Consider the following 61,611-nt stretch of genomic DNA (forward strand, 5'->3'; position numbering starts at 1 on the left):
TAAAATGGGAACACCTGAAACAGAGACGAAGACTTGACAACACAATGTAAGAAAAAAACCACACAGGAGAAGCTAGATTAAAGTGAAACACACAAAGGGGTAAATGCAAATGACAAAAATGAAACCAAGGATATAAAAATCAAAACAGTGCCTCCAAAACGCAGGACCATGACATGCAGTGGCAACTAAACAGGAAATGCCTAAAGCAAAAAGGGATGGCAAAAAACTCATGTGCACAAATGCAAATCAATTTGTCTAAAAAAAAAAAAGAGACTAAAGCCAAAATGTAATTACGAATTGCAAACAAAAGGGTTGTAATGCGGAATTGGTCCTCTAAACTCTCATCTGTTCCCTATTTATCAGAAAAGTCAATTTCATGGCTAATAGGTTCATTACTGTGGTCATGCTTGAAGGGATTCTCAGATAAAACTCACTCAGGAGTTGAGAACTAAGCCTCTGGAGAGCAGGTCTTAATAAGGTTCCCTATCTGTCTCCCAGCTTCTCTTTCTCATGGCAGCATTAAAGGGAAGTTAAACTTTGACCCTTTTCTTCATACAACTTCTGTAGTTGGTCCATTGTGATTGCTGTATGTGGAGCGGCTCCAAACAAGAGAAATCGTTTCTTGTGTAGAAAAGAGCACAGATTTGCCTCAGCTGCTCAATTCACTACAGACAATTTATCTCCTGTTCAGGGGGAGAGAGTTTCTGCAAAGGTCCAGCTAGACAAGATGGGTCTGTGCTGCATACTAATGACAGTCAACTGTTTCTACCACACAGCCTTGTCATCCTGCATTCCAGCCATGTTCTCATGCTGTCACGCTGCGGTGCAGATGGAGCGCTTTATGAGGCGCTGCATCGGGGTCTGCTTTGCTACAGCACGTGCAATGCTCCGACTTGTGTTTCAAATCAAATTCCTTATTCTCAGGTAGATAAGCTCAAGCCAAACACGTAATGTTGTTGTATTTGGTTTTTTAGTTTAACGTGTTATCCCTGAAAATCCTGATTTTCTAAAATGGGATAGTTGATGAATGTGAAATCCTTCCATCGCTAGCTGCACTTGATTCTTCTTAATTCCGCACACATGTGGAAGGAGCATTAACTCCAAGTGCTTTCTCAAAAAATGCCAAAAAACAAAGAAAAAAAAATCACGGCTCTTTTTCATTTGCAATTACTGTTTTAGAATCCATCTTTTTAAACAGACATTTATTAAGTCTGCACTTATCATGTGTGCATAACTTGTCTGGGCAAGGCTTTTTCATCTATCCTAATGCTCAAGTGTAATATCCATCATAAGGCTCTGGGCTTATCCTAATGAAGGTTAAATAATCCACTCCTTTGTTCCCAAACAGATTAGTTTCTCATTTTTTCCTCACTGCTTACATGTAGATCTTCTCTTCTTGGTTTTCTTTGTTAAGATCATCATTCAAGGGCACACGCATGTCTAGTTATACCAGTACCTCCAGATATGCGTACGTCCACTGATGCAACTAATTTTGTAATCTTGCAGTCCGAGTGAACAAATGAGTAGCGGTTCATGTGTGTGCAAGCTATTTGTCTGAGCAAGATTTGTGGCACTATTTAATACAGCATAACTGACCGGCATCATCAGTCTCTATTGATTTTCAATTTAAGTGGAAGATAGATCTTTAGAAGAGGGATGGAGTTAATATCTCTAGCTGCCGGTAAAAGAGAATTAAATGCATCTAAGCGTCTAAAACTGTTCGCAAGACTTCAGCATGAAGAGGTGAGTTGACAGAGTTAGAATCAATACCTTACACATTTACTCCGGCTGTAATATCTGACCGGTGTTTGTGGGCAAACGAAAATCAGCAAGAAGTCAAGAGTTTTATGAAAACTGAACCTTCTGCTGTATAAACAAGAGCACGCTCTAAGAGTTTGCACTCCTTATCAAAACAGCAATCAGCTCTATAAATAGCTTCTACAGACGGTGCTGGCCAATTATTTATGAATAATAATGGAATGACTTGCATGGAGACATGTCACAGTTCAAAATAACATCATCCATCTTTCCTTCCATCTCGGCTCTTATTGCCCAAGGGGAAGTGGTGGGAGTGGGGGTATAAGATGTTGGGAGGGGGCGGGGGTTGTAGCGTGAGAGGGGGAGAGACCTGCAAAACGCAAGGATCTGTCATTGTTTGCAATGTGTGAGGTGAATGACTGCCTGGAGTAGGATGTAGAGGCTCCAGAAATAGCAAGAAATCACGTGTTATCTTATAAGAGTGCTTCAAGAAAAATGTGAAAGTATTTTAGGTTTAAATGTATATCAATGTATAGTTTATCTTTTTCACAGTGTAAACAAGAAGGTGAATGAGGGAAACGAGGTTCCAGCGTTCAGCCACGTGTGAATAGATTCCTCATTCTTCATCCCCGAACAAGTGCGGCGCTACAACAACAGTGAGACGGTAATGTAATCAGTATGTCTCTGTCTATCAACAAGGCTATGCAGAACTCATATTAGCAAGTAAATAATATTATTTAGTAAGAAAAGCAATGGTGATAACAACTCCACGTGAACATAATTTCATCATTTAATGTCTAACCGCAGCAGTTTATTGCAGCACGCCTGTCATTAAAAGTGCTTCTAAAGGATGCTCGTTCTGAGTATAATGACCAGAGCCACCGAGGCGCATCACATTCGGGGAACTGAACAAGCTTGGGCCATCATCAAACATTACTCAGCATCAATGTTCAGTTCAGTGTATATACAAACCATTGCTGCACATAAAAGAAGTCTGTGTCATCTTTTTTTAGTGCCGCCTTATTTGCATGAAACACATTTGCAAGGATCAATGTATTTATATATGTACATGGTAATGCTGCTGAATTATATGGAACAGTAAAAAAACAAACAAACTTTAAGATACCTACACAACATCCACCATGCAGTCTGTCAGGGACCCAGTGAAGGACACCTCAACAACTACGAATCCCTAGAAGCTCCACCTTAATCCCAATCATGGTAACCAGTGCTTCACTGCATAATCTCTATTATTTGCTGAACTCCTTTAGTGTGGGATCCTGCAGTTGCCTGACAAAGGCAGGGATAATCTGTCCTTGATTTTTAGTCACACTTCATCCTTCCATCAGTCCTGCATGTGAAAGACACGTAAATCAGGGCAATGCCCCCCTGAGCTCTCCATGACTTTTCTGGGTCACGATGACAAGAGCCAAAACTGAGTCTATATATTTTTATCTACATTTCATGTCTTGCATGACAATATGGCTTTCAGTGTCTGTCAGTCCCTCTTTTTTTTTTTTTTTGGCACACGTGCATGGTATTCTCTGTCTGCCATCAAAGAGATCAAATCAAAAGTCCTAAATAGATGACCTTATACTGGCCCAAATAACACTGATCCACATATCTCTCTCATACAGACAGACATTATTGAACAGTGATAAACTAGCCTCGGGGTGATAAAAAAAAACAAAAAAAAATAGGTCAAATTGTTCCTAAGCAAGAATACTTAGATTAACGAGGACATATTCATCCCTGGACAAAGCATGTTCTTGATTGTAGGGCTGGAAATATTTGGGAAGCTCAATCCAATTACAACTCTTGTTATACTGTTCAATTCCTCTATCCGTTGGTAAACTCAAAATCGATCCTCTATTCATTAAACAGAAAAAGGGAACTAATTTTAGAGTCTTACTTGAGTAGTTCATCAAACATTGTCGGCTGCCAGCTAAGTGTTTTCTTGATTTTCTTTTTCTTTAATTAAAAAGGCTACCAGGCATTATTTGGAAGCATGTTGAAGCCTTCTATTGAAGTGTGGTTACATGTTTTTTGGTAAAATAGAAAGTGTTCTGTGTATCATGGAGTAAGTTTTGTGTTGTTACGTTATTATCGTAGGCTAAATTATATTCTTTGCTTGATGAAAATTGACTGGAATGAACTGTTTCAGTTACTGCTGGCTGGGTGACTCATTTACGATTGCTGGATTTTGTTAGTCTCTGGCAGGAATGCAATGCAATTGCATCCCTAGTCATCCACGTCAACTATTATATATAATAGTTAAAAATCACTGAAAAGCGCAGCAGCATTTTTCCATAGCATACCAGAACCTTTCTAACCACAAAACTAGAATTCTAGTCTTCATCATGAAATTGAGGAACAAATTAAAGAGAGACAAAAATTAATGTAATTAAAAATAACACCAAATAACAACTTCATTAGAAACTGAAAAGCTCCCATATCCACTGATCCCTGCTGAAAACTCTGAGCTAGAACAGATGTTCAGGAAAAAGACTCAAACTTTGTGGGGCATTGATATAGCACATCACTTCTGCATTCATTTTGCTGAAAGCACGTGTCGCCAGAGCGCTGCTGTTCCTGAATGGTAGCAGCGCTACTCTCTGAAACTCAGCTGTGTTCATGCAGAAAGTGCTTGCTGTATCGGTTAAATATGCTAGTTTTGACACTAGATACTAACTAAAAAGGACAGTCTGAAAGACTTAACTGAGGTTAATCAATATTCTGATTTATTCTGAGTAAACTTTGAAATATTACAGAGGCCAGAATAAGTGGCATCCATGCAAAGTGATCATTCATGCTGCCACAAAGTAGTTTATAACAGCTTTGTTCGATGCAGGCATAGATGACAGCACCTCCTCTTTGCTGCCTACACTTAGTGTTTTCTTGTAAATGAAAAATCTTCACCACCTGCTACAGTAAAGCAAGCCAGCAGCCTCTAAACCAGGCCCAAACACACATCTCCTGGTCTTCTGAGTGTGTAGGCGGACAAACTCCTTTCCACTTGGTAACTGCAAGAATGTCCCCCTTCGTGTGTGAATTTCAGTACTTCCTTCTGCACAAAGCCTCTTATCTATGAATGTCATTAGAATACATGAGCATTACGTGTCTAAGGCTTTGTGTATTTGTTCCAAACTGTTTGGTACAACATGTTCGACTTCCTAGGTTCAGTATCCCTCAGAATTTAGAGGACTGTCAGAGTAGTCTATTTATGTAAAACACACTTGCCTCCAAAATGCTAATCTTAGAAGACTGTCACCAGCCCTCTCGTGCTAATAGGGTTTGTATTATAAAACTGGGGAAATGGGATTTTTATTATTCTTGTGCTTTAACTCTCACCGCACACTTTAATGTGCCTCCCTGCCTGGGCAGAACCTGCAGATTTCTCATCTCACATTGTATGGGTCAATTGTCAGGCCATAATGTGGAGCTCACAGTGATGAAAAAAATATGGTTTTAAATAGTGGAAGCTGAGTGCCAGCAAGCGAAACGGACTGAATAGCACAACCACTATCTTACTGTAACAGCGAACTTTTGGCTTTTGTGCTTCAAAGTGTTTCTTCTACAAGATTTATGCCAGTAAAGAGTAATCATTACATTACAGCATTATCTTTTGAGTAAAGTAACTTGTTAAAGCACTCTTGGATTACAAAAATTAAACATCCGTTGCATTTTGCGTGTCCTTAAAAGTATTTTACTTTTTTCCGAAACTCCTTGAAAACCCCATGTGTCATTTCCATAAAAAAAGAAAATCTGTATGTTTGATCTGATCTTTTTACAAACTTTGTCTAACATGCTGAAATCACCTCTGTGAACTCACTAAAAACAGACCAGGTGCAGATGACCTCCTGGTGCAACATAAATAAAACTGAATTTGCAATTTATATAATGTAAATATTTGTCATTATACAAAATATTGTGATGCTATGCTATATTGAACCCCCCCTCCTTATGTTCTGCAGCATGTACAGCATATTGTAAGTTTATCTGTGATTGTAATTCCATCTCAATACATAGTAAGCTGAGCTGTGTGCTCCACCACAACAAGCCTGTTAATGTTCCCTGGACAGTTAGCCAAACTAAAAGGCAACCACTGTTGTTTCTGAGCTGTGGGCAGCAGCCTCACTACAACTGTTGCCGTGCTGAACTGGCCTCACATGTATTTCTTTGATACCTGAACCAAATCTCGTTAGCAATAAAGACTTACTGTAACAGGTGTCATTTCCCAGCAGGCAAGGTGGGCATCTACTTGGCTCCCCAGGCCTGTGAGGGGCCAAGAGGGCTAATAGACTTTAACCTACCAACCGTGGCAATGTGCAAAGTTTGCAGTAACCTTCCTAGGGGAGATCCTCTTAACTCATTCCCATTGCCAGTGGTGTTAATGATTTGAAACCCTATGACTGATGCCAGTTTGGAGGACTTTTCATTTGTGGGGTAAAAAAGATGGAGAAAAAAGGGAACTAGGGTGACCAACCGTCCTCTTTTCCCCGGACATGTACCCTTTTGACGTTCTGTCCAGGGCGTCCCGGGGGATTTTCAAGATGGATGAAAATATCCGGGTTTTCCTATAGGCCTACAGAGGACCAATATGTGCAACGTCATCAACTGCTGTGTTGTAAGTGGTTGTTCCCCGCTCACAGACGGGACAGAGCGCGGAGCGGCAGGCTGAAAAGATGCCAAAGTGCATCTTTTCAGACAAACTGCAAAAGAAATTTCCCTCATACCATCCCGGTCGGAATAAATGGGAGGCGTAGTGCACTGTGTGCGGAGCTGGCACATACGTTTGTTTGTCTAACAAAGGTGCCAGAGATCTTGTTGCTTACATGGACACAGTAAAACATAAAAAGGCTGCGCGAGGCGAAAATTCATCTAGTAAGTTGACAGTTCTTTGTTACACCTTGGAAAAACGAGGATGCTATTGTATCTGCAGCAGAAGGTGCACTGGCATTTCATACTATGAAGCATCACAATAGCAACAGATCCAAGGATTGCACTAGTGTGTTGCAAAAAAAAAAGCATTTCCAGACTTTAACACAGCTAAAAAGTTCAGCAGTGCCCGCACCAAGACTGAAGTTATTTTCACTCTTGAAGCTAATGAAATCCAGTACTGGGGCATTTCTCAGACTTAAGTAACCATGGGACAGAAAAAATATTCCCAATCATACTTTGACTGTAAGAATGGTGGCGTGCAAACAAAATTAATAGAGGTTAATTTTGTACAAATGAAACAGCAGAAACCATTGCACAATACCTCACTGGTAATTTTTCTTATACAGATGAGGCATTATTTCTGCTACATTTTTTAATTCCAGAGGTTTTTAAGTTATTTTTTTTGCACTTGTATACTTGTAAAAGCCTATATGACATTTTTTATTTCACCATTTACTAACCGCACAGAGAAGGCATCTTTTAAATATGTTAACATTTTCTTTAAACAAACAGTATTATTAAAATTCTTCATGACTGGGCCAAGTGTCCTCTTTTTTGGAAATCAAAATATGGTCACCCTATTAACTTTAGTGTTAATAACTAAATACTGCTTATCTGTAACATAAATGCTACTAGCTTCACACTATTTCCTTTGTTTTCTTTGAAATTTAACATTTAGTTAAATTATCCAGCAGAGCAGCCTGGTGTGTCTCTCTCTGCTAGCTACCACGTGACAGTCACCTTGCATAGCTAGCAGGCTAAAACAAGCTAGTAGTAGTTATATTATTAGCACTTTGTAACTCAGCTTAGTTTTGGGCATTGTTTTCGAAATGATCTCTGCCATTAGAGTAATGTTTTACCTGCTGTTTGGCAGGACACCAGCAATAAGGTGATTGGATAATATTTTTTTTGTAGTTAACTGATGAAAGATGTGTCTGACAGAGCTAAAAGTCAGGCTGTGAATGCAAATTTATAAAATTTAGATACATTTAGACACATACTCTAAGTTCTTGTGGAGTATTGGTGTAGATTATTGTCTTAAATGTGCAGTGTGGTGTCCGTATGTTTTCATATTTCCATGCCAGTCAGTACAGGCTCCAGTACACAAGTTTAATCACCTGTAATGGAACTATATCATTACATGTATCAAATGAAAAGGAAATAGTAAACACTGAATAGTGAACGCTGTACCCAAGAAGAATATTCCAAATTTCAGTTTAAGCAATTCTAATTATATAGATCATCAAACCGTGTATTTGTTGATATTTATTTACCCTGATATTAAAAACATATATATTAATATTGTGCCAATAATGCAGATATGTATGCATATTACTGTAAATAACTGGGTCATTGCTACATTTTCTAAACATGTTTTCTATTTATATCACAACAATGAAGTTATTGAGAATTTTCTGACCACAACAACAGTGAAGAGAAAATCTGGCAGGCAGCCACGTGACAAGGAATGTTGCAAATGCATCAGTGATCGCAATAAAAGCGAACAGGGAAAAGCAACTTATTTTAAAACTTACCTAATTACCAAATTGTTAAACTACAAAGTGCTGCGTTACTCATTACAACAAAAAGGTAATCTGAGTACTCAAAGTACTCATTGCATAATACCATACAATGTAATTTATTTATTTAATAATTCAGTGCAAGACGCTGGCTGGATAGTGTGCAGATGACTATGATTATGCATAAGATAAATGACATGTAATGTTTTATGTGTGGTATGTGATGTTTTGCATATTAAAAAAAGACCTCTACTTAAGCGTCATCAGTTTTTAATAAAACCAGATGATCATGTCTTTAAAAAATTATTACTCCTTTTAAATGATAGGTTTCTAAAATGCAATAATATGTAACTCTCACTGCTTAAAACACACTGAAGAGAAAATTGTAGGAACTGTTACATCCCTAATCAACACCGCATCATTGACCACAGTGCAGTACAGATGCAGCACAAAAGTGAAGCGGAGACAGACAGAGATAGACAGACAGATCTAAGGGAGGGCACAGAAAGGATGCATTGAAAAAGAGTGTGAGAAAACATCAGTGCTACAATACAGTATTCGTGAATTTAGAAACGTTAAAACAAATACGATTATGCAACTGACACTGTGGGATTTGATTGCATAAAAAGTCAAAGACAGAGGAGGCAGAAGCACAGTTGTTTGAGTGCTGTGCTTTAAAGACTAGATCTGAGGAAAGAGTGGGAGCGAATGTATCCACCCTCTTAAAAAATGACACCTTGTTTTAATGTAGACAGATGGCCTGACATCATCCATCCTGACCATTTTTTCCTTGCATTTTCTTCCACATGCCCAACCTTGCACTGGACTGACAGGGCCCTGTTGCTTGCCATCTGTTTGCCACGTTTGGCACTGTGGCATGTATTTCCTTTTTGAGATCTTTCCTGTTGCGGGGCACCATCGATTACTCACTCTGCCACTCCTTCCATAAAGACAGCTTATCGTTTCTTTTTGAATCAGTTCAGCTTCTTATTCATTGTCGTACATATTCTTAAGTCTAGAGTAAATCGATCTGGGCACAAGGTAATGTAAAAAGACACTTCGAATCAGTTGTTAGATGTTTGTTTTTGCTAATGTTTCTGGTAAATTTGTCTGGAGCCAAGCAGAATCCAGTCTCATCCAAACAGCAAAAGAAATTTCAATCAATTTGTCAAGTGGAACGAAAATCTAATCTGTCTGTTTAATGATACGAAGCTCTTTTTACAGGGCCCACTAAACAGCCTGTTTGCAAGCCCTGCGCCTTCTTGGCTTATCACATCCAAACTTTAGATGCCGCCAAGAACCTCGCTCTAGATCCACACAGTCGGAGAATCAGTTTTAGAGCTATCATCACCGTACTGTTAGCTTAAGGGTTTTTTGTGTGACAACATGTGCACATTGCTTGAGAGTTGTCTGCCACATTTAAAAGTGACACAATCACTGGTCACAGGGGTAAAATGTAGATTCCCTGAGTGGTTCTAGGAGTTTGGTGGTTGCTGTTAGGGGCGCTAAGAAGGTGCTGCATGATTATAACACCCAGTAGGTCACAGAAGATCTCAGAAAAACATCGAAAGAACTGCAGCCCCCACTAGGCTCAGTTGATGTCGTGTTCATGATTCAACAATAAGAAAGAAACTGTGCAAAAAGGGAGAGCTCTGAGGTCAAAACCACTTCTTGTCTCACATTTCCCAAAACACATCAAATGATCCCCAAAACATTTGGATAAATGTTCTGTGGACTGTTGGAACAAAATCTGAACTTTTGGACAGTTTGATTTCGGTTACATCTAGCATAAAAGTAACACAGCACTTCATAAAAAGAACATCATAGCAACAGTCAAACATGGTGGCAGTAGTGTGATGGTCTGGGGCTGCTTTGCTGCTTCAGGACCTGGATGCTCAGTGTAAATGATGGAACCATGAATTCTGCTCTCTAAAAAAAAACACTGAAGGAATCAGTTTTTGCTTTGAAGGTCAACCAGACTCGGGTTATACAGCAGGACAATGATCTGAAACATACCAGCAAGTCCACTTTTTAATGGCTCAAATAAATACATAAATAAATAAAATGAAGTATGGATTTAAATCCAATTAAGCTGCTTTGGCATGACAATAAACATGCTCAAACCCTCCAATATCACTGAATTACAATTCTGCAAAGGAGAGTGGGCCAAAATTTCTCCACAGTGATGTGAAAGACTCATTGCCAGTTATTGCAAATGCTTGATTGCAGTTCTCGATGCCAAGTGTGAGACAACCAGTTACTAGCTTTAGTGAACAATGAATTTTTCACACAGGGGTGGTAGGTCATAGTAGCTTTTTCCCTTTAATACATGAAAACATGATTTAAACACTACATTTCGTATTTATTTAGGTTACCATTGTCTATTATTAAAATGTGTTTGATGGATCTGAAACATGTAAGTGTGTGTTACTCACACATTCCACAATAACTGGATTTTGTTTCAAATGCTATCTGAAATCATTTTACAGTTTTTCTCAGTCGCTTTGGTGCGTTTCTCAGATCAGAATTGAAATTCTCATAACTATTAGTTCAACCTCCACAACACTCAGTCATTTGTGCACATCATAGTAGCAATTTCTCCTCTCTCTGAACAAACTGCAAATGATTTTGGACATGAATCAGTTGCTTCCATACATTTCCCTGCTGCTTTCTGACATTTCCATTTGCTTATGTCATGTCAGTCAAAAGTAATCATACCTATGCTGAATAGTCATTCCCAATAAAACTAATAGTCATACATCCATTGCTTAAGTCATCACACACAAAATTGTTGAACTAGTTATCACATGCCAAATATTGGCCATCTGTCAAGCAAATCCTATACCTTTCTGTATCATTGTTCCTGGAAATGTCTCCGAAATTGAACAATTGATCTCAGGTGAATTACAGCTGTCACTCATGAGGAGGCTCTACCAAATGGGTGATTTTATGTTTACATGTATTCTACAGTGAACAAGTGACTGTAGCATATTTTTCTTTTGCACAATTCTGTAGGATTACAAACACTTCTACACAATGGAAATGTGAAACGTACGTATTCAGTGTCTTAGTTACTCCCAAGACTCCCATAACATCTACAGTGACTTTACTGCACATTTCAGATGGCTGTACAGGTAGGCCATAGTGCTGTTGTCAGCATTTTCAGGTGTCACCAATTGTTTTTGCAATGGGAAACACTGAAATTATAAACTGTCATAGTGGAAACATGACAATGCCATTTGACTATCTTGTTCATAAAGATGGTGTCAAGACTTTTCATTTTGATGGCACTGACTGTTTCGTTGACATGGATACTTGCTTTTGAGGTATGGATAATCAATTCTGTGCATGTGATGTGCTTTTGCAGGCTATCCACTAGGTTTTGCAGTTTGCACTAATTGTTTTGGGAAATGCACTAACTGCTGTGCAAATGTTAATGGTGTTCTGAGGAACGCACCAAAGCGACTGAGAAAAACTGTAAATGGAGAGGGTAATAAGACAATAAACCCTAGTATTTATATCCAAGTGATGTCACTTACTTTTTCTTTCCATTAAAATAATATGACCTGCATATTCAGGCTCAGCCTACCTTGCTAGTTTATAAAAAGAGCAAAAAATAATATTACTAGGGCAATAGATACAGTGACTGTAAGAAGGACCCCTGCTGGAGTGCCATTTACCTAGAATCACTAAGATAGATAGATAGATAGATAGATAGATAGATAGATAGATAGATAGATAGATAGATAGATAGATAGATAGATAGATAGATAGATAGATAGATAGACAGATAGATAGATAGATAGATAGATAGATAGATAGATAGATAGATAGATAGATAGATAGATAGATAGATAGATAGATTCTTTGTTTTCTTGTATTTTTTTGTTTTTTTAAAGTGACAGTAATTTCACCCACCGCTATTTTACACCATCACCCACTCAATTAAATTCCCAAGTCACCCTCCCTGGATTTCTGCCTGGATAAAGTACGATCAATTTGCATTCTGCTGAGATGAGTAAGCTTCCTCCATGCAGACAGCAAGACTTATTCATAGTGGAGGCAAAAATCTCTTAATGGAAAATGATAGCTAAATAATAAACCCCACAGAGATGTGTGAATAATATTCTAGGTTCTTCCTACTTTTTGAATGAACTAGTGCACAATTTCCTGTGACACTACCGGATGAAACTGTTTGATCACAGACTACAATTAAGCGCACGAAACAGGATGTGCATGTTAGAGTGCAAGCGGATGAGTCAGTCACTATGTCATGTAATGATGTACTGAGTATATAGAAATATTTTGGCAGTCTACTTTAACATGACTAATAGCAAAACATAGGAAGAAAAAAAAACAGCATCAAAATTAATAGCACCTTAAAAGAACAGACCGGACACCTACGAGCAAAAACACTTCAGTCACACACATCTGAGTGTTATTAAACTACGTGCAGTGAGAAGTGCAGACAGTACTGACCAGCCCTCTTACCTTGACCCTGTGCCAGACAATCAAGGGCAGGAGCCCAGTATGCACACAGACAGGGCCCATACCCTACAGCTGCCACCCACGCAGACTGTCACACTCCTAAGCAGCAGTCATCTCAGTGAAACATGGGAGACTGGACTGAAATGCACCTGGTGTCACTGATGCTCTGAAAAGGCTAAATACTCTGCAGTGACACTGCAGTAATTCTGTGCAAGATAAATCGTCCACGCCACACCCGTCAGAGGTCGAGATCCATCCATCCCAAAATAAAATAAAGAACTCAATTCACAGCTAACGTCGTCTTTGCAGTAAGCAGCGGAAGATGAGCAGCCTAGTGCTGAATTTTACCCTAATTATATATAATTGACATCTATTTCATCCCATTCACACAGTCAAGAAGTAGGAGTGAGAGCTGTCTTCATGCTTTTTTTTTTTTTTGCACACATTGAGACCCTTTACATCTTGTCTTATGGATTAGAGGTTAGGTCAATTTTAATTCCTTACTTTTATATGATTGATAGTAGCCTTCACCAGCTTCACTGACTTGCTTCTTTGCTTTCACCAGACGAGCGGACATGCAGCCACGATACCATCCCTGCTGAGGCGTTCAAATTGGCATGTGGATTATGAACTGAGTCTAAGGAGGAGCCGAGATGCTGTGAAGATCCCCAAATGCTGTGGCATATGCAGACACAAAGGCTCTGGTCTTTGTGCAACAGTGGCTTGAGGCAGGCCTTATTGGTAGCAGGTGAAGAAGATGGGCACATCCTGGCTGACAGAGCCAAGGGAGTAGGCCATTAGTGGCGAACCGCTGACAAGAGTGGCCTCAATGACAAGCAGTGACTAGGCACAAGGCAAAAGCTAGCAGTGTCTAATTATCGTTAGGCCCTACTAAGGAAAGTGAGAAAGAGGAAAGTATGCAAAGGCACAAGAAAGGGCAGAAGCAAAAAAAAATTCAAGGGAGAGAAGCACAGCAAAAAGGCTTGTGCTATACTGCCTGTGTCTACAAGGTGTAATATTGGAACCCTTCCCTGCAGGCAGTAGATTTTATTTATGAGGCACTTACAGTAAATGTAATTGAGAAAACAATTTTGAAGAGACAGAGTTGAAGGAGAGAAGAAGAGAAGAAAAGGATAAAAGTAAATTCCAACGTCCTTGGTGTTTTTTGCTTGGGGCTTGACCACCGAGCAGTCCTCTTTGGCCTCGGTCCAAGTGTACCTTTGGAAAAGGTGAAAGGAAAATCGTTCTCACATCCTCCTTGAGATTGATGACGAACAGGTGAACACGAGTCTGAATCTTATGGGTAGTGAAAGCGTGTCTTTTCCCAGTTATTGAACAGTTTTATTGTTCTGGCTTGTGTTATACTGTGGCGCTAAATGAAGAGCTTCAATAAAAGCTGTGATTTAATCTTTTTTATTTAATTTTTTTTTTACAGCTATTACTCAACAGTTGAATATACAGGTGCCACCATTATGTAATCTTTGTCTTCCTCTCTCTCTCACTCTGTCATTTTGTGTCTCTCTCTGTCATAGTCAATCACCTGTCCTTCCCTGCTGTGCTTAGATATGACCTTGGTACTCTGCCTGTGATTTGCAGTCCTGATGATGCAGCAGGTCAGTAGGGCTATAACCATAAAGTTGTAACTAGGTGAGGTCAACTGTTTAACTTTGAGCAAGAAATTGGCGATTGTCCATCGAGTTTCTTCAATCCCCAATAGGCTCCGCAAATGCTGACGCCTGGGAGACATTCCTTGCTTTTTTTCTGCTGAACTGTGACCTCGTCACTGTTCTCTGTCACTGAGAATAACAGCTTTTTTTCCATCAGCCCCTCAGAAGTCCATTTCCTGTTGCAGCATAACATCTGTTTACGTTAGCAATGTCAAAGAGAGTTGACCAAGGCGTGGGAACGCAAGGCGATGCATGCGGGACCCCCACACGCTCACAGGGAGGTACGAGTGCAGTGAGAGCCTGAATCTTGGGGGAAGCACGTACAGGCAAACCACACACATTCTGCAGATAAACACGCAGATGCACACGTTCAGGCTACTCCCTACAGGCAGGCGGCCATCAGAGCAACACAGTGCTTGTCATCTCAGCGTTTCATCAGGCCAAGCTGCTGCCCTTGGGAAATATGGCTTTTTTCTTAAACAGCCACTCTATATGAGCAAGCAGTTAAAGGACTTCAGTAACCAATTTGTTGTCATTGACTATTTAGTAACTGGTTTGGGGGATTTTTTTTGAATAGTCCATGCTTTGAATACACATCAGGACAAATTGATTATTTTTCAAGCATGCTTTGTGCAAAGGACATCTCAGCCCCAGAGGCTTGAAGTCGGTCTGCACACGTCTTTGTGTCTGTTTTTATTGTGTTAGTATTATTACAAAAAACAACAACAACAAAAAAGAATTCAAACAACTTTATTAATCCCTGTAGGGACATTTTTAAGCAGCTTGCTCTACATAGAACATAGTAACATTAGAAAACATAACACTAAGTGACACTGCCAGTGCCCGAATGTTGTCGGTGCCTTTGGCTTTCTGACTAACTACTAATACAAATCCAAATTTCTGTGCTCACTAGCCATCGGAGACCCACCACAGAAGGAAATCCTTGTTTGAAACACACAGACAACAAAGATCATTAGACTCTGAAGGCCACAGCAACACTGGGTATCTTTGCTCGTTAGGAAGGGATGGAAAACATGTATACGAAGTCATCTTTCCGAAGGGATGATCATGATCATCATGTAAACATAACACTGCTCCAAAAATAAAAAAAAAACACTTTGAAAAACACATCACATCTCAATGGGAAAAAGAAATCATAATGAGTATCTATACTGGTGTGGACTGGGTAATGATTTAAGAATGAAAGGATGCCAAACTGTTTGATGGAAATAAAGATTATCATCCTACAGAGGGCTGAATTCAAAGGCAACACTGAAATGTAAAAAATAAAAAAATAAAAAAATGCTTGTATGCATGCCTGACAATACCGGAGCATGCTCCTAATGAGATGACGGATGGTGTCCTGGGGGATCTCCTGCCAGATCTGGGCCAGAGCATTACTGAGCTCCTGGACAGTCTGAGATTCAACTTGTTGGAGTCGGATGAACGCAAACATAATGTCCCAGAGGTGTTTTATTAGATTTAGTGTGAGGGCTGGTCCCTGCTATCAATTCCTTCATCCTCCATGAATTGCCTTGATGGACAGCCACATGAGGCCGGGCATTGTTGAGAATCCAGGACCCACTCCACTGCACTAAGGTTCTAACAATGGGTCCAAGGATGTCATCCTAATACCTAATGGCAGCCAGGGTGCTGTTGTCTAGCCTAAAGAGGTTTGTATCTGATCTTTAAAAGACCTTCTACAGCCCTTTCAGTGGCCTCCAACTATAAAGCTATTCCTGTTTTGGGAGTTGCCTCCTGATTACCCCTCTGGTGCACCTGTTGTTAATTTCATTAACACCAAAGCAGCTGATTAACTAACACCCCCCTCTGCTATTTGACTGACCAGATCAATATCCCATAAGTTAATTGACTTGATGCTATACTCTGATTAAAAAGTGCTCATTTAATTGTTTTGAGCACCGTATGAAAGTACAATGTTTACTGTTACATTCTAAGTGTAAATGTATTATTCACTGAAGGTTAAGGTCAGTATGTTTTATAATCTCTCAGAGATTATGCATTACTTTAAATGTTTGAATCATTTTAGCATATTTTATGAAGTCATGCGTAATATTACCTTCATACTGTAGAAATTTTCCAAGTTACAGTAATTCAATCATATATCATCTCCAGCTGTTATAATCTAAAGTCAAAGTTTTTAATACAGGCTGATTTTTCGAGAATAAACTATTAAGCATCAATATAATGAGAAATTTCATAGCTTAAATATCAACTCTGCATTAATTTTGATTACCATATAAACAGTCAGATAAGTCAAACTTTACTCAACTCAGTCTTCTTGCTTCCTCCACTTCTGTACCATTGATTCATTAATGTTGAATTCTCTTGCAGTTGCTCTGTTCCCATGTTTTTGCAGTATATTAATGACTAACCTTGTATTGTGGATGGATTATCTCAGTTGTTCTCCTGACTGAAGTGTGGTCCGTTTACAGCACCCTGCCATGCGATTGCATTTGTCTCTAACCATTGGGGACCCTTGCGTTAACTTTTACTGAGTGGAAAAAAGTTAGCATTTATCATCCAGCTTTACTGTGTTTATGTTATGCTAACATAGCTGTATCGCTAGCGATCACGTAGCACATCATTATATACCAGCTAGCCCAACTTCGGTAACCCTACAAACGACACTGCTGTTTAGTTTTCTGTCTTTGTTTATGTTGGAAGTGATAGCAGAGCTGTATGTTTTAATTTTTTCAGAAATCTCTCAGTCAGAACATGCTATATCATGCTTAGGTGGAAACTAGCGAGCTAACTTCCTGCTAACTTCTAAATTGAATTTAATAAATTCTGTTTTCATGGATGCCTGGATGTTAAACTTAATTGTTACACCCTCACACTCATTTTATTAAGGATTAAAGAATTTAGACAGTTTTTAACTCTCAGTGATGCTGCAGTGTTTGTTTGACTTTGTGACCTGAAACAGACAGAGTTTTGGACCCAGATTACTCTGCGAGGCTCCTGACTCCGGCAGCCGTAATGCTACAACAATCCATCAAGCGGTGTGGCTTCATAGTTTACCAAAGTCATACTGAAACATTTTTTGACAGATTTTTGAGCACCGTGTACCACATAAAATCGGTTTGAGGTCAGTAAGCACAACCAGAATTCATACATAAGGCGCACCGGATTATATGGCGCTGTCGATTTTTGAGGAAATTAAAGGCTTTTAAGTGCACCTTATAGCCTGAAAAATACGGTATGTTGAGTAAAAGAAAAAATATATAGTTTTTACCCTGGATAATTTACCTGTTTTCTGATAATTCACTGGAGAAAACGCTCAGAAGTACATGTGGAAACTTTCAAAAACTTATATCACTGTGTGGGATAGGTGGCTGGACAAATCAAGTTAGAGCATATGAAAAAAAAAATCTAATACAATATTTTTTTTTTAACATGAACAAATTTGGAGTATTCAAGTCTTGTTTGATAATCTTTCAAATTCCTCTCTGAGGATGGAAACAAGCCCACAGCACAAAGTGACAGAACAAGAACATAACGCTATCAGATTGTGCTCAACTGTTTACAATCTAACACATTTTTGAAAAGAACAAAATACATTGGACCAAATTACAATGCAGAATAAAGTTTAAAACCATTCAGCAGGTCATAACAGATGCCAAACAGATATGTGTTGTGTTTGTGTCATGAACAGAACAGAGTCATACAAAGGCCCTTTTTTGTTATCAGTTTACGAGCTCTCTAATCCTTTCAACTTTAAGTCCATGTATGGTTTCTGCCACTACTGCTTCAAGGCATGCTTATACCTTCCCTCATCCTTCTTAAATAGATAGGTTTTCATCAGGGTTTAGGTCAGGGGGTGATGCCACACCATGAATTTCTTTCTCTTTTTATTTCCATAGCAACCAAGAAATCTTTTTTGTGCAGCATGGGATGGTGTGTTGTCCTGCATGATGATAATACTATTCTGGAAGATATCTTCTTTTCACACCATAGAAGAGATTCTAATGAGATATTTTCATTTCACTGGTCAATATTCCAGCAAGATCATCTGTCCACCACCTCCTTTCTGATGTTGTAGTCTTGTTAGGGCTGAGTGGCAATTCACTGCAAATGTTTCTCTGTCTGGGTTTTGGTTACAAGTACCCAAAATGCTGGTTTGAGTTTCCTGCTGATGCCACTTTGCTGCTCAAGATGAGCTTTTTGCAGCTGTTCTTTTAATACCATAGAAAGTATTTGTCTGTGTTCTCAATTGCTTCCAAATCTTTTGACAGCTTCATGATCTCTCATTTTTAGGACATATGGTTTTCATGACTCCAGCAAGACACTCCACTCTTTCAAGCTTTTTATGTTCACAAAGTCATTTAATCCTCCTCATTATTCCATGAAAGATCGACCTTCGTGAAGCTAACAACTCTCATTTTGCCAGTTTAATTTTTCACTCTAAGTGCTGATTGCACAACACAGTGGTTATTTAGACTAGCTCATCATTCAGCCCTCGTTGATCCTAAGAGTAAAAATAAGAGTTTGGCATTTGATTTCTCTCGAAAGCAATGACTGATTAGCGATGAATAGACAAATGAGGGATTTAAGCCATAGCTGGGAAGAATTTCCTACAACAAGAAAAGCAAATACAGGAGCAGCTTAGGAGACATCATTTTCCTTTCTCCTTTTCCAAATGACCGCACATGTTCGCATGAGGCTAAAGCAGGAGCTCCTCGGACTTTGTTAAAAGGGCAGTTTCCATAGATCAGGTGAGAGCAGTTTCGTTCTGGGACAAATCACAGTGGCACCAAATTGTGTCCTGCACAATGCATGCTGCAAGACAGAGATAAAAGTGAATGCGGTAGGTTTCTCTGGCCCATATTGCTCCCTCCCTGTAATGCATGATTGCCTGCTGATGTTTGGCATGCAAATTGTACACTTGTTATAAGACAGCCCCTGTCTGGCAAATCTGCATCTGCTTCATCTGATGGGCTAAGGCCAGAGAGGGTCCTCTTCACAGACACATCACACATTCTGTGACAAGGAGGATCTTGCATAGGTGAAGATATTCACACATTTGAATATGTACAAAAACATGCATACAGCATATCCGTGGACATCTACAGGCACGCAGAGACTAAATAATAAAACTGCAGTGAATATCAGACAGTAGAGTATATGAGATGGAGCGAAAAAGCTCAATGAAATATTCATGGAAATGAAATACTAACCTTATCCTTTCTATTGATAGCTTTGAGAATGCATTTTTATTTGCAGCTACCTTTTCACAGCTATCACTCTATGGATTTTTTGCGAGAAAACACATGATTCAGTGATAGTGATGGTGAAACTGTTTTCCCCTTGACTTCCAATTTGGTTTACACTGAAGGAGCTGGCATTGGTACAGTGTCAAGCAGTTGATTCCATTAAACCCGCTGCAAAGCTCACCACCTCACTTTCAACTAGAGTTCAGCAATATGTGAAAAACTAATTTCAACCGGTGTCCGTCAGCCCCGCATATATTTTGGTAGAAGTGTGCACTGTAACACTCATAGAGGAAGATACAGAATCATCCACTAGAGTTTATTTTTGTTTCTTGCTAATGGAAGCTAACAGATTGCCATGCATCCTGTAAATGATCAAATGAATGACAAATTCTACTAAACGTGTTTAATCAGCGTGTGAATCTGTTAGAGAAAAAGTAGAAACACATAACTGCCTGAGCTGCAAGCTTATTAGCTCAGAAAAGACTTCCCATATCTCAACTGGTTTGTTACCATACAACGCCAGGTCTATGTGGCACTACCAGTTCTACAGATTACGTATTTCCATCGGTGTACAACTCTTTTTCAGCTCTAGCAGAAGAACAGAATAAAAATGAAAGAGGCACCGCATTACATTGGCAAAAATAATTCTTTACAAATAGTTGGCTATAAAAGTTTACCCAATCTAATGTCATAAAATATTTAAAAAAAAACTGTCATCACAAGTTACCTTTTCACACTTGTGGTTTTCAAACCGAATCGATGAACAACAATGTAAATTTGAAATTGAGCAATCAGAAAATCCTCACTTTTGAAGTGCTCAAGCTAGTGAAATATTGACATAAAAGGAGAAGAAGATGCATGGATGTATACTTGATAGAGTGACTGATTTATTTGAAACTGGGTGCTGTAATTCATAGTCTTATTTAGACCTTTGATACAAAAAACTCTAAATGCCTTGCAAAGTAGGTGGCAGATGATAACGTGCAATTACTACACTTACTGAGCACTTACCAACCCCTCTTTCTCCTTTAGCTCTCAACGCTGGATGCTGGAAATGTTCCTGAGTCCATGTTAAAATTATTGCATTATGTCACTTCTGCCGATGTGTTAGATACACATTCATCCTAAAAATGTCTCAATTCTACAACATCCAAGATTCTGAATCTGGATCTTCAGAGCACATGCCTAATAGGCTACTGTCTCCAATGTTATATTGACAAAACTATATTAACACAACTTTTGGATTGTGATATAGTGTAATAACACGACAGGAGTAGCCATTAGAAGATGGAAAACAGGGGGCTATTAAGACACATATTCAGCAGTGATACCGAGATAAGCATTTACATATTCATTGACTGGTTTTAGGGGCCTAAAGTGAGTGAAGAAAACATTTCCCACACCATCGCACACAACCACAAACATGGACTGCTGATATAAGGCAGGTTGAAACTGCAAATTAAAGCTTTTGCAAACAATCACTTTATTAATTTTAGGTGTATTTTTCATCTTCAGCTGCCCAGTTTTGGTGAGCTTTTGACCACCACAGATTTCTTTTTTCACCATCACTCATTGACTTCAAGGTTGGATATGTTGCGCATTCCCAGATTTTCTTCTCCTGAACGCATTTGTAAAGGTCTAATTTTGAATCTAAGTGTGGGCTAATTGCTCTTTTCAAGTCACTATGCCAGAATGACAGTTGGTATCATCTTCTTTACTGCAGGCTGTCAGGTACCAGGATGCCCTCTGACAATAACTGCACCTGACAAATGAGACTTGAAAAAGAAACAGAGGGTGGTCAACCTCTCACTGATCTGACAAAGTAACTTAATTGAAACTATCAATCAGAGCCCACAATACTCTATCTCCTGTTTCTGAATTCTACCTTTCCTGCATTATCCATTCCCTCCCCACGTAGAATTGACCTCTTCTCTATCAGCTTTGCTGTCTCTCATGCTCACTTGCACATGCAAAATTAGACCTGTGCACAAAAATCAATGCTGAAATATTGGTTCTCTCTTCTGGCTCTCCATCCTCATCATTCCTTCCACGGTCTACAAACGCATTATTTGTTCATTATATTGTGACAGAGCTAATTAATACATCATCCTGGATGCATTACCCCTGTTTTTGCTTCGAAAGTCTGCCCGGTTGCTTTTGAAGCAGGATGTGTGATTAGCGCAGTGACATCTAAAGTCCCTGTGCATAAGTGTAGTAGTTGTTTTTTTTTAATCCCACGCTGTTCACTACAGGCTCACATGGAATGCTACAATCACTGACAGGGAAAGAGGAGAGCATCAGAACAAAAGGAAATACCTCCCCTTGCCAGAGAGGAAAGAGTTAAGCCTATTACAGGAGACCAATCAGGACGGGGAGAGCACTGCAAACCTCCGCAGTAAGAGAGAGAGAGAGAGAGAGAGGGAGGGATCGAGGGAGTGAGGGAGAAAGAGGGGAGCAGAGCAGGAGAGAGATACCAGGAGTGTGATGGTTTGCACTCCTATCCTGACAGAAGGAGCGATCACAACAGAGAGTTGGGTGGCTAAAGGAGTTTTCACAGTGCGCATGGATGGATGAAAGTAAAATGGGTAAAAGAGGGAAAAAAGGGGAATCCCACCAACATCCATGTCAAGACTCATCTTTCTGGACTTCTTCTGTCTGGTACTCAGGAAGGAAAGAACATCTGTCAGTTGTGTGATCCTTGTATGTTCATCACTATTCAGTCCTGGATTCCTGCTGGGAGAAGTGCAAGAGAAAAACATCAGCTTCTGTCAGTCGCACCGAATTGTTGCAGAGGTGGAAGGACAGGGGACAGCGTGGTGAACAGACCAGCTCAGGAGCATCTGTGTTTACTCTGCATGGTGAGCTTTGCTGTGCTGTGATGGGGCACTCTATACTTATTGCTTTGATCTACAGCGCTAAGCCGAGCAGAGAGTATATGGCAGCAAAGATTAATGAAGGACCAAACATCTCTGTTAGAACAATTGTGAAGGATTAGAAATCGCAAATATAATTTCCTGAACAGTTTCAGTCATGATGTGTTTTTGGAGGACTTTAATTGAGAAACATTTGGTTTTGCTTAAACCAATTAGTAGCTAAATAAAACCAATTCTGGTTTTTAATGGGCAATTCAAGGAAGCTAATTGTCTAAAAGGCTTTTTCTTCTTTTTTCAATTTTATCCACTGCAATGTACGTGTATTCCACTGTGGGCACACTTGTGTCTTACTGCTACACACCTACTTACAAACAAGCACATGCCCTATGCTCTGTGATATAAGAAACTAAACATGAAATCTTGGTTGTTCACCTTAAAATTGTGCTGTATGTCTTACGTGCTACAGAGGAACGATCATTTATGATGGCACTCTGGTATACAAGTAAAGGCATATCTCACTTTTGCAACCTTGAAGAGTGACAGATGTGTTCTTCCAGAGAGATTATATGGATCACATATCGGGGCATGCGAGGAGGCATCCATGTCTCTGTAGCAAGTTTCCCAACGGATCGCACTCCACCAAAGCTTTAAGCAAGTCTGTGCCGTTGGTGAGAATGCAACAACAGCAATGTCACCAACACTGTTGCTGCACAAGTAGCATCCTAATAAGCATTTTCCTTTATTGATATGTACATGCATAACACGAATCACAAGATAACGCTGCAGTTAATCTTGAATCTCAAAACAGAACGATGAGATGTAAAATACTCCGTGGCTTTTGTGCATCCCTTTATTAGTGCTACTGTCTCGTTCACCAAGTGCATCAGGTTCTGCACAGGAACACGATAAGACATCAGAGGCTTGCTGCTTTGTTAATGAGAATTTCTTTGTCGCCTCTCTATTGAGGATATGTCTACTTTCACTAATTCGTCCCCCACACTTCCCTTTTCTTCTCCTTCTACTCCCTCTCTGTCCTTATCTTATTCTCGTTATTATCCATTTTCCTGTCCTCTCTCTTTTTCTCTCTGTCTCTTTAGGTCACTGTGAATGAAAGGTGTGGAACTGAAGGACATGTAGATGTTACCGTTTACACATCCGGCCTCCTAAAGACTAATTATTGTCTGGGATCTCTTTACAAATCTAAAAGGCAATTTCTCTCTCTGGTGAACTGACATCCACTACCTCACAATAATGACCTTTGCCTGAATTGCAGATTCAAGCCCCCACCCTACCCCACCCCAGCCCTCCTGAGTACCTTTAAATACTGGTAATCACAAATGACAGTGTTCACATATGTCATTGCGACTGGATACACATACGCTACAGTCATGCCATCTCCGGTGATTTAGGTTTAAGCATGTCGTGGGACAAACTGGAGATCTGTGCTCAGTCAATGGCAGCTGGAGCCAAGAGAACAGAGACTAATGAGAAAGGTAGAGATTGAAGGCCTGTTCCATTAGTACTCCCAGGGGAAGCATGGGCCTGTATGCTGGCCGGACACTCTGACCTCTCCCAAATACATGTGGGACATTACTGTGGTGTGCACCGGAAATATCTGCATGGCAGACAGACAACTGCGCTTCTTGGAGTACCAGACATGGATATGGATGTAACTATTTTCTTATACACAAATATCTGACTGCTATTTTCTCACTGTATACAAAAGAAGCAAAAAGGCTCATGTTATGAGCAGTACATTTTAGCACTGCACTGGAGAAAGAGAGTCTGCGTTTCTTTGTTTTCTTGGTTGGCTGTGACTCTCCTGCCTGGGAATATCATGCGACTATAAACAGGAGGTGGCTCAGACATCTGATCCCTGCTCTGCTCATCTATCAGTTATCTCAGCATTACCAAATCAAACCAGAGATCTGAGAGAAGAAAAAAAAAATCAGCCTAGAAGACATCAGCCTATGTTCCCCAGCATCCACTGGATACAGGTGGCTAATTGCTTAGCTTTCTTGCCAACAAGGTCAGAAAGGAGAAAAGTGACAACTCATTGACATCTTTGGTGAGACAGTTGGGGTTTTTCGGCCTCTCTGGGAGGGACTAGCAGTAAAAGGAAAAGCCTCGCTGGGGGCTCTAGTTGAACGGAAGCACTTTTCTACAAGCGATGTTTGGATGCGATGCTCGTCTCTGTGGATCTAACATGGACTCTATGGCCTGATTACACCGCTCTGGTGTTCAGATAGTGCTGGAGGCAAGGGTAAATATTACAGAAACATTTGTTGTTCTCCATGTCATCTAATAACCATATTCAGATTTGACTGGGGTTGGCTAGATGAGTTTAATAATGCATGCACTAATAAGCTGTTATGATTTATCCTAGAGTAAGATATAATTTTTCTTCTTCCTAACAACAATTTTATGACATTTCCAAATGCCAGCAGCTTTTTTTCTTTGATCCATTGATTAGCCTGAATGGACACTCAGTATTTTAATGTGCATCTCTAATAGCTGGAAGTCTGACAATGTAAACATCCCTGTTTGGCAGAGTCATCTTGTTATAAACTATAATTCATAATTTTGCAGTGGAGAAAATGCTGTGAAAAATGATTAGTTTAGTTACTAAGGAACATATAATGTGTTATAAAGTGTTATTCAGTAGATGCTCAGAACTACACTGTGCCACAAGTAGGTTTTGACAAAACAACAATATACCAAGCAATCTTGAAAATGAAAACATTGGAATTCAGTCTGTGATATGACTCCGGTGTAGACGCAACAGCCTGAAATAGGATCACTGAGACAGTATAGTTACCAAGGAGTCATGCCAATAACGTAGTGAGACAATCTAATCTTCAGGGCATAACAGGAAAGAAAATCATTGCTCTATTTAAGTGTGTGCTCTTGGTATTTCTCATTTAAATGCTGACGCTTCCTTCTTACTGGATAACTTCATCTGATAAGAGTTATCACATAAGTGTTAAATGGAACTTCCCAGAGATGCACAAACAAAAACCCGTCATTTCCTTTTCCACTTCATAAATTTTTTTTTTTTTCACTCCCTACACACAGGATAATGTGCCCTGAAAAAGAAGCCACCATGAGCAACGTCACGGTCACCGACAACACTGAGCCCATCAGCGGCACCATGAGTCCGGCGACCCCCAGCCTATATCCTGTTAGTTTTCAGGTCTCCCTGACAGGCTTCCTCATGCTAGAAATCCTGCTTGGCCTGAGCTCCAACCTCACTGTGCTTGCCCTTTACTGCATGAAGTCAAACCTCATTAGCTCCGTCAGTAACATCGTCACTATGAACCTCCATGTGCTGGATGTACTGGTTTGCGTGTGCTGCATCCCTCTCACCATTGTGGTGGTCCTACTCTCCCTGGAAGGAGACACAGCCCTCGTCTGTTGCTTCCATGAAGCCTGTGTTTCCTTCGCTAGTGTTGCCACTGCTGCTAATGTACTGGCCATCACCCTTGATCGTTACGACATCTCTGTCAAACCAGCCAACAGAGTCCTGACCATGGGTCGTGCCCTGGCCCTGCTGGCCACCATCTGGGTGCTATCCTTTGTTAGCTTCCTTGTACCCTTTATTGAGGTGGGCTTCTTTGCTCAAGGCCACACAGAGCAGAACCAGACACTGGTGGAGAACGTGGTCCCCACTAACCAGTACTACAATGAACTTGGCCTCTATTACCACTTGCTTGCTCAGATTCCTATTTTCTTCTTTACTGCAATTGTCATGCTAATCACCTACTCAAAGATCCTGCAAGCGCTCAACATTCGCATTGGTACGCGTTTCCATGCTTCACAGAAGAAGAAAGCTCGCAGGAAAAAGCGTCTGTCCATGACAACTATGACAACACAGCAAGAGACCACGGACGGCTCGCAGAGCAGTGGCACCCGTAATCCCACGCTGGGTATGCGAACCTCCGTCTCCGTCATTATTGCCTTGCGCAGGGCAGTTAAACGTCACAGGGAAAGACGAGAACGCCAAAAGAGAGTTTTCAGAATGTCCCTCCTCATCGTGTCTACTTTTTTGCTGTGCTGGACGCCCATCACGGTACTAAACACAGTAATCCTCAGCGTGGGCCTCAGTGACCTGATGGTCAAGTTGCGACTAGGCTTCCTGGTCATGGCTTATGGGACAACTATCTTTCACCCACTACTCTATGCCTTCACAAGGCAGAAGTTCCAGAAAGTCTTGAAAAGCAAGATGAAGAAGCGAGTGGTGTCAATAATTGAGGCGGACCCTACCCCCAATAACGCTATTATTCACAACTCTTGGATTGACCCAAAGAGGAACAAAAAGGTGACGTTTGAGGACAAAGACGCCCAACTGAAATGTCTATCTTCAGAGAATGTGGAGTGAAGGAACTTATCATCTTATCAGCAAATACAGTCAAAGCAGCTAAAACTGACATCAGGTCATGACGAAAAAGGGAAAACGTTAATCCAAAGCAGTAATGTAAATGTTATGGGCAGTAGAACATACAACAACATGAGTTAGATTATTTATTACTATTTATTGAGAACAAAACTAGGTTTCATAGATATACTGTCTACTGTACTGTAGATATTGCATGGCTTTTTGTATCAGTCGCAACATAAATAACATTGTGTACATACAAATACATGTACAGAATAGGGTAAACAAAGTATATATATATATATATATATATATATATATATATAGACAGAGAGAGAGAGATAGAGAGAGAGACAAAGACATAGAAATTGTTATGTAAATGTATATTTATAATAAATTTTGTGTTCACTCGTACTCTCCCCTCCCCCGAGTAAAATGTCTGTGACTGTGTAACAGCTGTGAGATTACTCCCATTCATCACTGTGCAACTCGTTCTGACACCAGACCCTGATATCACCAGTGACCACTGACCTTATTGCCGAGAAAGAGCACTCACACTTAAATGAGACAATAAGCGTGAAGCCACACCAAAACACACACAGGTCAAATGTAATGTGGAAACATAGGTATTGGAAGTTGTGGATGTTTTATTGCTTTAGCTAAAAGTGTAAAAAAAACCCTTTGAGATTGCCACTCACAAACACCGCTTTTATAGTCGACAAAGACCAAGATCACATTTCTCAGACGCAACAGAACGCCACAGTTCTCATCATCACGTCTGACATAAAAACAGATGTTATGAAAAATCTGTTTCGCATTAGCAGTCACCTCTTTGAGCCAAATGGAAATTCTACAGTTGCCTTATTTTCATTTGATGAATTGTGTTGTGGCAGAACAGGAGACTGTGACAGTGACGAGCACATGCTGAACACGCTGAATGAATGATCAGCAAGCATTGTGTTTATTTTCGATGGCACAATAATCCACAGATAACGTTTCAATACACAAGTTTCTTAACCGAAGGGAAATTGTTGTATTATCGAATTGTCTGTGCTTAACAACAACAGCCAAACGACAATGCTTTCCAAATAAGCAAATCCGTGACTGTAATAAAGGATCACTGCAAATATCATGAAGGAAAATAAAAGATTTTGTTTACAATACACAACAATGAAGTTCTTCTTCCATGCTTGCGTGTAACTACCAGTAGTGCATGCCTTTGATTGTTTATCAAAGAGAAAGGACGGTAAATGTGTTTGTATTTTTCAGCTGATAGATTATGATGCAGCCAGCTTTGTATTTTTGGCTCAACTTGTCTAGTTGACACATTTGCCCTAAATAACTCAGAATAATTTATTCATTCAGCTGCAGAAGACTTTCTGAAGTAAAAATCTGCAGGAAAAAAAAATACTGTCACCTTAATACATTTGATGTGCACTTTAATACCAAATCTGGATGCAGAGTAACAATATTCATCAGCATGTAAAACCCCCCTCAGCTACTGTGGCAGTCTACTTCATTTCAATCCCAGGGTCAACAATTAGACTCTATCTGTGATGTGGATACACACATCGCATTTCCATGCATACATGAAGGTACACACAAATTCATTTCCATTTGTTCCCATGGTACATTTCTGTAATGAACTTTTTACATGCGTGCCGTTGCTGCATCAGGTATGGTAGAAAACTGAAGAGCCCTTTAAATCCCGAGAGCACAGTTGTGTTGGCTACCAGAGTGATTACACAACCTCGATCAGATGCCTCTCTAGCTGTCGGCGTCTGGTTTGTAGCACAGCAGAAAGGAGTGATATGGGAATATTGATGCAGGCGAGGTTCTTTATGGCTCCCGCTGTTAACAAGCAGTGTGGATGTCATGGTGCCTTGAGGGCACATTTGTGATTGAGAGTGGAGATGGGAACACTGCCAGCAACAGATTAGCTGACAGGGCAAAGAAAGTGACCTACAAGATGGCACATTTAGCCAGAGGATAAACCTAACATGAATATGTATACAAGTCGGAATTTTACAAGACAGACTTCCAAGGTGAGGCATCAGAAATAAGTCTATACATTTATACGGGCATACAACAGTGAGACACAATAACCAACAGGATTATCTTCCTGGAAAACACGTGAATTAGATCTGTGCTCAAATGCCAGGTACTATTCTAAACTTCATCAGTGCTGCTGGAAAAAAAATCTTTTTTATTGATTCCCTCCTAAAATTACCCCGCAAAGACCAATACAATTTATGTTAACTAGACTCTGAGGTCACAATTTGTTTTCGATCCACAAGTGCAGCCACACTGGAGAGAAACAAACAAGCCAAAAAAAGATCTCGTGAACACACCAACATATCCTGATGTGCTGGGTAATGTATCAGTTCCCTTGATGTTACTTCCTGCACACACAGAAATGTGTGAGTACTGGGTACATCATTTAATGGCAATGCTAATACCATTATTTGCATTATTTCTATTATACATACTGACCTTAAAGGGCCTACTTGGTTAGACTTCTGTTGTGTTTTGTAGCTTCTTGTTCCCATTACCAGCTATTTTAAAGTCAGGTCACAAGCCTTGGTCCTTATCAGTTCACAGAGACCGTTGAAAATTTCTCTAAGCAGGAATAACACCTCCACATTTATGCAGAGGACATATGAAAAAGACACTTTTTCTACCACACTAACCAGCTGACATCTTATTTATACATTAGTTTGACTAGTGGCAAAAATCTTCACAAAGTCTACTACAGGTTAGTGTTAATGGCCTGTATTGTTTGCTGTCGCCACAAATGAAAGCTGCTTTGTTGGTCTGGAAGTTTGACTATCTACTTAATATCTAATAATACAAAATTATTATTTTGTCACACTGTAGCCCATTTCATAGAAAAAATGGAAAGGCTAGCAGTGTATTAAACCAAATCAATCTCCACTCTTATTTTGAAAAAATATCGCATTATTAAATGCTCCAAACTATCCCAACTAAGACCTTTTTTATTGATATGATGTTGTTACAAACACCATGACTATAACAGAGGAGAAAATATTCTTCATTGCAAAGGCTCTTCTCCTGTGCAACTGAAAAATGAACTAGAGTAATGTGTAAAATCAAGCCTGGGTCTCTTGTCAATATAGTTGGCATTTTTCAGACTGACCTTTTTGAGCCGCAGTGTCCTCATTCATTTCTGGATTACACATACTGCGCTATAAAATTGTTTTAATGCTTCATTTCCTCTGTGGCAACAAAACACATTGCACAAGCCTTCAGAAAAATGTGTTTTCTAAACTGGGATAGCAAAACACTTTGAGTGCTGACCATAGGTTGAAAATTAAAGATGGATGTAGCCACTCTGGCATCACCTATTGGTTAGTGAAACACCATGTCAAGCCTTAAGCAGGAGGACAGCTGTCATAAGGGGAGGATCAGACTGATAAAAGAGCCACACTGCTCGCTAGTACCATAATGACTTGTCAATCGCAAAAACATATCCTGCTTCATACTTCGCTTTGACTCTAATGAGGGTCATAGGTTACAGAAAATACATAATAACGCTTGAAACTAGAGAACGAAATGAAAACATTCTTCTATTTCCCATTATGTTTTACTTTATTTATTTATTTTTATTAGAGGTCAGCTTCTGCTGTCCAAAAAGTCTCAAGCCACTCCTCATTTCTCCCCATTTTGCTAGCAAAATAGGAAATATGTAGAACCATTTATTGCAACATATACAAGCATACGTTTTAAATATGGCCGCCGGTCCCAAACCATGACAGAGCCTTCACTGTGTTTTACTGATGGCTGTGGACACTCACTGTTATACCTCTTTTCTGACCTCTCCTTGACAGTGACCCTGAAAATGAGACCATTTCTGTTGAGGCAAGCATTAAATTGATAAACTGAAGGGCCAGATGTATTTTTCAGGTCCTGTGCCAGTTCTTTCCTGTATTCTTTCCTATTTCTTAAGGACATGACTCACTGATACTGTTCATCTGCTGTAGTTTTGTTTAGGTTTGCTACTTTGTTTTTTTCCTTCACTTGACCAATTTCCTCACATATTTTAAGCATACACTGCACCCCATGCCAAGATATGCCAAGTTTCAGATAATAGTTCTTTTGGAATTCCCTTTGTTGGTGCAAACATCCTATTTTATATCTGTCAAAATGTTATTTCTGGTCATTTTTTTCAGATTAAGCTAAAGTAATGGGAACAAATTATGTTTTTTTTAACAGGCTGCTACTAAAAAGTGCCTAAAGTTACAATTTAAAATTATATTTTGGTTCTTTGCTAAATTGTCTGTTGTGTTTTTGGACACAGTGGTTCGTTACTTGAGTTAAGGATTTCTTTTTTAGGTCAGTGTTAAGTGGCTTAACAAACAAAAATAATATTTGCTTTAAAAATGGTCAGGTACAAGGACAGGACTGAAAAATAATGAAAAAAAAACAGGCAATGTCCAAAGAAAAACCTGATCTGCAGAAAGCCTAGAGAACTATTGCTCAGGACCACTTCTTAACATGACAGAAAGAAAGTCTGGAGCCTTGAGAGCAAAATATAAAGAAATTAGGGGTGATTCAAGACTTTTGCACAGTACTATACATCCATATTTTATATGCAGTTGCTCACCAGCAGCATTTAAACTACAGATACATCTTAATCCCTTCACACTTGCAGTAAAACACCACATTACACCGATACGCTCTCTACTCAAACAATGCTTTCAACATAGTTGTCATAGACCATGAATATATCACACATTCCACTGTTTCAAAACCAATTTTAAAAGATTGTTTTTGTCTTATTTATGTTTAAAGTAGTTAAATATTATTGTGAGGTCCTTTCTTACCTAACACAAAATCAAAACGGCAACATTAAAACGATGAATATCTTTCTTTGGACATTGCTTACTAACAGGGCTGTGAATTTCTTTTCCCTTTAACTGTTTTGTTGTTTACGTGCACTAGTTTGTAGTGTTTATCTCTGTAATTGTTGCAAAAATGAAATTTCATTTGGTTTTAACGTATTGCAGGCATTTGTTAGTGGAAACGAGTTCAGTCTTAATAAAGACAACTATTGTGGAACATATTTTGTCTTGGGCTCATCTATAACAATCAAATCTTTTTGAATATTTTTCCCAGACCATATGTTTCTAAGATATACTGAAAATGTGCGGAGCCTTTAGTTACATCCTAAAAAAATCTTTTAAAATCTGATCAACATCTTTTGTCCATCGAAGAAACCAAACATAAAACAAGCAAAGAAAAAACAAACAGTCTCAGTCATTCTCCATTTAGCTTGGGACTGATAAGCTTCCCAAAAAGTTTGATTCTGTTCATCTGGACGTAACGTTTTCATCGGGAGAAACATTTCATCACTCATCCAAGTGACTTCTTCAGTCTCAGCTGACTGCAGGTTTCCCCAATCGTATAAACAGTACATATTTGCACAATAACTGAAACCAGCCCATTGAATGAGCAATGGACTGTGAGGTCAGTTCCTTGATCATTAATAAGGAAATTGTCACGATCATTGATCAAAGACCACTGATCAGTGGCCATGAGTGCCATTCACAGAGAGTTGGGGAATGGCTACAATGCTGTGATTGCATTAATGCATTGATGAGTGACGAAACATTTCTCCCATTGGAAATGCTACACAGGCTCGATATTTAAGCATTTCCGTACTTTCTTATTTAGCAGCACAGTTAATACCAAAGGGTCAGTGATGCTTCACTGAGAGCCTTATAATAATCACTTGACCCCAGGGAGTCCTTGTCTTTTTCCTCTGTCCTTCTCGTCTGCGGTCCACATCCAGGCTGCAGCTTGCATCACATGCATTATGTCCTTCCATCCCTTGTTCAATGGCCGCCTCTCTCCAACAGCCATCCCCAATTCAGATGGCATCTCTTCGGGGCTCCTCTCTATCTAGCAGCAGACACAGAATAAAAGCCTGGGAAATCACATTACTCTGTCCGTATGGAGCCTCTATTGCATTAGGTCAGCGAACACTCAACTGTAATTCTGCTACTGTAGAGAAGAAGAAAGTGTATTGAGCACACCAGCCAGCACACTTTGACAAATCGTTGCTTGTGGTCATTTTCCAAATGTTACTCTCACCAAGCCACATTTAGTGAGATGGAAGGACACTTTATAGAGTTGAAAGATATATGACTCTGATAAAAACCTATAATCTCTGTACAAGAAAATCTATGGCTGAGATATTAAAGAAAAGAAGAAGCAGGAATTAAAGGCAGACAGATACAATGGAACATAACCTCCACCTGACATGACCCTAATGGCATCATTGATACAGAAAAAACATGAAACACTGCCTGCCTTTTAAACAGTGCTGTGCAGATCAGTATTCCCTTGTTGTTATCAGCAGAAAGCAGACACTTAATGAGACAAGTGCTCATCTCTAAAATCCACTGTATGTCAGAGAACAAAGAAATCCAGAGGGGTAAACATGGATAAGCAACTTGGATACATGCTAAGTAAGAAACTACAGAAACTCTTATTTATCAAGCATAGTTATTAAGACTCATGGATTTGCCATTATGTTGTGAAATCTTTCTCATCCTTCAGTCTGAATAGACAAAAAAGGCGGACTTGAACATTCTTATCATTCTGAACCAAACTTGTGAAGGACAAAAAGAAGTCACAAGTTTTGCGCTGACATGGCTACATGCCCGGTCTGTGTGTGTCTAACTGCACCTGCCAGTCAGAAACCAATTGCATGTGCACATGTGTGTCCACTATTCACTATTCAGCATTGTGTGCACCCTAAATTCATGAGTGTATATGCCAGCATGTGCTGCTATGCCCATATAATGTGTGCACAAAGCCACATATCAGTCCAAATGTTTATCAGGCAATGACAGAGTGTCAACCACTGTGTGTGAGAAGGTAGACAGCAGAGAGAAAATTGCTGCCCTCCAGTTCTCCTCACAGTGATGACTGCTGTCTGGTGATTATACACCAGTCTCCTCCCCCCTCGTGGAATGATATCAATGGGACCACCATAACAAAGCTCACTAACAGAGCCCAGCATCTTAAATTTGGCACGATGCGGTTTGCATTCGGTGCAGACATGATTGGCAACTGAATTTTAAATTTACATTCTGCTGGATTTCAAGTGTCCCGGTGTCGCAACAGAGTTGCAAAATTTCAGTGGTTGTGGGATATTACACACAGGTGTAGTGTTTGTCGAGCTGGGAATACCTAATATCTTTCTTTGCCTAAATAAAGTGCTTTCTTACACTTTTAGTCCATATTTATCACAAAAATGTGTATTGTGTGTATTGTTAACATAACTAAAATGGTCTCTGTTTCTGAAACAAATATGCACCAAGCAGTATCATAGGTAGGCGAATGATTGGTTGACAGTTTTTAATCATGCATCTTGCCAGATGGAGAGGCAGAAGAGCCCAACAGAGTGGATTTTTTGGGCTGTCTTCAAGTTATAAATGACTACATCCATATGGTCTGTCTGATATCATCACGTTTGTGTTGTTACACATAATACTGTTTGTCCAGGATCAACATTGCATCTGGCCAATTACATTGTCATAGCTTTGCAACTTGGGGGAAAAAAAACTGCAGATGAAATTCAAAAAAGGGGCATTTGCGGTTGGGGGGGTTAGGATGTGATTGTGTTTAGGGTTAAGGTTACAGGGCTATAGTCAGGGTTAGGTTTACGGTTATGGGGTTAGTGTTGTGGTTTACTGTGTCGTGTGACGTGTTTTGCAAATCTATGACATCACTACAATGTGATTGGTCACTCACAATGTTGAACCTAAACCAAACTGTTTTATTGATCAGCAGCAGCACCAACACGACGATATCGGATCATGCACATGCGTATACCCCTCAACATTTGTATATATATACAATATGTTATGTCACTGTTTCCAGCGTTGTATTTCAAAAGCTAGTTATCAGCTACAGTCTGCTATTCACAGTTCAGCAGACAGCACTGAACTTTATTGTTTCACAAACTACGCTGCAATACAATCTATATATTAAATCAATCATGGTACATCAGTAGAAACAACATAGATTGATAATTCTCTGTTACTACTTCTGCGATTTAAAAAAAGGTTTTGTTTTCAGAACTTATGTCATTTTTTAACGTTTTCAGTTAGCAAAATAAAGACGATGTACAAAACCTTTCCATCCTCAAATTATAGTGTTCTCCATCCTTGCAGAGCTATAATTTCTTGCTTATTAACTATAACTAGCATTTGTTTACAAACCCAAAATGTTTTGGATTTGATCTTTAGGAACGTTACATTAAATCTATCAAATCACACCTTTTGAGTTTGGGTCAATATGTGAAGGGAAAAAAAATGTTACAAAAAATAACACAAGATGCATGCTCTGTGAAATTGTCTGTTTTGTTTTTGTTAAATTATGCATCACCTTATTTTTCATTTCCAGATCAGGCTTGAAATTGTGTGCATGCATGGTTGAATTATCCTATGTGTCACTAATGCTCATTTTCTCTCTACATTGTTGTGTGGATAAAGGCATGTATGGTTTTTTTGTGTATTTTTACATCATTTCAATCAGGTTGCACAAACATTTATATTTAACTATAAATATAAAGATTGTAGCTTTGAACCAAGGCAGAGACAGTGACCTGAGTCCTTAGCTTAGTGGAGTCTTTCACATTCAGTGCTCATAATAGTTCAGATTGTGACTTTGGCACTTGCATAGGTGTATGCAAATGAGACCACAGTTCCGTGTCTTTAAAATACCTAAGTCTAAAGCAAACACAACAGAAGGCAAGTAAAAGCTCTGGGAGTCCCCCAAAATAGTTGGTTGATGAGTTTGGATAACTCGAGGCTTTTGACTGCAGTGAGATTTCTACACCTGCAAATGTAGGCTAAATGTTGATGTTGCAATTAAGTTGATTTAATCAGTTGTGATTTGTTATTGATGACAATAGGCTAGCTAAGAAATTACTATGGTTGTAATGTACTGAAAACCCGTGTGCTTACTACACCTGAGAACAGAAAGATGAACATCACACTAACTGTGGCTGTTAGTCTAGAAAGCAGTGTACCGGGGAAAAATAAAAATCTTTGTAGTTCCCAAAGCAAAAGCTCTCAGGAGCTGTGCGAAATGTGCCTCAGAATTGTTTTTCAGCAAAGGTAAGGAAATGCTGACTTTGGCTTGGGATGACAGGAAATTGAGGCAGGAAAGTACACTTTTAAGGAAATCTAAAGCCCAAATGACACGTCCTTGTGTAAGGACAAAGAGCTGGGGGAGACAATACCCTGGATTTTGTGAGGCTGGCGTGGCTCTTCAATATTGCATCAATGACTCTCAACATGTCCCATTTAACAAAGAAATCTCAGAGAGAGCTGAAATCATCAGCTTGATAACAACTGTAACCAACCACAGAACAATTTTGCCAAGAAGTCACCAAAGTCAGTGAACGGCAGTGAATACAAACACATTTGTGACCTTCCATAACCATTTACAATATGGGTAAGTCTACCTGCAACTGAAAGTAAAACTATGGACATATTTGTCTCTTTATTACAGCTTAATAACAATTCTGTTTTTCAAATATATCAGTTTGGAAATTTATGAGGGCCTCATATGTCAGGCAGCCTTCCCTGACATTCACTGACGCATGCTGTGCATAGCCGGGGACTGGAAGCTTAGCAAGTTAGCTGTTTGTAGTTAGCTTTGATTTGAAATGTCAGAGAAACAAGATATATTGCATATGTTTGTCACATGAAAATGTCAGAAAGAAGGTAAAAGGTGCATATTTTGATGCTATTCATAAACTCTGCAATTCAATTCAATTTTATTAATATATACTGCTGATTCACAAAAACAGTTGCCTCTAGGAGATTTATCTTGCAAGGTAAATACTTGATCCAGCCCTCAATGTAAGCTATATGAAAATGTTGTATACCTCATCTTCAAGATAGAGAGTGTCTGTCTCCTAAATCTAAGCTGGGAGCCGGTTCCACAGGAAAGAGCCTCAATAAGTGAAGGCTCTGCCTCCCATTCTACCTTTGAAAACTCTAGGAACCACAAGTAAGGCCGCCACAACTAAAGTGCTCGGTTAAGAAAATAAGATAGTATGAGGTCTTTCAAATATGACCGTCTAATTATTCAAGCTTTTGTGTGTGAGGAAAATCATTTTAAATTGAAGTCTGAATTTATCAAGGAGCCAGTAAACACAAGCTAATATGGGAGAAATATGGTCTCTTTCTTGCTGCAGCATGCTGTATCAACTGAAGCCTTTTCTTCTACTACTTTTAGAGCAGTCTGATAATAATGAAGTAAAAGTAGTTCAGCCTAGAAATAATAAATGCATGAACTAGTTTTTCAGCATCACGTTTAATGTGACAGGAAGTTTCTAATTTTAGAGATATTTCACAAATGAATCAAGGCAGTCCTACTGATTTGTTTAATGTGCATTTCTTGATCAAGAAATGGCTCCAGGATTCCTTGCAGTCGTACTGGAGGCTAAGGTACTGCTCTATAAAATAAAAGTTAAGTGTCATGTTTCTTAGATTTTTAGGATCGGGACAATAACCTCAGTTTTGTCTTAATTTAGCATTACAGGTCATCTAGGCCTTTATAGCTTAAAGACATGCTTACAGTTTAAGTAATAGATTTGTATCATCTTGCTTCTTAGATAGATAAAGCTGGGTGTCATCAATATAGCAATGAAAATGCATACAGAATTTATCTAATAATTTTGCCTATTGGAAGCTGTGTAATGTAAATAGAACTGGTCCCCACACAGTACCCTGTGGAACTCCATGATTAATATATAAGGGAAGGACCATTTACATCTATCAGATATATATATTACAAATCACAGTGTGAAGTTCCTTTAATACTGTTACGAAATCAGTTACACCCCGGTTCTTTTATTCGTCGAAACTTCCAGAGATGGCACCGGAACTCAGTAGTTATTTCACAAAACCTTTATTCATCTTTATTCATCTTCATTTAAGCATGCACTTCTAGAAGGGAAGGCGAGGCCGGTGTGACTCTCTGCAAAATCTTCACCCCTTTGTTAGTTACAGCCAGCTTTATAGAGGCGACCCCATCATAACCCCCCCCCCCCCCCCCCACGGTGTGCTGCAAACTCTGTGTCTGTGTCTATGTGCACAAGCAGGTGAGGGCCTACATGTGCGCGTTCCCGCGTGTCTATGTGAGTGCTTGTGAGTGACTGTGTACGCATACCTGTGTGTATGTGTGTGCACGTGAGTGAGTGTGCGTGACAGTTAAAACACTGTGGATGTAGGCGACTCCCTAGGGGTCATAAAAACCCATCTCCCTTCCAGACCACAGTTTTCCAGTTACAAATGTTGAGACCTTTCACAGTTCAACTGGGGGAGGGGTCTCCTACAATCTACTCCTAAGTTCATGACACAGTCAGGCCTTTATTACATTGAGGGCAGTGTCAGTGTCTCTACAATAATTCTACATTCTATGTTAACACATTTCTAAACTCTAAATCAGCTAAACATTCCTACAATACCAACTATGTTTTCTAATATCTGTAGTAAAAAAATTGTGGTCATTGGTGTTGAATGTTGCACTGAGGTCTAACAGGCTCAGAGATGAGTCCACTGTCAGATACTGTAAGAAGATTTATCAGTACCCATCACTAATGCTGTTTCTGTACATTGTTGCAGTAAATCCTGACTGAAGCTCTTCAAATAAACCAGTTCTTGGCAAATAATAAGCTAACTCTGTGAAGACTACTAAAAGAATATAATAACTAACTGTCTATTAACTAAGACAGATGGATCAGTTAAGGGCTTTTTAAGTAATGGTTTAGCTACTGCCACCTTAAAAGCCTGTGGTACGTAGCCTGTTAATAAAGACTGCTTAATCATATTTCTAGCAAGAGAAATGTGAAGCATTGACATTCATCTGTAAGTAAATGCTGAAGTGGGACCATTTGAGTGAATAAACCACTTGAGTCCAAACTGTCAATTTACAAATGAGTTTTTTCCCCCTTTTACTCGCAGCTTATGTATTTGTAATCTGTACAATCGTGTTACAAATCACCCTACTTATTTGTACCTCGAGGTGGATTGTGCACACTGAAATGCTCTTTTCCCGAGTGGTTATCTGAACCAATACCACCTTTCTGTCAGCTAAAACCGGTCTGGTTGTTCTCGGCTGACCTCGCTCTTGAACGAAGCATTTTCATCCACTGAACTGCCATTCACTCCCATTTTTCTTTTCAAGTATTTTCTATTTCTATTGTGAGTTCCTGAAATATTTAAACCTGCCCAACCTGCAGAATCATGTCTGTAATTGCTTGTTTTTGTTTCCATCGTGTTTTTGTTTCTTTTTGTCCACATGGATGGTTTGCTCCTGATCTGTAGTTGAACAACTTTATGCTCTGCACTGCTGCCGCATTATTGACTGATGGGATAACTATATGAATAAGTAGGTGTACAGGTGTTTCTAATAAAATGTTTGGTGTGTGTACATAATTTCATGTTTATGGATGCCTCCCTGTAGATGTATTATGAGTACAAACAGTGGGTGTAGCCTCTAACATGATGTGGAGAGGAGCGCAATCAAAGCACATTCAGTTCTGCCATACTCATTTACCCGCTCTCCAAAAGCTATCACAGGGTGCAGCTGTAAAGATTTTGCTCCTCAGCCCTCCTGAGAAATGCAGTCAAAAAGGATAGCAGCCCAGTCTCTTTCACAGAGGAAGCCCATGTGAATACACTTTGCAAGCTGAGTACATTTGAGAGGAAGAAATGTCCAAAAAAAAACCCTCATCTGAAGCCTTTTTAAAGGTTACACAATAAGAGCAATTCTATCAACTAAGAAATCAATTTGCTTTTGTAATGAGCTCGTATTTCCTTATTTTACTGACACTTACATTATGTTGGTTTGTAAATAGAACCGTTTATCCACACTTTTCAATGTGCTTATATTTGATTATCACATGAGGAATTGTGTTGGAGTGAGTTTAATGCAGTATTTGCAAAAGATATCCAAGTCGTCCTCCTCCAGGCGCCTCTGCAACAGCTAACTTTAATCAACATCGCCCCCTTCTGGACGGCCTTCTAGTCTTCAATGAAAAGAAAAATCATTTAGAAAAGCCAACATATTTATACCCGAAGTGCAAATATGAATTCCGTTTATTTTCATTATAATATCTGGGAAAAACATCAGTTATATTTGCTTTAATGATTTGCTATAATCATATAATGATCACTGGGTAGTTCTTTTGTACAGGAACATTATGAAGGCAAACAAAAACAACTTCTTGAAATCATTCTGTCACTAAAAACTAATCTTTTGATCACTTTAAGGGTTTTGATGCAATCCAAAGGGGACTCCCTAATGAGGCCATCCGGCAGAGTTTTATTTAGGGCTGTGGGTGCTCTGAGGCTCCCCAGCAGCTGTCGTGAATGTGTGCGCGCATGTGTGCTCGTCTGGACTTTCCAGTAGCCTACTTTGCACCATACAACTTTGTCCGGTAAGCCAACAACTTTATATTTTTGCTTTGCATAGATTTATATTTCGCTGTAGGCTCCAGCTCAGCATTCAGAACAGCCGGTGATGAATGACTTGGTATAAATGTTGATATAAATGTCCCATATAGAGAAAACAGCCGAATAGCTGCTACTGTTGGCCTGCTTTGTAGGCCTGTAGACACATTTATATGCATGCTCAGAAACTCGTGCGTGGTGCCTGGTTTCCTAGACGAAATTTAGATCAAAATAGAGGAATACTTGGCCACTTTCACACCCACTTCCGCTTGTTTAATAGAGTAATTTAATCTAAAAGCTAGTATCTATCAGACAAATGCTCTCGTCAATGGAGGCAAAACAGATTTCCACAAGTATAAAACACTACCCATAGATCAATGTGCTTATCTCTGCAGAGAATCACAGTGGCAATGACTCTCCAGTGGACGGTGGTGGCTTTCTTCCTGTATGCAGAGATCACAGTCAACCTTATTTTGTGTGTGCCTTTAATATCAGCACAGCGGTAAGGCAATTTTAAAAGCATATCATAAGTCATCAAAAGCTTATTTAGATACTTGCTTTAAGGAGCACAATTTCTGAAATAATTAAAAAGATATATCATCCCAAACGGGCAGTTCACACAAATAGCCAGTAGAGTGCATTCAAATCCTTCCCCAGCAGACCGTCTATACCTTTACATTGCAGGTGGCGTTTGATTTTCAGGTGGCGAATATGGAGCTGGTTATCTCCTTACTGGAATAAATGCTTTTTTACAATAATAATGGTCCTTATTGTTCTTTTCCTGGGTAAGCGAGCTTTTTTGAGTCAGACATAATCTCCTTTGTGTGACAGATATTAAAAAATAATAGCAAGTATATTCAAATCCCACTTGGTCGTGTTTCTGTCCACCCTTCCAGACGCTTTACGCGAGGTGCAGAAGTATTCCGGTCCTGAGCCCATGCAAGATGCTAAAGTGAACCCAAATGTGTACGACCACGTCCACATGAAGCTTTTCAGAGCCCAGAGGAACCTCTACATATCTGGCTTCTCTCTCTTTCTCTGGCTGTTAGTGGAATTTTGTCACTTACTTTGCTCCATCTGCACACCCTTCACACGTGTTGAAGTACTGTCTTATTTTGTTGTGTTTTTTCTGTCTTGTGACTTCAACACAGTATGATGCGTCGGGTTGCCACTTTGCTAAACCAGGTTGCTGTCACCATGGAGGACAGCGCAGGTCTTCAGTCACAAATAGACAATGCTGTGAGAGCAGCTAAGCAGCAGCAGGAGGACAAACTGACCCTCAAGCAAGTGAGAAACAGAGTTAATTTTTTTTTTTTTAATTCTTTTTCTTTTTTTTGTCAAGTAACATAATAAAAATTACTTTGCTTTTTTTTGTTTGTTTGTTTCTGGGTCATGCCCACGCATTAGCATACTGTAGGCACACACCATGCTGTGATTTCATTTTCCTATGCTTTCTACTTAACATGTGCTCTGTCATCTGCTGTTTAAATAATCAGCTTAAGCTCAGTAACTAAGGAGAATCCTTTGTGCTTAGTCTTTCCTGGAAAAGGAAAAATCCATGTCAGCAGCAAAGCAGCAGCTGAAGCTGGAGGTGGAAAAGCTGGCGGGTCAGCTGAAGACTGCCGAGGAGGGTGAGCGACCTAATTTAAATACGTTAATGGAAAGCTGCACCTACGTTTGCAGAGCATGTAGACAAAGAGGTCTCTTGGTCATATGGTTGTACAATAGATACATTTTGAAAAGCATTTATGATATGTAGTCCAAATTTGTAATCATTAAGTGCGTGTATGTGTGTGTAGCTGTTCGTAAGTCTGATGCTGATATTGAGGCAATGAGGAGACAAGCCAAAGGTCTGGCTCAGGAGTATGACAGACTGCTCAGAGAACACCATCAGCTCCAGGTAATACATGACAAACACACATCACAGAATATCTCCTGTATATTCACACTGCTAATCCCACATTGATCCTGTTTTTAATTGACAGAATCTTCAGAGCGCTGAAGACAAAAAGGATTGGTGAACATTAAAACACAGTATCAGCTCTTACTTCCTTCCATGGACATTTTTTTCCTTATACCTCTCGATTGTGTGCTGTATCTAGTTTGCTACCCGACCTGTTTTTATTGTCTTTGAATCTTCATTGTTGTTTAAAGTTTGAACTGAGTGCAATAGACAAATCTTGCTATTAACTTACAGTAACTCTTCATTATGAATATGCATTGTTTCTTTTTTTACTGACTGCTAAGCTGTGTTATAAACACAAAGTGTTAGTGTTACTGTAATGACTTTTATATTGTACATCAATGGGATGCACACTATAAACTATACACTGTAATGGGATGTGCTGTCATGAACTTGAACATTTCACATGTGAATGGAGAGCTGTGTAATTTGAGATGTTGCTCTTAGATTTTTCCTATTTCTGTGAACAATAGAAGGTGTCACTTTGAGGTTAATTTGTGGGGGATTCACAGCCTGTTGCATTATTTTGCATACACCTGAATGCTCCAGACCAGCAAACTGACAGAACTGCTTATAGAGCTAGTCAAGCTTGCTGATCAGTTAATCATGTGCATTTGATTAGCAGCTCCTGACTGCTACTTACCCTCTTATAGTAATTCCTATGAAAGCATTAATGGTGTACTTAGTTTTCCAGAAACCTGCACAGATTCCTGTAAAAACATATACATACACATATATATAAGCTGCTCACAAATGCCATTTCACCAGATGTCTGTGAGCCATCAGCTGATGGCTGATTATCAACAAATCTCATATAATCTATGCTATTTACTGCCAAATTGGAAGCCGATTTGAATAGCACCTCCACTTTATTCTGTATGAGGAGCTCTACTCGTTCTCTGCCTGCCTCGTCTGCCTCTGGGGAAGGCTTGGGTTGTAAGACCCATATCTTCAAGTATAAAATATGGAAGATGGAAATAATAATCTTCTTTTAAGCTAGTGGCTCTAACTGAACTGACTTTAGGAGGGCAAACCTAATCTTGACATACTGTATCATACTCTGGTGACAGTTTGATGGCATAAATATGAGTATGAAAAATAAACTTTCATAATAATTAATAATATTTCCTGAACTTGTTGCTATGATCAGTGTGATTAAGAGGCCCAGTGTTGTATATTTGTAGTAGATGATTGTATAATCACCTAGAAAAGGTGCTTTGAAAGCCACTATACGTCAAAAATAAAACAGCTGTGGAATTTGTGCTATTTAATTTCATACTGTAAGGCACAGTTAGGTCACTGAATACATCCCCTTATATCTGTACAGGAAGTGATGGGTTTTACCCTGTATGGAAAGGAGATACCCTTTCAAGGAGCTACTCCTGTTGCTCAAGCTTTGATCTACCCCTTGACCAATTGTTTCATTCACAAGTAGAAACGCGATGCAGGTGTGAGAGACACTAGACAGACCTGTGCATGCATGAACTAAAAGCAAAGCCATGAGCACAGCACAAACAGGTATGTTAAACCATCATATTCAGGCATCTTAAATGTTAAAATGCAAAATCTGATTTTATCACGTTTAATCATAAAAATGAAGAACAGAAAGTACAACACAATTACAATCTTTTTTTTTCTATGAAAGTCTTCCATTCATGAAAAACACAAACACATACACATTCCAGAAATATCAGACTGTTTTATAAAATGACTAATTTCAGATACCGTACATCTACGCAAATCCTTTACAAATATATATACTCTGTGTGCTATGAAAAATGTCCACAGTGTGTCTTCCTCAGTAGATGTGAGGTGAGGTGCTCGTCGGGCTGAGTCAGAAGAAAAGAAGATGCGCCGAGGCTCACAAGCGAGTTTCTCTGTCGGGATTGCAGTCCAAGGCCAGTACAAACTGCTCACAATGTATAGAGCTGTTCTCCTCTTTCCTCAGTGTTTCCAACTCTGCACTCCCATTGGTCAGCACATGTTTTTCTTCTTTCCTAATATGTCTTTTGATTAGAGCAAATCCCAAAATACAAAGGAAGAAGGAGACTGTTCTCAAGCCCAAAGTCAGACCCAGGTAGACTCTCCTGTACAAAAAAAAAAGCAACAGTTAAGAGTACGAACTGCTCCGTCACGGTTTAGGCCAGCTCTAAGTGAAGCTACAAATCCCTAAAGGTTAGTCACTACTGGACTTTTTCCCATTCAAAGTTGTATAAATAGCATTTTCTTCTAGTCCTTTTGGAAGATGTTGTAATGCCACAATCTTAGCTCTCTACTAAAGACAGGACTTGAAATTAAGAAAAGGTAAAATTACTGCTCTTTTTATTTATTACAGTCAAAATACTTTGGTCCAAAACTGCAATCTCTCAGGCACTACCGTTAAAACACAGCAGTAAACCTGACTGTGACAAGGTCAAATCTGTAATAGCCCAGGGATGTTACTGAACTATTTTTGCATTTTGCATGTAGTTGCAGTAACTACTGCAGCTGGTTGCCCAGAGGGTGGGCAACACCCTCAACGTCTAGGATGACCACCTTCTGTCACAAAGCGATTGCACCGGTCACCTGGTGGGAAGCAACCTGTCAAAGAATTGCAGTTCAATTTGGACCGACTGCAATCAGTCTCAGAAAGACGAGTGAAAGTTTCCAAACAGCTGCTGCTGAACGCAGACACACTTCCAACATGTTGTGATCACAAGTGAAGAATACTTGCCTGCAATGCATTTCTTTCCAGTAGGGGGCTTGACCCAACTGCCTGCCAAGTGATTATACTCTAGTTCCTATATTCAATTCAATTTTATTTATACAGCACCAACAGGCGCCTCGAGGCGCTTTGTATTGTAAGGTAGACCCTACAATAATACATACAGAGAACGACCCAACCATCAACGACCCCCTATGAGCAAGCACTTTGGTAACAGTGGGAATGAAAAACTCCCTTTTAACAGGAAGAAACCTCCGGCAGAGAGGGGCGGCCATCTGCCGCGATCGGTTGGGGAGAGAGAAGGAAGACAGGCTAAAAGGCATGCTGTGGAAGAGAGACAGAAATATAAAAGCAGGGTTGCTGAGCGCCCGTGCCACTTTGTGGTTAAATTGCTGTTCCTCAGCAACTACATCACTATTTGTGGAGGAAATTCTGAATTTCAATGCACACTTGTGGTTAGGAGTTCAAAAAGAAACTACCAGTTGTAGCCAATCTTGATCATTAACAAGAAGTTAACAGGACTTGGCCTCGTCAAGTTAAAAGGTTTTGTAGAGCCACTTATTAAAAGATTTAAGTGAATGATTTAACTAAATTTAAACGAGTGCACCCAAGTTTTCTTTTTTAAATGTATTAAAAACCTATCCCGTACAATCACTCCACCCTGAAAAAAACATTAAGAGTAAAGTGTAAGAGTAATACGAAAACATGTAGACAGACAGAACCAGGTTTGTCATTTTCAATGATTTTTCACAGTAAACAAGCAAATTGTTTGTCATTGCCAACTTGACTCCATTCAGTGACAAACTGATACTTGACTGAATCCATCCTGTTGCCCTTTTTTCGTGGTCTTGACTCACCAAAGTCGGTCTGAAGATGAAAACTGACTGAAGTGGTCTTGGACCTTGTTTCCATCTTTGAAGCAACCATTTCAAGTGCAAGGAGGTCATTAAACATGGTTGCTATAATTCTGTTGTGCAGAAGTCTCTAACCAATAGTTTCCCTAGTGTGCCTAACACCATCAGTTCACTGCTGACAGCGTGCAGTTCAGTGGTTTTCAGATTATGGGCAGAGCCCCAACAGTAGTTTGGTGCAGTGGGGGGTGGGGGTGGGGGGTGGAGAATGAATCAATATTATTTTGTAATGAAAATGTCTGATAGAATTCTGATGCTAATCCTTACTTAGGTAGAATTGAACTTGAATCCCTTTTTATCATTAGTGATTAAAAAAAAAGGAACATGCGCTTGTTTTGGTGTCTGAAGCTGAGACAAAGAAAAAGAAATCAATGCCAGAAAGTGTTTAAAATCACTGGTCTGACAGTTGTTAACAATTGTTCTTCACTTTTTATTTTGAATGCACTGTTCCTCCAGCGGTACATTTAAGATCTGCTATGGGTTCAGCATTTTAAATAAATCAACCATAACTCATGGCTGTGCGTAATAACTTGCACATAACTTGATTACAGGGTCACTAAATCAAGAGTTTGAAGGATAGCCAATCCCATAGAAATCACATGCAAAGTTAAAATAAAGGCATCTTACAAGTACCTGTAAGCTGAAGTGTCATATATTCTGCAAGCTCCTCTTCCTCCACACATCTTGTATCCCCATTTGAGGCAGGTCGTATCAATTATGGCTCCAAAGTATATAGGGGCAGGTATTCCAGCTGAGTTACAACATATAAAGTAACTTATGTCAGAATTTCAAGTCAAATCACGGTTCGCCTGAACTCACGTTACAATCTAAACAAGTCAGACTTCCTTACAATAACTTTGAATATTAATAATTATACAGCTAAACTGATAATTAGCCGTACTAAGCTAAATACTTTGGGTTAATTTAACATAAAAAGTAATTTTTATTGGTGATCTCCCAATAACTGTGCTCACTATATATATTATGCTGAAAGTCAGCTTGAGGGAAATGTCTGTGAGCCTGAAATGTAAATGAAATAGACAGTGATGTATGCCAAGAACAGCAAAGGTGGTTCTCACCAAGGGTACGAGTGGCCAAGGTGTGGATTCCAAGAGCGAGAGACTTCAGCTCAGGTTTAATGCACCTTTAGAAACAACACTGTGGTATTAGACAGGACTCAACTTTTAACCTGGCAACACTTAAAGAATGACAATGAAAGAATGACGTTTGTATTTCTTAGAGGGAGACGTTTCAGAACAATACAAACAACATTACAGCAAAAAGTGGCTTTAAGGCACAAAAGCAGAATATGACAGACCTGACAAGCAGCATGAAGCCAGGTGTACCCCCAAGAGAGATGATGAAGGAACTGAGGACAGACATAGCCAGGAAGTATGGAAAGACTTTCTCACAGCTGTCCCTGTGTGGACACTGACCCAGGCTGACTGTCAAGTTGCCTGGTTGGGTATTAGCCACCGCGAGACACTTGCAATTGTTGAACACCTGACAGAAAAGAAAACAAGGTGTGACTCAGTGATAAATGAGCTGCGGCACAGCAGGAAACACTTGTTCTGTCTGTAAATAATCACGGAAATGTCACATGCTTCTCTGCGGTACGATATGAATGAAAATTGAGAATCAAGCCTGAATATCATGCTGCGTTTACTGAAAAGCATGCAAGTTTCACGAGGGCAGTGGTGTGTGTCTGACCGTGTTCTTGCCAGAGCCAGTGGAGGAGTTGCATCCAGCCAAACACGGGGACACGTAGGTGATCCCGTTCTCTCCACACACTGGATCCCACTCTCTGCTTGTGCACGAGCAATCCGAATTACAGTCAGAGATGAGAGACTGCTCCTGATAAGATAAGCCCCCCAGTCTGCATGTGACACAAAAAAAAGGCATGTGATTGTCAGCCCTTTTAAAACATCGATCAGACAAGAAAAACGAGCCATGGAATTAAAAACAGTGGCAGATTAAATAAATAAAACCCCAATCCCTTTTTCTCTGAATCTACTTCCTGGTTTGATGACTATCAAGTCCACTAAGGAAAATATACAAAGGTATTACATACCCACTATATGAAACTGTGATGCCTGCGACCTTAGCGTTCTCACAGCCCATGGCAAAGAATAGGAGTGACAGAAAGTAGCCCAGCAGAGAGGTCCCAAAGGCAAATTTAGCTGCTCCCATGATAGACAGCTTGTACTTTTTCATCACAACCCCTCCGGAGAACATCCCAAGGGCCACTGCAGGTATGTTGATCATGCCTATGAAACACCGCAGAATACAGCGTATCCTTAAATGGATGGAGAATCGAGAAAGAACTTAAACAGGCGATATCAGGCAGCAACATCACTCGCCAGAAGGGATCAAAGTCAGAACACTCATGTACATCAAAGCACTCTCATTTATATTTTACTTAAGTCATGTTGCGAAAGATGAAAATAAGTTATGGTGGTTCAGAGGATCTGGGACGTATTTCTCATCAGCCGATGTACTCTTAACCCACTCGGTTACAGGGGACAAAAAGAGCAACGTTGTCTCCATTCGCATCAGGGAGACATGTTAATTGGTCTGATTGCCTCAAGTGCTTTTAAATCAATGTCTGTCGTTTGTCTGTCAAATGCCCAAGGACTGAGGTAAACCAGGTTGTCATCTTGAATTTGCAGCATTTACTTAAGAGGGAAGTGGGAGTCGGGGTATAAAAAATTGATCAAAAGCCAGCTCATGAAACTCTTATGATTACCATCCAGCTCACATCACTTTGCATCCTTAAATAGGTACTTTTCAGCCAAACAGCAGTGGTTCTAAGCAAGCTTTTAGCTCTACAAAGATATCACTTACAAAGATAAAAGAACAAAATAATCCAAATGAGGTAAACAATATAAATTAGTATAATATCTTGCTCACCCATGAGAAAATTGGCTTTTGAAGCTGACTGGCCGTAGTGTTGCTCAATGTATTTGGGCTTGTAGGTGACCATACCAATGAGAGAGTTGAACTGAACAATGGTCACACATAAGTAGATGGTGTACACAGGATTTCCAAGGAGACTCTTCAATGTGGGGACGAATTCTGTGAAAGGATGTTTAAATGAGTGATTTTCACTTCTTGAAGTAACCTCAGCCTTTTATTTTGATTTATCATTAAAACTATTTTGATTTTCTCACATTGACAAGAAGGAATAAACTTCTATTTGTGTTTACTGTCGACAGAAATGACAGTATTATATATACTATAGCAGTAAAACAGATCTTAGAGCCGTTAAGATTCCATTAATTGCACACAGTCAGTTTAATAATACGGTTAAAATGGAAAATCAACATTCTTTCATAAAGCACACTGTGATCACTATCCTACCACTGGCCATCAGATGTAAATTAGCTGGCTCCTCGGGTCTGAACATGTGCTTCAAGCCTGGGGAATCTTTAATAAATCTGGTTTGCTCTGGTGTGCAGTTGGTGTCATGCTTTTCCACAGGCATCGGCAGTGATTTTGGCAGGAACCAGAAAGGAACGGCCGACATGAGGGTGATGGCACCAGCAATGAGATAGCCCAGCCACCATGCGCCCACCCAGCGGGCATCGCCAGGAGTAATAGTGATAGTTTCTGTAAAGATAGAAGCACATTATTGGCGCTGTTCATTCTTTTATGGTTGTAATTAACCACAATTATGTATTTACTAAAGTCACATGCTCCTTAAGCACTTGAGTTGAAGCAAAAACGATCACTTTTTACTTTTACTGATTACCTTTTCAAATTCTTAAAGATGTAGTTGATGGTTAGATGACATGTTACTCACCCATGTCCACATATCCAATGTCGACATAGATTTTGGCACACAGGGACCCCAGCAGGTACCCAAAGACAGGACCAATTATTGATATTGTCTGGACACAACCTGAGACACACAAAAAACACCTACTTATAGCCTAATATATATTGGGTTAATCTCTGTATCTTTAAAAAATCATAATCATAATCATAATGGATTACATTATGTCCTATAAACAAAAAGAAATCAAACTGTACTGGATAGTTTAGTAAATCTTCTTAAAACTTCTGAAAACTGAAAATGAAGAGAGCCACTACAGGCAAAAACAGTGTAACTGTAGTCAGGCACCGTTAGTTGTATGATGGAGCAGCTGTATGATGATATTTAGTGTTTTCTAATAAAGATGCATTAAGTTTTTTTAAAGGTTATTTTCTCAAAATGGGCTTTCTTTCCCCTCATACTCTGAACTTGACATCTTTGCTTTGGTTGTGCTTACATACAACAAACGTTCCAATTTTATTTATCCATCCATCCATTCGCTTCCGCTTATCCTTTTCAGGGTCGCTGGAGCCTATCCCAGCTGTCATAGGGCGAGAGGCGGGGTACACCCTGGACAGGTCGCCAGTCTGTCGCAGGGCCAACACACAAGGACAAACAACCATTCGCACTCACATTCATTCGCACATTCACACCTAGTGACAATTTGGATTGTCCAATTAACCTATCCCCACAAGCTGCATGTCTTTGGACGGTGGGAGGAAGCCAGAGTACCCGGAGGGAACCCACGCAAACACGGGGAGAACATGCAAACTCCACACAGAAAGACCCCGGCCTGATGGTGGAATTGAACTCAGGACCTTCTTGCTGTGCGGCAACAGTGCTAACCACCGTGCCACTGTGCTGCCCTCAATTTTATTTATATTTATATTATTTATACAATAGGAATGGCTCAAATACACTGCTCAAAAAATTAAAGGAACACTTCGAAAACATGTCAGATCTCATTGGGGGAAAAAATAATCTGGATCTCTATACTGATATGGACCAGGTAATAGGTTACCAAAAAAGAAATATGCCAAATTGCTTCATGGAAAAGAGCTATTTTCAGAGTGACAAAATGATGCATGAGGCTCGTCCATTTTAGTAAATGGCCTGTATTTGTATAGCGCTTTACTAGTCCCTAAGGACCCCAAAGCGCTTTACACATTCAGTCATCCACCCATTCACGCACTGGTGATGGCAAGCTACATTGTAGCCACAGCTGCCCTGGGGCGCACTGACAGAGGCGAGGCTGCCGGACACTGGCGCCACCAGGCCCTCTGACCACCACCAGTAGGCAACGGGTGAAGTGTCTTGCCCAAGGACTGTCAGAGCCGGAGCTCGAACCGGCGATCTTCCAATTACAAGACGAACTGCCAACTCCGCCCATTTTGCCAAAATTTCAGCTCATAATGGTGCTCAGTAGTTTGTATGGCCCCACCGTGCTTGCAGGACAATACTAATGCATGCTCCTAATGAGACGGCCAGGTGCAACCTGGCAACATTGGATGAACCGAAGCATAATAGCTCCTAGATTTTTTTTTATTGGATTTAGCTCAGGTGTGTGAGGGGGGCAGTCAGTGGTATCAAGTCCTTCATCCTCCAGGAACTTCCTGCACACTCACCACATGAGGCCGGGTATTGTTGTGCACCAGGAGGAACCCAGGACTGACTGCACTAGAGTCTGATAGTAGGGCCAAGGATTTCATCCTTATGACTAATGGCAGTCATGGTTATTTTGCATAGCCTGTAGAGGTCTGTGCATCCCTCCATGGATATACCTCCCCAGATCATCACTGACCCACCACCAAACTCATGCTGAACAGTGTTACAGGCTGTATAATGTTCTCCACAGCTTCTCCAGAACCACTTTTCATCTGTCACATGAGCTCAGGGTGAACCTGCTCTCATCTGTAATAAGCAGATGTTCGCCTACCTGTACAGTCCCTGCAGTATATTATTGTTTAAGTGCAACTTAAACAACATTACAAAACTTTTTGTTTTTCTGCCTGTTGACAGCACTTTAGTTTTTTTTAATTTCTTTTAAAGACATCCAATATTCCCTAACATGAAAGCACAGTGAAACAAGAATATTCCTATTACAGAAATCTATAGAAGGTTAACTCATCTTTAGTAGTATCTAATTTTCTAGTTTCAAAATAACCTTCCAAAAAATTTCTAAAAAAAACCCCAATTCCTATCAAAGCTATCAGCTGTAACAAAGGTGGATTACCAATATAGAGAGCAGCATTATCGGACTGTGCGTAGTCATCAATATAGGAGATTCCCAAAGGCTGCACTGGAGTCTCTCCAATCCCACGCAGGATATTTCCCACCAGGACATAGATCCACATGGAAACACTGGACTCTTTTTCACAGCCTGCAGTTTAAAAACAGCAGTCAGAATGTCAATGGCATAGAGCCTTATGCAGCTCATGATCCATCTCAATTTCGCAGGTTACTGGCCATAAAACAACAACTGTGAACTTGAGCTTGACCTTGAGAACAGTTTGGATTATGACACACATGGTGATTGTTATGTGTAAGATTGGTTGAATTCTGAACAATACAATAGGAAGACTTGTGTGAACTATGAACGGCCTCGCCATCTGCCAGATGGGCCGAAACTATACATTATGATTTACACTAACAAAACATTGATGAAAAATATTCTATTATCACAATAAGTCAACACATCTTACTATAATCCCCGCAATCTCTCTCTGTTTGTCTGTATGTTTGTTTCTTTGTCCCCCAACTTTGCCTGCACTATCAGAAGTTGGCCACACACTTGGTTAATCTTAGGCCCCTGAAGGTTCTTATCAGCATTAGATATTTTGACATCAACATTTAGAAACTACCAAGCAACAGGCTAAAAGGACCTATTTTTGGCCCTCATGCACCTACAAAGCTTTACGTAAGTATCAAGTCATTTTAATTTCATGACGATAACTTCTCATATCTGCATATATATTCAAAAAAGCTGGCCTTTGTATGATATAACACCATCACATTTCCTAGAAACTTCCCTATAATGGGCTAAAATGACCTTTTTTGCATTTATGTACCTATAGCACCTTCTAAAAAGTACTGTATCATTTTTATTTCACAGCCAACAGAATGAATAGCCTACTCATTTAGTACTATAGCATGGATATGTGCAAGTTATCACAATTCATCATCAAAAATGACTTAAAACGTAAACACGCATGTGCTGACCTAGCAACAATGCTAGCACGAACAGTATCTGCAAAAACAAAGTTCAACCTTAATCACATGTTGTCATAAACAACATAAATGTTTTTTGTCTTACCTCTAGAAGGCAGTATAGAGGGTCTGTCACCTGCCCTCAGGGACTCAGGTGAGCTTGCCGGACATGGAGAGAGGTTATTGGTCGAATTCACTGAAGATCTAATTGATGTTTCGATCTTATAGCTGCGTATAAAATACCAATGTGACTGTTAAACAAGGGAAGGGAGAAAGCACCAGGTATTGTTAGATATTCACAATGTGAAGCACAAATACATCAGAGACTACAGAGATCAAAGTAATATGTGAATGGAATTTGTGAACAGCGATGCATGCATTCAGACACTGCGCTTTGCCTACCGGCCAATGATGAAATGAGGCATGGCGATCAGGAAGGTTCCAAAAGACATCAAAATACACCCGACTGCTATGATCTTGGGTCGGTGGAGCTTGGCACAAAAATAACTCACAAACGCAATTACCAGCAAATTCCCTACAGGGTTAAGATGATCAGAAAAGAAGATGGAGAGGAGTCAGAGGCACCAAACATGAGATGTACTGCTCAGAATCATAAATCATGAAAAGTCTCACTAACTACATCATACACATGATGTGTTATCTTTGATGAGCACTGATTCTGATCCACAAGTCTGTAACTAACTACATAAACCATTACTCCAAGTCTGCATACTGTGGCTTAAAACTATTTTTCACTCTTCAATAGTCAGTTAGGTATGCAACAAGGCACTATTCAAAGCTTAAATGAGATGGAAGTATGCAATGGTATTGGGAATATTAACATGCCATCATAATATTCCTGGTTCAAGACCTCACAGTATTCCACAGCATAACTAAGGAATGGTTTAGAGTCACCTGATCCAGTTCTAACTATAAGCTTTGTCACCCGTCTCTACTTTTAAGCCTCCTTTAAGCAGTCTCGCTGTAGCATTAGTATCATAAAAATACAATAAATAGAGAATAAACAAATACAGCCACCAAATACAGAAATGTACAGAAAGAGCCTGAGAAACTCACCTATTTCAAAGCTGCCGTCTATGATGCCAATCAGATAGCTGGGGATATCAAATCGCCTTTCTAGCTGTGTAATTGTGCTCTTCATGTAGCTGCCAGATAAAGCCTTGGCAAAGTAAGCAAAGGACAAGGCTGCAAGGAACATCTGCAGAGACACAAAAAGAAAAAAACAATACAATGTCAGGCACACTGGCTCTGATATGGATATATGATTGTTTTTGATTTTGACTGCAGTCCAAACATCTCATAATTTCCTTCTTTCATTTTTCAGGCGCAGATTCAAATACAACTACAAAATAAAAATGAATTTCTGAATGAAGTTCGACTAACAAGCAAAAACACAAGCCTGCACTAATTAACCTTAAACCTATCACAAGACTTAGTGAATGTATTTCTTTTATACGAGGGTTTTAAGGCTTTATTATGACAGAGCAGTGGAGAGAAAAGCTAGAAGAAAGAGTGAGGGAAGACAAAGTAAACTGCTGGGGGTGGATTTAAACCCGGGCCTCTGCAATAGTCTTATATGGGCATATGGGATATGGGTTGCATGCTGAACCCAGTGAGCTACAGCAGTGCACGTGAATGCATTTCTTTGAGGATACATGTGTGTGTGTATGACATGAATTTGCAGTTCAGATACATCTTTATAAAAGGGCAGCTGGCAATATGCGCTGGGCCAGAGAGTGTATTGAGCAGCCTCCTTCTTCTGCTCAGCCGCCTGTGGACACTGACAGTCAGTCACAAAGGGAGGATTAGAGAAGCCAATCCCACAAGGACACAGACACATCCTTGGACACATAATTGGAAACAGGTGTGCGGTAACCATAGCCTGCACTGTAAGGGATTAAAATAGTGAAAGCAGAAGAGACTGCTTCCAAACAACAAACTGCAATGCATTATAAATGCATTATAATAAATATGTCAATATAACCTACTTGTCCAGAAATATCAAATTCTTTTCACTTTGTTTTTTTCTTACAATTTAAAGTTTAATTTCAAAACATAATGATTGCATAACTGACAAAATTATCATAAATAGGATCATTATTCACACCCCATACAGGACACCACAATAAATGCGCAAAACACAAGCTGGACAAACTCCCATACACGTTCGAATATCTCCGAGACAGTGCCAGCCCAGTGATCCATGGCCACAGTGAAAACTGCATTGTTCCTCCAAAGGTCAACTATTGCATAAACTCTCTTCTTTAGTACCCCTGCTACATGACGTTACAGACGTGTATCATTCAGTAAAAAACCTCCACAAGTCTCTGCAAACCCAAGCTAGATCCTTAAGGAAACCATCCACATCCAAGGGCCCTGCCAGCGTACTTGTTCTTTTTCTTTTACAGTGACCTCGGCCCTAATAATTAGCAGACTCTCGTTCCTCTATTGAAGGCATTGAGGATATCATATTGCTTTGTCACTATATCCACATTTGAGCAGCAGCACTCAATCCAGACTTACTTTACTTTACTTACTTACTTCCATTTCATATGCTTCCCTTTGTATTGCACACTGTGAAAAATAATGAACTCTGGACTTTTCCTTTTATAGCAAAAGAAAACGAATTGATTCAAACGAATCAATTTTCACCATTAACACTTTTCTATAGGAACTGACCATCAGCCGTGAGCTTATATATACCAACACAGTAAAAAGAAATCTGTATAAATATGGTACAATGTACATTTTAAAAATGAAGGAATTTTCTGTATTAATTTCTTCAAGAATTTTTTTTACCTATATTTTTTAATAACACATTAAATTTTACCATTTAACATTTATTGAAACCTCTATTAAAAACAGATAATATGCTTACAGAAACATTTTTGTTTTGTACATTGAAGAAAAGGTAACGTTTCACATAAAGAAAATCTTAACACTAATTTAAAAAGAAAACGCTGAAATTTGGACAAGCACTGAAATTTCTCCACAAAACTAAAGCCAAATCTCTGGTGGCTTGTCTCTGTAAATCATTACTAGACAAATGAAACACATTTCAACAAGAATCTAAACGAGAGTTTCATGCAAAGTCAACTGGAATATTCAGAGTGTTTGCAAGTGACATAGAACACATGCACATAGGACAAGCCTAATCTGAGATTAACAAGCATGGAGACTGCTCAGATCAAAAGTATGCAGACCGCTTGTATCAGTAGAACCAGCTGAGAGGTTTGTTATAGCTTTACTATGCAGAAATGGAAAGCACACACAGAGGAAAAAAGCAGCATTACTGGAATTCCATGTAACTGTTTCTTGTAGTTACCTAAGCAGTTCACTAAGCAGCTTTTTAATTATTGCTCAGTGTGCCTCATAATCCAATAAAGAGGTACAAAACCTCCTTTCAGACCTCTTTTACAAAAGCACCAACTTTGTCTAAGAAATTTTTCACAGCGACTTAATACCAAGTCCAAAGGGCACCGTGAGCTGTTGCACTAGACCTCGCATGGTCATTAACAAGGCTTACATGCCCTACACTTAACTCAGATTTTAAGTAGGTGTTTGATAGATTCGTCAACACAGAGAAAAAAGTGTGATAAAGTGTTTTTACACAAACTGGCTGAAGAGTTATCTCGAGTAGTAGCATTTACTTACACAGTGTGTGAATGTGTGTGTGAATGGGTGGATGACTGGATATGTAAAGCGCTTTGGGGTCCTTAGGGACTAGTAAAAGCGCTATATAAATACAGGCCATTTACCATTTACCATTTTTACACATGAAAGCACATAAATGAGTGCCGCCAACTAATGAATCTACTCTGTGTCTTTTAGACACACGTGACCCCACTTGATAGGAAGAGAGAGAGATTTGTGTGCACCCTCTAGGCCAGTCAGATGACTTGGGAAAATGACAAACATGTGGGGCCTTTGTCCATTTTGGCTGAAATGATTTCTACGTGTTCATATGACTTTTCTCTGGTAAACATAACCGTCTCCGTTGGCTGGTCTCATGTGTAATTACAGGCTTTATAAAAGAAACGTAGAAAGGAAGGTCCTCCCAGTTTGATGTTTGGACTTTTTAAGAATGAGAACAAAAGAATTATATATATTTTTTAATATTTAGAAATTAAAAATACATGATGCCAGTTTTTTGTGAATATTAACTCACTTAAGATTGTTTTCGGTAAGAGGGAGAAAGTAGACTACCTTCAGATTTGGGTGACAGGAGTTTTTCACTGTGGAGGAGTCAGGGTTGTTGTCCACAATCCAGCTGTCTGTGGCTGTGTTGTCCATTTTCTTCATAGCAGCCTCCTACTGTGGTTTCTCTTTTGATGACTTACTGTAGCTGTTCTCACTTGGGCCTATTGGAATGAAGTCAGATTTAGAGATTACATACCAAGCCACTATTGTGCAACAACAACCAGTTTAGTCTAGTTTAGTTTATTAAGATCCCCATCAGCTGCTGCAACGCAGCTTTACATTTTGATAATGCAAAGGTCTCGTATCAGGGTAAGCATTGATCACCTAACCTTTGCACAGATAAGACTGATTTACCATCATTACTACAGTGCACAGACAATATTTCAAATTCATGTTGCCATTTTTAACACTGGTCAAAAGTCAGACCAAATCCAGTTCCAATTATTTAATCCAGTTTTACTGGTTTCTTGTATTATCTGCATTGGTAACAAATTCAGTTCTTCCATAGCCTTATACAAAACTGTTCTTTTGATTGAACTAGTTCTTGGTTTGGGTAACAAAAATCTAACTAACCTAACTAGTAGCATATTCTGTCTATACTGAAATACAGTGTTTATACAAATGAATTACTACCTTTGTAACAATAATATTTCTAATAAATACAAGTAAAGAATAAAGAAATCTAAATTTTACAATTAACTGACTTAAGACATTTATGCATTCTTACAATATTTGTTCTACGCTGACAACCATTCAAATCATTTTTGCTGCCTTGTTTTGTAACATTTGCAATTTCTTAATCCGTTCCATTGTACCACCCGACCATACTACTGGGCAATAATCAAGATTAGAAAATATCAATGCTTGGATTAATTGCATGGATTTTGGTGCCAAAGACCTTGCATGGCATTTAACTATAGAAATACCATTTCCTATTTTAGCAGTTATATTAGTAATATATGCCCTGTCCAGGAATATTTATTGTTAAGGGTTATTATAGCTTAAGGAAATAAGTGGATAACAGCATTTGCAGAGTCCCTGGTTCAATCCTGGAAGGAGACACAAATCCCTTCGGGCTTACATCATGTGGAACAACCTGCTGGGGTGACGTCTTATGAATAAGGAAGCAGATGAAAGTAGCTTTCATAACTTAAAGAAATACTCATAAAATGACTTGTACAAGCCTGCTATGAAAAATGTAGGGCACAGCCCTATATGCCCTTTTTTGAGACTTGATGCTGGCATCAAATTAAGAATTTGTTAAACAATACCACTTCTAAGTTTCCACATTTTTATGCTTAAATTCTTCCTTGATCAACACGAGACTTACAAGATCTACAAAATCTCCAGAACCGATAAATTAATGTGTGTGTGGTATAAATGTGACTATTAGTTAAATCTAGTCAATCAATTTTTGTCAAATTTGTACACCAGATTTCAATCAAATCTGCTTTCAGTTAATTGTTCTTATTCACGATTGTTAGCTTTTTGAACTACAAGAATGACTAGTGCAATTCCTTGAATGGTATTTCAAAGGGGAAAAAATCCCCACACCCTTGTTTTTTAAAAAAGCGGATAAAGACAATGAATGTGTGAGCCACTCTCCAAATGTCGCCGTTAGGTAAGCATAGCGAATTCATCTGACAGTCTTCAAAACAGACTGCAAATAATATTTAGAGTAAGTCAAGCAGAAGAGCAGCACTCGTTCTTAAACACTGGGGACATTATGTTAATGATTTCATGATGCAAAAAAAGAAGCAGTGTTTTCATAATGCGAGCACTATATGACAGCATATAACTGCATTCACGTCAGCAGGAACAACAGCTCATTCATGAAGCTAATGGAAAATACAAGCAGCTGATTTATGGATGAAGGGCAGCTCAGTAAATACACCAAATTGGCTATTTCATCCTGGGGAGACGAAGAAGCAACAACTTGGTGATATAAAAATATAAAGAAAAAACCTTGTGTGTGGCATGTGGTCTAGTGTTACAAATGATACAGAATGAGAGACAGCAGGGCCAGGATGCTTGTTCAGTGATGTGAACTTCTCACTGAGTGCACTGAACCATAGCATGGCTTTGAACTACTCCTTTCTGTCTTACAGAAAAAAAAGCTGAGAGGGCTGAAGATGTAAAGGCTTAAACACTCACTCAACAAGGACAGACATTCAGTGGAGCAGCAGTTTCTTTTGACACAGCTAGTCTGGAAACTATACAAATGCCCACACTCATGTTTTGCACTGGCAAAGCTACATTTTCTTTATAAAACCTCGACCAATTAAGGTTGCACACACAACAAAGATCCCCCTGTGTGTAATGAAAGGTTTCTCAATCATTAGTGTGCATAAACATCCACAAAATCCCCCAAACATTTCATATGTTTGGCTTGAAGCCTGTTTAAGTTTCCTCCGATAGAGATGTTGATAGGAAGCATTCCTTTTGTACAATCATACCGCCTTCTCTCTAAAGGTCCTGGTGAATCCAAGTGCCATCTGTTGGCAGGTCCTTTATTGAATCTCAGTGATTAATGGTTACACACCTACAGAAATTGCATTTCTGATGCTACAAATATCAGTGATATGAATGTGTGAGGCTCTTTGCTCTGTTACAGTTTCACTGTGGAAAAACACGCCAGGATCTTTTGCGCTTTCAGTTGCGCAAGACAAATGATCACCGAGCGAAAAGCAAACACTTTTAATCAAGCTGAGCTCAAAACACCGAGAAACTTCAAATGATGGTAAGCACGTGACCCCTGTTTAATTATCCATCGGTGGCAGTGCGTGCAGGTTGATTAATCACTGTGTACTCAGTAAGCTTTCACCGAATTCTCCAAATCACCTGCTGTTCTTGCAGACAGCTGTGTGCACTGCACCATTTAAGTGTTTGATGATGCACAGTTGAAGCTTCACTGACAGTTTTCTGTTGGGGCTTTTTTTTTCTTGTCACTTGAATCTACAGCTATTATTATACCGCTGATTATCCACTAAATACACACATACGTCAAGAAAGGAATATTCTCATTCTCATGAATGACTGGGGATAATAACTCGAAAGAACATCATGATACTTACCCAACTGTGGGGGCTTCAAAGCTTTCTCTCCTAACGACGTATTTGAGGCTACTTCTTATTCAGCACACAAAGAGGAGATGAAATGACATCCAGTGGTTTAAAAGAAAATCTTCAGTCTCTCCTCATTAAGTCGCCTACACTCACACGGTGTGCTCTTAGGCTATGAAGGGAGAACAGCGTGTTTCGCTGGACACGGTAGACACTGAGCACGATCTTCGGTGGAGCACGCATATACCCTGAACAGAGTGGGGGGGGGAGCAAAACTATGCCCAGCCTGCGTTTCATTGAGCCCTAGTAATCTGCAGGCTGTCAAACGTTACATATGGGTGCATGAGTGCAGGTAGGTCAAGCAACCCAAATAACTAAGTCGTGAATTTCTGCGTTGATTATCTAATAGATTAGACCTGTTGTGACGCAAATTTGCCGCAAAAAAATGCAATAGCCGCTCTGCTTTTCACATAATTCCGCTCAAATAGTGCATGGATTATTTGCCAGTGGCTTCCAGTCGCTGAACAGTATGCAGTGTTTACAGCTTTCAAGGGGTGAAGACACTAAAGGTGAACAATTCGACGTTCACAGACAAATGCAAATGAAGTGCATAATACTGTCATTAAGCTGATAATAGTCTGATGGCGTAGTTCTTACTTGTAATTACAGCAGATACTAAATAATGCAGCAGTTTTCACTGCGCATTTGTTGATCAAACCATGACTGTGTTACTCAGTTATAGTGAGTCTGGCTATTTAAGGTCTGGTGTTCATGGTAGCACTGGACAAATCTTGTATACTTTTCTATCCAGTGAAACTTAGTGAATCCTGGAAAAGTCAGTTCTGTTAAAAGTAGGCCAGCAACAGTGAATATTCAATCAAGTTTTCGATCGAGATTCAGTTCTTTGCTTGAAAACTAATTGGACATTTCAGTGAACTTGCCTTGACCCTAGACATGTATCACGTGAATAGGATAAGATGTAGGATAAAATGTCAGTTCAACTTCAGACTGCTTTTCTTACTGGCCTCAGAAAAAAAATGCATGCTCTGTAACAAACAGGCAAACTAATTTAGACAAAAGTAAAAGTCTGCACAAACAACAAAGGTTCAAATGTGCTTTCAGTGTTTGTCCCCTTGATAAAAAATAATTAAAAATCAATAAATTAAGTCATGATTTCCTCACTGTGCCTATCAACACAGGAGGGACCTAATCTCTTAAATTCCTCTGTTGCCATGGGGACACCTGGCCTATGTAGCTTTTACTGAATATGTCAAAAACGCCCCATATAGCTTCATTGTTAGTATAACGTGAAAATTATGTAGCGAAGGTTTAAAAATATTCTATAATTCTGCCTGTAATCGAATCTAATGT

The 61,611-nt window shown here is 39.5% G+C and overlaps 3 protein-coding genes across 4 annotated transcripts; 2 read left to right on the forward strand and 1 right to left on the reverse strand.

The window, feature by feature from the left end:
* The first annotated feature begins 22,036 nt into the window (after positions 1 to 22,036).
* On the forward strand, positions 22,037 to 28,021 carry LOC113026573 (G-protein coupled receptor 22-like). The gene is made up of 3 exons (XM_026175503.2): positions 22,037 to 22,466; positions 23,579 to 24,744; positions 25,557 to 28,021. Exon 3 carries the CDS (start codon positions 25,561 to 25,563, stop codon positions 26,857 to 26,859), a length of 1,299 nt encoding a protein of 432 aa, XP_026031288.1. The 5' UTR covers positions 22,037 to 22,466; positions 23,579 to 24,744; positions 25,557 to 25,560; the 3' UTR covers positions 26,860 to 28,021.
* A 7,404-nt stretch (positions 28,022 to 35,425) lies between these two features.
* LOC113026574 (B-cell receptor-associated protein 29-like) lies at positions 35,426 to 42,694 on the forward strand. 2 transcript variants are annotated; one of them, XM_026175505.2, is made up of 8 exons: positions 35,427 to 40,345; positions 40,754 to 40,860; positions 41,043 to 41,143; positions 41,255 to 41,402; positions 41,510 to 41,645; positions 41,893 to 41,989; positions 42,158 to 42,258; positions 42,344 to 42,694. In XM_026175505.2, the coding sequence occupies exons 2-8, from the start codon at positions 40,769 to 40,771 to the stop codon at positions 42,377 to 42,379; spliced, it is 711 nt and encodes a 236-aa protein (XP_026031290.1). In that variant the 5' UTR covers positions 35,427 to 40,345; positions 40,754 to 40,768; the 3' UTR covers positions 42,380 to 42,694. The 2 variants fall into 2 exon arrangements, with proteins under 2 accessions (XP_080159975.1, XP_026031290.1); XM_080303849.1 differs by having other exon boundaries at positions 35,426 to 40,860.
* Positions 42,695 to 43,887: 1,193 nt separating this feature from the next.
* On the reverse strand, positions 43,888 to 60,490 carry LOC113026575 (solute carrier organic anion transporter family member 1C1-like). Its single transcript, XM_026175507.2, has 15 exons — positions 60,253 to 60,490; positions 57,185 to 57,339; positions 54,035 to 54,176; positions 53,360 to 53,492; positions 53,064 to 53,185; positions 51,984 to 52,130; positions 49,739 to 49,837; positions 49,297 to 49,545; positions 48,847 to 49,011; positions 48,008 to 48,203; positions 47,647 to 47,812; positions 47,255 to 47,439; positions 47,016 to 47,080; positions 46,570 to 46,687; positions 43,888 to 44,408 (listed from the first exon to the last, which is right to left on the reverse strand). The coding sequence occupies exons 2-15, from the start codon at positions 57,278 to 57,280 to the stop codon at positions 44,183 to 44,185; spliced, it is 2,109 nt and encodes a 702-aa protein (XP_026031292.2). The 5' UTR covers positions 57,281 to 57,339; positions 60,253 to 60,490; the 3' UTR covers positions 43,888 to 44,182.
* Between the last annotated feature and the right edge of the window lie 1,121 nt (positions 60,491 to 61,611).

The sequence above is a fragment of the Astatotilapia calliptera genome, chromosome 7 (genome assembly GCF_964374335.1).
Source record: "Astatotilapia calliptera chromosome 7, fAstCal68.1, whole genome shotgun sequence".
NCBI lineage: Eukaryota > Metazoa > Chordata > Actinopteri > Cichliformes > Cichlidae > Astatotilapia > Astatotilapia calliptera.

What these genes read in the sequence shown, in the direction of transcription:
- LOC113026573 (XM_026175503.2), top strand. Translation starts at nt 25,561, where the DNA reads ATGTGCCCTGAAAAAGAAGCCACCATGAGCAACGTCACGGTCACCGAC.
- LOC113026574 (XM_080303849.1), top strand. Translation starts at nt 40,736, where the DNA reads ATGTGCTTATCTCTGCAGAGAATCACAGTGGCAATGACTCTCCAGTGG. An exon ending in CCTTTAATATCAGCACAGCG is followed by an intron (nt 40,861 to 41,042) that starts GTAAGGCAATTT and finishes TTTACATTGCAG; the next exon opens with GTGGCGTTTGATTTTCAGGT. An exon ending in CCTTATTGTTCTTTTCCTGG is followed by an intron (nt 41,144 to 41,254) that starts GTAAGCGAGCTT and finishes CCACCCTTCCAG; the next exon opens with ACGCTTTACGCGAGGTGCAG.
- LOC113026575 (XM_026175507.2), bottom strand. Translation starts at nt 57,280, where the DNA reads ATGAAGAAAATGGACAACACAGCCACAGACAGCTGGATTGTGGACAAC. An exon ending in CTGGCTCTGGCAAGAACACG is followed by an intron (nt 47,440 to 47,646) that starts GTCAGACACACA and finishes CTTTTCTGTCAG; the next exon opens with GTGTTCAACAATTGCAAGTG. An exon ending in TATGACACTTCAGCTTACAG is followed by an intron (nt 44,409 to 46,569) that starts GTACTTGTAAGA and finishes TTTTTTGTACAG; the next exon opens with GAGAGTCTACCTGGGTCTGA.